This window comes from Microcebus murinus, chromosome 10 (assembly GCF_040939455.1).
Source record: "Microcebus murinus isolate Inina chromosome 10, M.murinus_Inina_mat1.0, whole genome shotgun sequence".
Classification (NCBI taxonomy): Eukaryota; Metazoa; Chordata; class Mammalia; order Primates; family Cheirogaleidae; genus Microcebus; species Microcebus murinus.
In genome coordinates this window covers 3,661,422-3,729,549 of record NC_134113.1, presented here as the reverse complement: position 1 = coordinate 3,729,549, position 68,128 = coordinate 3,661,422, and the positions used below count along the sequence as shown (strand labels likewise).

Here is a 68,128-nt window from a genome sequence, read left to right as displayed (position 1 = left end):
TAAACAAATTAAATAAGACCAAGCATATCTCTTTTCTTTTTTCTAGCTGTAGCAGGCTGGGGACACGGGGCTGGGCTCCGGGACAGGGTGGCGAGGACACCCCAGTTCCATGAAAGGGAAGCTCCTGGCAAGGTAGCAGCCGACTAAGAGGGTGTGGGGTGCTCCTGCCCCCGCGGCCCGGGCTGTGTGCGGGTTATTCTTGCGCCGCTGTGCACGGCTGGGCTGGGAGGAGCTCTGTCTCTGGGTCAGACCTTTCAGTTTGGAGTGCCTGGACCCCGGTGGCCCCGTGTGCCTTTCCCGAATGTGCCAGTCTCCCGTGCTGCCGTGGGCCGGGCGTGGGGGTGGGGTTGGGGTTGGGGTCAGTTCTCTCGGCCCCTGTGCCACTGACCCCACTTTCTCTCCTTGAGGAGAGATTCGGGCATGGGGGCAGGGGCGGGGGGTGGGAGGGGGGCAGACCCTGTGCCGGCGACTGAACACTGTAGTTCATCTCCAGCCTCCTGTGAGGTCGGGGTTACTGCTGACCACCATCCTCTCCAAATGTGGGGAAACTGAGGCTCAGAGGTGAGACGTAACTTGCCTGGAGTCACCTGGTCAGTAGCTGGTGGAGCTCAGGCGTGACCCCACAGCTGGATTCTTGCTGCCTCTAGTCCCTTCCCAGGGGCTTCTGGGCCCCAAATAGCTGATTAACATGTGCAGGTTTGGGGCGCAGGGGCTGTTTGTCCTGCGTCTGTCCCCCGTGCCGGGTTCCGGTGTGTTCAGTGGACGCATCAGCCTGGCTGGGCTTAGCGGTTAACTGCGAATGTCTCTGAGGACAGGGCTCTGCCTGCATTTGCTGGGACCTCTGTGTCATATCCCTCCACCCCCCTCGCCAGCTGGCCTCGCCAAGGTGACAAGGAGGAGGAGACCTGCTTGCTTTGGTTCCTTCCCCTCCCTGACTGAGCAGATTCTACAACAGCCTGTGATAGTTAAAATAAGAGCCTGAAGCTGTTACATTTTTTTTTTTTTAACCAAGTCACAAATGGGAAACCCGGGGCAGCAGGAGGTTAAGGACACGTTGTGGTGCAGGGTTTTTATCTCCCAGTGCTTTGGTGCTGTCCACGTCAGGGTTTTACCGTCCTTGTGAACAGGCGGCCCGAGCCCGTGGATTTGTACCTGCCCGTGCAGCATGCATTCGAAGTGTGGTCAGCTCGGAATCGCTGCACGGCGTGGGAGGTCATTAGTTCTGCTCAGATTCTTCTGGGAGGCCTCGCTAGGGTTTCCATTTAAAAATAAGTTGAGGTCAAAGAACAAGATGTTTTAAAAATGTAGTGTATTTCTGTATCTATTTCCATAGTTGTAAAGAAACACACTGGAATGTGACTGGCTAGAGGCTTTGGAGTAGAGGGCCTAGGAGGGATGGTTTTTCATTTTTTTTCTGTATTCTCCAACTTGGTATGCCACTGCATATTGCAATACTTTTGTAGTGAGAAGACGTAAAATACACTTACATTAAAAGTAATCAAACTGCACCTAAGCCTCCAGGCCAAGTGATAACCATGACAACTAAAGGCACTATGTAGTTATCGGATACCTGGTACGCATGGCAGGTCTTCTGCTAAACCCTCCCACCATGGTGGTTCATGAGAACCTTCTGCAGGTGGGGGCTGTCACCTTCTGTCCTCGGGGAACTAGGGATTCAGTGCCCATCAGGCAAGGTGAGGGGTTGAACAGGGCTGATTCAACTCTCAGGACTGTCCTGTTTCCATAATAACTTCCTACCTCTTAAAGTTGAACATTTTCCCTAAAAGTGATGATCTTTGATTAAAATATTTTTATCTTGTTCACATAGAATCTGCAATGATTTCTGTAAATAGAGTTTGGTAAAAGAAATATAAAAATTATTATTTGGCCAGGCGAGGTGGCTCATGCCTGTAATCCTAGCACTCTGGGAGGCTGAGGCGGGCGGATTGCTTGAGGTCAGGAGTTCAAAACTAGGCTGAGCAAGACCCCATCTCTACTAAAAATAGAAAGAAATTAATTGGCCAACTAATATATATAGAAAAAATTAGCCGGGCATGGTGACGCATGCCTGTAGTCCCAGCTACTTGGGAGGCTGAGGCAGGAGGATCGCTTGAGCCCAGGAGTTTGAGGTTGCTGACGCCACAGCACTCACTCTAGCCTGGGCAACAAAGTGAGACTCTGTCTCAAAAAAAAAAAAATCCTATCTGTTTACCTTTTTACCTTATGACACTTAGCCAACAGCCAACGTTAAGATCAGCTACATAATTTGCAAGGCCTCGGGGCAAAATGAACATGTGGGCCCCTCATTAAAAAAATGATTAAGAATTTTAAGGCCGGGGACAGCCAAGCATTGAACCTGGGGCCCTTCTGCCCACGGTGTCCCGTGGGACTGGGCAGGCCACACACTCACGAAGCCATCCTGGACAAGGTGCTGATGGTTTATGGTAGGGCGAGGGTGACATCCCCGTTTCGGGCTAACTGAGCACCAGTGATCATGAGTCAGAAAGCAGATGGGGTCAGGCTTCGAGAAGACGTGCAGTTTCCGATGTATCTTCCAGCCCTGAAAATACAAAGTGGTTGCAGCACGGGAACGGAGTCCCAGTGAGGACGCCACGGGAGAGAGCAGGCAGGCTCCCCTCCCCAGGAAAGGGCTGGGCCTGCACGAGAAGCGTTCCTTAAGAATGAGCAATGCTGCACGTGCTCTTGGAACATCAGCACTCTGGCTCTGTGCCTCGATGGGACTTCAGCCGCTTTGCCCTGGCGGGTGCAAGGCTTCCCATCTAGGTCTTGAGGAAAACAAGAAAAGCTGATGCCGGTGCTTGTTACTATGAAAACACAGTAAGAACTTTCATCCCACCACCTCTAGGGAAAGGATCTTGGGTTTCACTGGCAGGTACATCTTTCTCCCAGACGAAGCCCATGGCGGGCAGTGGGATGAACTCTCAGCCTACGTCTGCGAGCTCCTCAGTGTCTCCACACGCAGTCCCGGCCAGCACCTGACCCCACCGGCCCACCTCCACTGCCTTTGTGTCCTCAGCCCCAAGTCAAGTTCCAGATGTTTCCAGGTTGGTGGGTACACCATCGGGTACTCCTGGGGCTGAGGCCTCTTACAGGAACCAGGGGTGGAAGCCCAGGATGACTTCAGGAAGGATCACGTTTGAGGAGTCCTTTGAGGGGAAAATACCCACTTAAGAGAGAGGTTCTTGGCTAGGCATGGTGGCTCACGCCTATAGGCCTAGCACGTTAGGAGGCCGAGGTGGGAGGATCACTTGAGCTCTGGAGTTTAAGACCAACCTGAGCAAGAGGAAGACCCCATCTCTACCAAAAATAGAAAAATTAGCCGGGCATGGTGGTGCACTCCTGTGGTCCCAGCTACTTTGGAGGCTGAGGCAGGAGGATTGCTTGAGCCCAGGAGTTTGAGGTTGCTGTGAGCTATGATGATGCCACTGCACTCTAGCAGGGGCAACAGAGCAAGACCCTGTCTCAAAAAAAAGAAAAAGAAAAAAGAAAAAAAGAAAAACAAAAAGAGAGAAGTTCTCCAGCCCTTTGGGGCACCACCCACCTCAACCCCCACCCAGGCTTTCATAGCCCCTTGTTATTCATTTTTCTTTAAAAAATAAACCAAAGTCCCATTCTCCCCAGCCTGAAATAGTGCTCTGGAGTAGCAGGCCTGGCCCTGAGTGTTTTCTCCATAAACATGTTTTGTGGGGAGCGCTGGACAAAGAAATGGACGGGCAGGAGTGCCCCGAGGCCAGAGGGCAGCTGGCCGTTCTGTGTCCCTCAACGCCTGCCCCGGTGGGTGCCTGCAGGGCCCTCCGAGTCTCTAGGGATGTGGCTCTTCCACTTTTGCAGATTCTCAGCTGCCTCCCCAACCCGATGTGTCCCCAGGACCCCACCGGAAGCTGGCAGAGAAAATGGGGCAGAAAGTGGCGGCCCCTAGCCGGGGAGCTGAGCCTCAGATCTGAGCCAGGCTAGGAATCCTCCCTGAAGCTGGAGGACCGTGGGCTGGAAGCAGGGGGCCGGGACCTAGCAAGAAGCCCCTTCTCCATGGTCACTTGGGCCCCAACTGTCCCTGCACTCCGGGGATCACAGGCTGACCCAAGTCAGGGTGCGGCGGGACAAGACAAAGGGAGCTGGTGCTTCCAAGCCCCTGTCTGCTGCTGCTGCAGCATCGGAGACCTTTAAGGAAGCATCTCCAGCCACCCTCACCGCCCCCCACCAACAACTGCGCCCCAAACTCATCCAAGTGGGCGCCCCAGTGGCGGGACCAGAGCGCAGGGACAGGGCCGACCGGGCTAGGGTGTGGGACCTGCTTGTTCACCTCTTAAGCAAAAATAAACCCCAAACCGCTTCTGTTTTCTGAATTTCGAGTTCGGGAGACCCCTAAGGAGCCGGCCCCTCTCCGCGGCGCGTCCCTCCGTCCGCCCCTCTCCCTGGCCTGCTTTCCTCCTTCTGTCCCTCTTTGTTGCCAAGCTCAGACGTCGCCGCTGAAACCCAGCCCAGCCCGCAGCCCGGAAACTTCCAGCTCCGCGACTGTGCAGCAAGTTGGGTGGCAGAGGCCGGGGTGACAGGCGCGCCTCCGGGCCAGGCGCGGCGGCGACCCCGGCCGCGGCCTCTGCGGACGCAGGACTCACTCTGCCCGGCCGCGCCGGGACCGCGGACAGCCGGCGCCGGGGCGGACGTGAACTTGACCCCCGCGCCCGCGCGCCTGGACCGCCCGGCACTCCGGGACGACGCGGTAAGCCGCTGCCCCTCCCGCCCCGCGCCTGGGCGCCCGCCTGCAGGCCCGCAGGGCGGCGGGAGCGTGCGGTGGCAGCGCCCGGGCGCCGCGGGGCCGAGAGCGCACGGCCGCCCCCGCCCCGCCCCCACCGCCCCGCGAAACCAGCGTCCCGGCCGCCTCGCAAACAAAGACTCGGGAAGTTTGGAAGGGAATCTTCCCCGACATCTTCCCTCCCCTCGGGCGCTGGGCTGCCGCCATCAGGGCTCTTAAAGGGGCATAAGATCACTCGGGTGGCTTCTCGCGGCGTCTCTCGGGCACGTCGCCCTCCCGCCTTGGGCTGCAGGGAAGAGGGAGGGGGCGCCCGTGCCCCTCGGGCCCTCAGGTGTTAGCCCTGCAGGCCAGGTTGCCCAGGGGCAGCGCGGGAGGTGAGAGCCTGTGGGGTGGGGGTCCCCAACAGCACGGGGAGGCAGCCCTGTCTCCCTGCAACTGGAGGGGTCCCCAGGGCTCTGGTGGACGTCGATTCTGACCCGCCCGCCAACCTCTGTGGCTTTCCCTGCGGCCATCCTGGGTGACACCCCCCATCCTTTCTGCTGGGCGCAGCCACGGAGCTGAGCGGGCATGGCCGGTGCTGGGGACAGGAGGCAGCTGTGCTGGGGGCCTGGGGAGGAGGGAGCCTGGGCCCTGCAGGCTGGGCCCTGGGGGGCAGGTATGGGGACGCCACCCACAGCCCGGCCCGCCCCACGCTCCAGCCAGCTTCTCTGCACCCACCTCCCTCCCTTTGCCTGAGACAAGGCCTCTGTCCCTGTGCGTGGCCGGATTCCGGGAGGGCACTCCTGGGGTTGGAAACCACTCCACCCGTGAGCCGTGGCAAAGCCCAGAAAACTCCCGGAGCTCTGTCCTGCGCCTGGGGCTCCAGAAGCCTCTGACCAGGTGCCCCCAACCACAGCAGGGACCACCTGGCAGGCCTTGCTCCTGGCACTGGCCAGGTGCCCAGCCTTCCGGAGGCCACCGCTAACCTTCACCTCCATCCCCAGGGTACCCGGGACCCCGTAGTCTTCCTCAGTGAGAGGCCGCAGGGGCAGTGGGACAGCACCAAGCAAGAGTGGGGGGCCGGCTGGGGTCTGAGCCGGCTTGCCACCCTCTGCCTCTCCAGCACGGTTCCCAAACGGGCAGTCTGCGGGGTCAGGCGGGGCAGAGAGGGGAGTGGCAGGGGCAGTGGGAATGGAGTGGCCCGTCCGCTGCAGACAGTCGTCCCCGGCAGGGTTAAGGGCTAGGGCTGCCAGAGCTGCCCACTCCAGAAGGAAATCCACGTTGGCACACGCAGTGTCCCAAGTCTGAAAACGGGACAGAGGAAGCACATCCCTGGTGGGACCCGACCCTAAGTGTGCAGCCGCTGGGTGCACAAGGATGGGTTAGTGTTAAAAGGAAGGAAACTTTCTAGTGACCCTGGCCTCAGCCCAGGAATTGAGAAGGAAGCCCCCAAATCTGGGGAGCAGGGAGGGAGGAGAGTTCGCATCTCCTTACCCAGCACCACGGCATGGTGGCTGCCACAGACACAGTAGTCCAGGCAACGTGGCTCGCTTGCCTCTTTAAGACCAGATTTGCCTGTTTGAGCCCATTTGGAATTAAAAAAAAAAAAACTCTCTAAAAGGAGGCACCTGACCTGCCCCCGCCCCCAGACCCTCCAGGGGAGCTTCTGGGCCCACTCGGTCAGTGTGGAAAGGAGGGACAGACGCAGAACGTGAGCCTGAACTCGGACTTCCTTCTTCACCTTCCAGCCACAGCTGTCGAAAGCCCGAGGACAGGCCTGCCTCCGCATGCCAGCACCGCAGAGAGCTAGCTGGGTTAACTCGGCGCTCTGAGCCTCGGTTTCCTCACTCATAGAATGGGCTTCATAATAGCTCTGACTCGGTTGTGCTGCCAGGGAAACCATGCGATCCTGGGGACGCTCACACATGGTAGGCACTCGGCGAGCCGGGCGGCTGCTCCTCTCCTGAGGTCCGGTGGCCCCTGGCCGCCGGCTGCTGCCACACATCACCTGCTTCCGGGCAGCTTGGGAATTTCTCTCTTGCATCTCATGTCACCGCTCAGCTGCTTGCCTTCCCCGCCAAGCCCCTGCCCTGTGCCTGCAGCCCTGTGCTGAGCGTGGAGCGAATCTGACAAAGCCCTGCCCCGAGCAGCTGTCAGGTGCCCTTGTGTAGTCACCCCAGGATGAGGCTCTCCAGGCTAGTCCCAGAGAAGGTGTTTCCTGTGTGGTGTTCTTGCCAGTGGCCATGCAGTCTTTGTTGAATGCCTCTGGAGACGGGCAGCTCACTACCTAATGTGGCAGTGTTGCTGTGTGAGCTAGAAGTTGAAGCCTCCCAGACATCCTTGAGCCTTAACTGGTAGGACCAAGTGTGGGACAGGTCTGCAGGCAGTGGCTCTGAGTCTGAGGCTTCCGGTTTTACTGGAGAAAACACATACCCTGTTAGATGGTTCTAAAAACTTGGTGAGGTGCTGACTTCAGTCGCCCCAGAAAAGCACAGCAGGTGATGGATGTGTGATTTCACAAAGCGGAGCTCTGTTTCCCCTTTTCGCCCACAGCCCATTTAGCAATGCCAGGGCTGTGCTGGTGACCCCACCCACTTCCTAACAAGCAAGCTGCTGTCCCTAGAGACGACAGATACAGGCTTTGATTTTCTGGGGTTAGATTCCTTAGGTCCTTAATTTGGGGAAACCTGGACAAAATAAAAGAAAAGGAATCACTGGGTGGAAAATGAAACAAAGATGCTATAAAAAGCTGTTTGTTGCATGCAGGAAACTGTAAAGTTAGGTCAAGGTATCCAGAAGCCCAGAGCTCCTTGCCAGGACCAGGTACATAATTTTCGGGGCCCAGTGCAAGATGAAAATGTGGGGCTCTTGTTAAAAAATGACTAGGAATTTCAACAGGGTGACAACAGAGCGCTAAACCCAGCTTGGGGCCCTTGTGAGTGCAGGGCCTTCCTGAGCACAAAGTGCAACGTGGCAGCGTCATTCACACCCACAGAGCCAGCCTGGCCCCTTGCACGTGTCCGGGCCGTCTCCTGGGGTCTGGGGAAGGTCCCAAGGCAGCGTCATTGAAGGAGCACAGCTCCTCTTCTTTTGCACAGAGTTTTTATGTTTGGGGGGGGTCGCCCTCCTGCTGTTCTGTGCTAATTTTAGAATAGTCCAAGTCCTCACAAAAGAAGGAAAACATTTTGTAATCACCTATGAAACCACACTCACAGACAGCCATGGGGAACGCTTCCCCCAGCTTCGATGAAAACATATCATTTTAAACTCAGTTAACATCTGAGCACCTTATCAGTTTATCCGTTTATCTTCTGCCTGTTTCACCGTTTTATCCCAACTCTTTCCCTAAGTCAGAAGACACTTTTCTACAGATTGGTCTTGATGACGATTTAGTATTGCACTGGACGGATTTCCTAAACGAATCCCTAATTATCGGGACACTTAGGCTCCTCCCAGTTATTTGCAGTTTTCCCTGTTAATATAAACAACACGGCCAAGAACGTTTGCGTGCACATTTCTGATTATTTCCTGGGGGAGTGACACCATGCTTTAGTGGTGGGGACTCTAGTCAGGCTGTCAGGGGAAACCTTTTTGGCTCTAGAAGCTCTCGGGGCCGTCTCGGAAATGCCACCTTGCCCAAGCACCTCAGCCCCCAGCGCCTTGTGCAGTGACAGTCCAGTGCCACGGCCCTGGCATGGCACTTCCATGTTGAGAGAAAGGCCCAGCCTTCCCCACCGCTGCCCCGGTGCACAGCGCAGCCGAGACTTGAAGGTGTCCAGGAGAAACCGCGTGAGCCTGCCCGGCTGATGTGTCCACAGCCACCTGTGTGTGTCCCCTGTGCAGGCGAGGACCCTGACTCGGTGGCAGAGGTGCTGGCCCAGGGACCTCCCCGACGGCCACTGGAAGTTCTGCCACCCTTATCGTATGGACGGCACATCAGTGGTTTTGAAGCAGAAAATGGCCCTCATCCTCCCAAAGTACAGAAAGGATCTGGGGACCCATGGTGGCAACAGGCTGCCCACATTGCCATACCTGCCAGGCCGGGGTTGGCGTGAGAGGACGCCGAGCACAGTGCCCGCTCTCGGGAAGGGGAGAGGACAGAGAGGGGCAGCCAGGACGGGGGGCCGAGCCCGAAGGAGGAGAGGCTCTGCAGGGCGTCCGTCCACCTGGCGAAGGCTCCCGAGGGCAGGGACCAGGTCTGCCGTCCCTGCCAGCCCCCAGGCCAGCCTGGTGCGTAGAAGCAAGGCGTGTGGAGTGAACCTGCCAAGGGCCGTGTCCTGCATGGTCCTCTTTTCCTGCAGAGGCGTCATGCTGGGGAGAGGGAGGGCATGCGTCTATTAGTCTCCTGTGGCGTCGTAAGGACTTACTGCTCAGTTGGTGGCTTAAACCTGCAGTCCCCAACCCCGTACCGGTCCGTGGCCTGTTAGGACACATCCATGCATCACCGCCTGAGCTCTGTACCCCCAATGCACGCCCCAGTCTGTGGATAAATTGTTTCCCATGAAACTGGTCCCGGGTGCCAAACAGTTGGGGCCCGCTGGCTTAAACAGTGCAGATTTATGGTCTTGCAGTCGGGGAGGTGGGAGTCTGGTGAGGGTCTCCCGGGCTAACGTCGAGGTCTTGGCAAGGCTGGTTCCTTCGGGAAGCTCCGGGGAGAATCCTTTTCCTTGCCCTTCAGCCTCACAGCAGAGGCCGCCTGTGTCCCTTGGCCTGTGGCCCCTTCTTCCGTCCTCAAAGCCAGCGGCGCCGCCTCTCTCTTTCTCTGACCACGAGCGGGAAAGGGCCTCCTCTTTTAGGGGTTCACGTGGTTAGGTTGGGGCCACCTGGATAACCCAGGCTAACCCATTCCAGGTCTTTGACTGAGTACCACCTGCAAAGGGGTAGCACTGGGACATCTTGGGGCCATTATTCTGCTCAACAAAGGTGGTATCAGGGAATCTGAGGACCTGACCTTCCCCAGAGGACTGGAGAAATGGCATGTTTCCTCCTCCTCTTCCTCTTCCTCCTCCTCCTTCCCCCCACCCCCCCAGGGCTTTCAGTCTAGAATCGTGGACCTACACACGGTCGCACCTGGAAGGGTACAAGGACACTCAGGCCACAGACGCCTTGCCCAGGGTCCTCACGCACATGCCCCTTCCCCACTAGCCTGCGATGTGCCGCCCGTGGGGTGGAAGCCTCTTAGCCTGGAGGGAGGGACACCAGCTTGAGGGCGCCGGCCGCGCTGCGCGCCTAGGGCACGGGAGGGCGCATACATGTGTGGAGCAACTTCTGCGTGGCAGGTGCCGCTTTATACAGGTGCCCTTCTCATCCCCCCGAGCCCCACGGGATGTGCACGTCAGCTCCCCACCCTGCAGATGAGGAGGGAGGCAGGGGTTTGTCCACAAGAGACACAGAGTCTGCTGCTTCCTACTGAGAGCCAGTGGAGCTGCGTGGCTGGTGTGAATGGGACGCCACAGCAGGGCGGTGGGGGTGGCTGTGCTGAGATGTCGGCATGGTCCTGCAGAGCTCTGCCACAGGCCTGTGTGCTCATGGACAGGCGGCTGAGAAGCCCCTGCAATCACACCTCTGGTTGTAAAGCTGGGGAAATAGGCTCAGAGAGGTGTGTTGATTTTCCTAAAGACACACGGCAGCTTTTGCCCTGCTCCCTGGGCCCCTCCCCCGTGGGCATGGCTCCCGTGGCAGAGTTGCTGGGTGGTGGATCTGAAGGGTGGTCTGTAAGGGTATGGGGTCTCCATTGTGGGACACTTAGCTGCAGAACCTTTCTGCAATGTGAACTCGCACCCTGGACGGGGGCCGGCGCGGTGCACAGTAGGGGAGTTAAAAGCCCTGGATTTGGGCTGGGCATGGTGGCTCACACCTGTAATCCTAGCACTCTGGGAGGCCGAGGCGGGAGGATTGCTCAAAGGCAGGAGTTTGAAACCAGCCTGAGCAAGAGTGAGACCCCGTCTCTACTAAAAATAGAAAGAAATTAATTGGCCAACTAAAAATATATAGAAAAAATTAGCCGGGCATGGTGGCGCATGCCTGTAGTCCCAGCTACTTGGGAGGCTGAGGCAGGAGGATCGCTTGAGCCCAGGAGTTTGAGGTTGCTGTGAGCTAGGCTGACGCCACGGCACTCACTCTCGCCTGGGCAACAAAGCGAGACTCTGTCTCAAAAAATAAAAATTAAAAAAGAATAAAAAAATTTAAAAAGCCCTGGGTTTGGAGTGGAGCTGTTCTGGGTTCCAGTCCCAGTGTGACCACTTTGGTGTGACCTTGGGCGTGCTGCTGGCCTCTGAGTGCCGTGTCTGCCCATCTGGGAAGCGGATGAGTAGTGTTGCTGAGGCCCCAGAGGCACCCTGGGAGGCCCTTGCTGGGCAGCGGTCCTGCCCCAGAGCCCTCCCACCCACGAGCCCCTGCACACGCTCAAGGGCCGGTGGGCCCCTGGACGCTCCGGCCATGAGGATGAGGGTTATTTTCTCTCACGTGCAGGGTTGGATCGTCCTGGATCTGTCTGGACTTGTTGTGGCTCCAACCTTTGCCCGGCACAAGGACAGAGGATTTGGCAACTCAGGCAGGTTCTCTGTCAACCGGGAGCTGCTCTTGGTCACCTCGACCCCGTGGGGCAGGATGATGGGCACTAGTATCATTCCCATTTCACAGGTGGGCAGACCGGGGCCCAGGGAGGCCAGTTCACTCGCCTAAGGCCATGCAGCTGGCGAGGGGCATGGCTGAGCCTGGCAATGGCTGGACCCTAAATCCAGGGCTCCATGGGGCCACCTCTTGCCTCCAGGAATGTCGTCTTCCCTGGCACTCGCTTAGCCGATAGCCCTTGACTCTTTCCAGAAGGATGGCAGGCCCTCCTGCCCCATTCCGGGAACAGGCAGGCAGGCTGTTCTTGGGGACAGAAGAGCCGTGGGACAGCCCTTTGGAGGAGGGGGCTTGTGAGGGTGTAGGGGGATCTCAGAGTCTGCCCCAGGGCGGGGCAGCATGGCAGCATGGCAGCTTGCATGTGGGGGTAGGGGGGGTAGGTGTGTGTTGCAAAAGAGGAGTCTGTCCCGGCTAGCAACGTCCCACCAGGGGCTTTTGGGATGTACGTCCCCTTCTCCCCAGCACGGCACGTGTTTTGACCTGTGCAATGGTGACCTGCTCTGAATGCAAAAACAAGGCAGAGAACCCTCCTGGGGCAGCGCCTGAAGCCGGGGTGGCCCTAGGTACAGGGCGGTGGGCGAGGGCACGCAGCTCGAGGCGGAGACCCTGGGCCGGCGTTGCCTCCGAGCTGCCTGCTGCAGCCGCCAGCCCAGCCAGGCCTGGCATGGGAGGAGTTAAGCTGCAGCGGGCACCTTGGCACGTTGCACTGCCCAGAATGTCCGGCTCCCTGCCCCCACTGCTTTTCTTCCTTTTTGCCTTTTTCCTTCTTAATTAATCATACGCTGCTGCCCAATTTAAATATGGAAATGCCCGGGCCGAGGCGATGCAATTATTCCTGAGTGCCTGGCCGGCCGGCCGGGGCTCCCCGGCTGTGGGGAGCATGGTGGCGTCGCCTCCTTTCTGATGTGTGTGAAATTATGTGCACAAAAGGCGCCTCCTTATCTGGGTGTGTGAACTAAATAAATAAATAAGGGCTTTTGTTTGTTTGCCGGCTCCTGCACAGGACTGTTTTGACTAAACCGCGCGTGTTGTCTGCGGCTTTATGGGACTCGGGAGACGGGGGGCAGGGGGAGCCCCCGCAGGCTGGCCGGGGGCTGGGGGGCGGCTGCCGGGCACCTGGGGCCCTCTCCCTCCCCTGGCACCACCCTCACCCCCGCACCCTCCCCCTACACACCCTCGCCGGAAAGTTCGCCCTGCCCGGGCTGGGCTCCCAGGCAGCCTGGCACCGTGCCAGGCTCGCCGCCAAGCTCGGGCGGCAGGGTGGGGCGCGCAGAGCACGGAGGATGGGCCGGGCGCCCTGGGCACCAGCAGGACCCGAGGCCGGGGGCCAGGGGCCCAGAAGGTGAGGGTGCCCCGGGTGGGCGCAGGGTGGGTGCTCGGCGGGCAGCAGGTGGTGCGGCCAGGCCGGGGAGCGGGCCTCTCAGGGGCGGGAGGCCGGTGGAGGAGGCAGGCACAAAGGGGGCAGTGCCAGGCAGCCGTGCAGACGCAGGCATCGCTGCTGCCGGCCCTGCCGCCGCCTCCTGCCGCCCGGCCGGGCCTGGGCTCTGCGGGAGGACTCGGGTGCGTGGGGCCCCGGGCAGGAGCAGCGGACAGGGAGCTGCGGCCACAGGGCCAGCCGCAGCCCAGGAAGGGCCGGAGCAAGGCGGGGCCCAGGGCTGTCAAGGAGAAAAACATCCCAAGGCCTGCAAATTGCTGCTCTCAGCTTTTTCCCCCCTCCTCCTGCTTGGGGAGAAAAAAAAGCAGTGCTTCCTCTGGAGGCGGATGCAAAAGGGATGCAGAATTTTAACCATCTCCTGCACTGGCCGGTCCTTCCCCAGCAGGGTTGGGGCCCAGGCCTGGCATGAGGGCACGGCGGGAAGGGGACCGCCCAAAGCACCAGAAGCTTTTTCTGGGAGATCCGGGAAAACCCTGGCCTTGCTGGCACCCCCAGCAAGAAAGGGGGCCCCGTCCAGAAACGGGGCCCTGCAGCACCCGAGGCAGGGGCGTGGGGACTGCAGGTCAGGGGCGCCTGGTGCCCACGAGGGGCTGCACATCACGGTGCCAGGCGCTGCCCCGGCCCCACGCCTGCTTGCTGCCCCCCCCTTGGTGTTGAACGTGATGCTCAGGTCCCCGGTAGGGACTCCAGTGCTGTACTAGGAGGGTCCTGGTTCATGCTGACGTGGGCCTCAGCCACTCTGGGATCCTGGCCCTTTCTTGTGACCGCTGTTTGTGTCTTAAAAATAATGTGGAGTGTTTTCTGGCAGCTGGTGGGGGCTTCACACGCTGCACGTGCAAGGCAGGACCCCAGGAATGAATTCGAGGGTGAGCAAGGTGGTCTGGTCACTGCACGCACAGCGGGCAAGGCCCACGGGTGGAGGGGGAGGCTGTGCTCCCGGCCGGGGGAGATGCGGGGGCCCAGGCTCCCGTCGTGGGCGTGAGGGGGGGTCTGGGCCAACCGCCCGCAAGGCGCAGAGCCTAGTGCCTAGACAAAGTGTCTTCATTTTAATTTCTTTTAAAATCAGATGAAAAATGACTATAAAAATAATGAACATATAATAATGAATCCTGGTTACATTGGTCTTTAATCCAACGCAGTTGTAAAATCTAATTTTCAATACTTACGGAGGAAGGGGCCCAGGCAAAGTGCTCCGGCCCCTGACAGGCAGGCGGATCTGGCCTGGGCTGGTGCCGTCTGTCCCAGGACAGAGGGTCGGAGTCAGGCTCTGCAGGGCATGTGAGTACCCTGAGAATCTGGCCTTTGCGCAGAGCGGTTGGGATAGGCTGGCCCACCTGCGGTAGAGGGGAGCCAGGGGTCTGTGTGTGTGTGTGCGTGTGCACACGTGTGCACATATATGCCCACACGAGCAGGCATGCTTGTGCACACACGTGTGTTTCACAAAGGGTTCCCTGACACCCGAGTGCATAAATCCCAATTCTTGAAGTAGTTGGGTGCAAGGCTAGGGCAGGGTGTCAGGGTGACTGCTGGGGCCTGGCATTCCTGGCAATGGACGGGGAGCCACCGTGTCCCTAAGAGAACGCAGAAGGGCTTCGAGGTCCACCCATGCCACCCGCCCCCAGACCCCAGCTCTGGCGCAGTGCTGTCTAGAGGAGCCAGGTGAGCCCCAGACACAAGCCACATCTGTAATTTCACATGCTCTGGTAGCCACATTTTTGGAAAGTAAAAAAAAAAAAACAGGTGAGATTCAGTTTCATCCTAAAATGCATGGTAATCCAATATAAATACCTAAAATGGTATCATTTTAAGGTGCAGTTTATATGAAATTATTAATGACATATTTTACATTTTTTTCACACTAAGTCTTCAAAATCCCAAGCATATTTTACACACTCAGCTCTCAGTCTGGACTCTCCACATTTCCAGGGTTCAATGGCCACAGGTGACAAGAGGTCATTGGGCAGTGCAGGTGTAGCGGGTCTCTGTGCCCCACCCCCCCGGCCCCGCCCAGAATTGGAGAGACCGGTTTGCTGCTGCTTTTTCGCTGGTGGCCCTTCTTGGCCAGGGAGCAGGAGCTTCCACGGGTGGGTCGGGCCCCTCGCTGCTCTGAGAGCTGGAAGAATGGATGTTGGGGCTGCAGGTCCCAGAACGAGGGGGCTGCTGGAAAGGGCTCTTCGGCTGCGCTCCCAGACGCCAGGGGACGACACAAAGGCCTGACTTCAGGCTCACAATAGTGGGGCGGTTAGTCACAGTGCCAGGGCAGCGGGCAGGCAGACAGAGCCCCCTGTGTCTGCGCCCGACCGGGCCAGGCCCTGCCGCCCCCGTCTCCCCGGCCTGCTTCCCACCCCACCCTGCCTGTGCGCTTTTGTGTACACCCCTGCCCGCTCCCCGAATTAACCCCCTGCAGCCTGCTGCCTACCTGGCAGCCTGGCGGGGGCTTCCTTGCCAGGCTCTGGTTTCCATCGGCCACCCTGGCCAGAAGCACGCTCCTGCCTTCTAGAAGCCAGACTCGGGCCCGCGTGATTTCATTGGCCTTTCTCGGGGAAACGGGTGTCCGAACAAGCCCGTGCTGGGCAGCGTTTGTGCAGCCCGAGGAGGGACTGTCATGTGCGTTAGGGGACCCAGTGTTCTGAGCTCCCCACCCGACTTAAAGATCTCTCCAGCAGTTGAAAATATTCACCGCTCAAGGACTGTGCGTTTCGGGGAAACAATGAGAAGCCAAAACTGCGAAAAATTAAGGAGTGGCCCTGAAGCTGGTGTCTGTAACTGCAGTTTTAAAGTGAACAGACTGATATAAATATTTTAATCCTGTGCGTAGATAGATGGATAAGATAAAATAAATGAGTCATATTCTGGCCCAGTCTGGAGACTCTCTGAAAACAGGACTGATGTTAGCATTTGCCATTTAGGAGTGACAATTAAAATCTCTCCTTCCAGGTTGTGATTCTAGAGCCTCAGAGATAGAGTGAGCTGTTCTTGTGGTGACGTGACGGTTAAATTATTGACACCTGGAGAAGGTGACGTCCCCGGAAACGGCATAGAATGCGGTTCACGGCCTCTCTTTTTAATTTTGAAAATAATCTCTGCAAAGATTCTGCATTTTGGCTTTTCTTCGCTAGATTGAAGTGGCGTGTGTTTTTACTTTAGAAGGCAGGGAGGTTTGGCTGTGCCCGATGTGAGCAGGGAGACGAAATGAGGGTCTTTGGAACAGGCGGGGGTCCACTCACAGCTTGAAAATCCCAACGCGGGACATTTTGCTTGGAGGAAATAAATGTCTGCAGTTTATTCATCTTACCTGTTGATTACATTTTGTAGTTATTTGTTTTATACCGTGATCCTTGTCTACGGCCGAGGCTGTCTTTGGACTGTAGAAGGCCTTGCTCGGTCTGGTCCCGGAGATGTCGTTCCACTGTTAGAATGGCTGGCCGCCGGGATCGGGCGCCGTGGGCTCCCGGGCCGGAACCGTCTGCGTGCCTGCATCGGCTCGGCCCACTCGGCCTTCAGAAAACAAGTAATGGAAGACATGTGCTCAGCTCACATCATTTTGTTCTGATTTATTTTAAACCACTTAAGATGATTTTAGCACAAAGGGTGCTGTATCTTACGTGCATTCTGAGAGCCATTGGATGTTCAAGCTAGAGCACATTTTTTATTTTTTTAAATCCAGATTTAGAAATTGCCTTTCAGAGTAGACAACAGCATGCTAGTTTTCCTTTTAACTCACTTTTTAAGAAGGATACTTAAGATCAAATGCATTGGATTTGGAGACGGCCCATCTCAGCCGTTGTCAAGGGACTGGAGAGGGCCACTTCTCAGGAGTTCCTCTCTGGTGGGCTCGTGCCCCGGAGGTGCTTTCCAGACGTGTGCTGAGTCCTCGTCCTGGGCACATTGTTTTCCTTCCAAGGAGGAGCGTGGCGTGCAGTTCTAATGTCATCGTGTGGAAAAGAGTCCCTGCCTGGCTGAGACAGTAGCACGCTCACCCGGGCCACTTCCCAGCGCGACTCCCAAACTGGACCATGCCCCTAAAGTGATCAGGGGGCCTGTGCAAATACCAGTATTTTAAGGCACACCCAACACAATTTTTGCTAATTGCAGTTCTCTCTGGCTGCAGGTACTATCTCTAGTAATGGGAAAATAAAAGTAAAAAAGACTAAGGACAACAGGAAGCACATCAGAGCCCCAGGGAAAATGGCCCGGAAGCTTCTGTAGGGACGGAGGAGACCCGATCAAGTCCTGGGGCTCTTCATGCCCCCAACGCCCCCCGCAAGCCTCAGCGCCCCAGATTTAAAACGAGAAGGTGCCCAGCCCAGCCCCCAGTCAGGGTGGTTGCAGGAATATGACAACAGCAGCCAATATTTGCATAGCAAAGCCACCCAGTTTCATTTTCTGTTTGAAAGTTTCTCTAAAGGGCCGAGTGCTATAGACGTGCAAATCACTGCTATGGTCCTAATAACTGTCCTGGCAATACATGATATGATGATTACTGTTTATGTTAAATTTGTAAATATTAATGATTCTTTTGATTCTTAAGCGAATTCTATCTATTTGACTTAAAACAAATGTAATCATATCCGTCATATAGTGCTTTTCTGATCATGAAAGCAACGTATGCTCGCTGTAGAAAATTTGGAAAATACAGAAAAATGCACATAAGGGAAAAATTGTTCATCATTCCTCCCACACAGAGACAGCTCTGGTCACATTTCCCTGTGTTTCCTTCCAGGCTCTTGTCAATTCCTGCAGCATCTTTTTCCAGATGACTCCGGGGGCTTTTCTGCTCTGCCCTCCCTGTCTCCTTCACCCTCCTGTTCCCCGGTGGCAGGTCCCTCTTCTCCTTCAGGGGGGCGGGCACAGGCCCTGGGTGTTCAGGGAGCAGACCTCGGGCCCCGCAGCACCTGGCCTTCTTGCTCGGCTCTCCGGGACGGGCAGGCCAGGCTGCTCGCAGCGCCCCATGGCAAAGCCAGGCCTCGGGCAGGCTCAGGTTGTGGGGAAGCCAGGTATAAAACCCAAGCCCTGGGGGTGAATGCGCTAGGCCTTCCCCGGGCAGGAGAGGGCCGGGAGGTGGGAGGACATGGGCAGAAAACACCAGAACTCTGCAGCGTGAAGGGGAGTGAAAAGCACCCCTGATGCTGGAATTCTCGGCAAAGACAGACACTTGGGCCAAATTAAACAAACCACTTCTTAGACGTGCAAAGTTTCCTCTGAACTGTCGACATAACGTTTCCAAGGTGTTGGGCTTTATGGCTCTGACTTGCACCCGCCGAGCGGTTGGGGTTTAGTGCCAAGGGGGCTTGGTAGGCAGAATCCACCAGAACTTCGGTGCAAGGACACAATTCCCAAATCCCCTGTCACAGTCGGGCGTGTGCCTCAGCTGGTCCTGCAAATCTGTCAGGTGAAGGTTCCAAAGAACCAGGCCTCTGGAGGGAAATAAACCGATTTCCATATTGCTCTCTAGAGTAGCTGTGATCCGAAAGGAATTCTAGAATTGCCAAGTTCATTTCTGATAGGACAAATGGAGTCTATGGGGTCTGCCTTAACCCCGTTGGAAGAATGCAGTGGCCTCAACGTCTCAACAACAGATCATTAGAGATTTATTAATAACCTCAGTTGCAGACAAACTTCACAGGCAAGATAATAGGTTGCAGTGTGAGTTACAATAGAGAAATACTAGCAGGAAATGAAATACGGAATGCTAGGGGCCACAGCAGTAAATTCTCGTGTAACAAAATAACGGAATATTGTGTTACCTTTAAAATGGTGTTGACAAAGAGTTTGTGATGGCATGAAGGGGTATGGGATACAACATTTTCCTAATAGTAAACAAGTATGTCACTGTATCCTTATGTTCACTGAACAATAGTCTAGAAGGCAATATCATAGAATATTATTTCTGGACAATGGCATATAGGTAAATTTTCCCTTTTCCTTGTATTTTAGACTTAACCCATATTTTTTACTTATTACTTAAATTTATCTACATCCTAAATATATTTCTTTATATGTATTTTTTCATTTATCACCAGCCTCAAGGCAATCTTTCTTTATATTTTATTCTTAAATTGCTTATACTTTAGACTCTTCTGTGTCTTCCTTAAACATATGGTATTTTTATAGTCAGAGAAGAATCATTTTTAAAGACTTGTGAATAGAAATATAGACAAATGGCATATTTTCCTTCAGTCATTGGATAGTTGGCATGTAGCAGAAGTATTCGTTAGGCCAACAAATATGTATAGTGAGTAAATATTATTCATTCTTTTATGAAAGATTTATATATTGATAGCTTATTAATCAAAAACTGCATGTGTTCCTCCACCAAACATATATGCTTGTACACGATAGCATAAAAATCTCAATTTTAGATTTTATGTGGACTTGAGAAGTGTTTTTGTGCCTTAACAATAGGATCAAGACAGAAAAAAAGACGGGTTTTCTTGGGTTCTTAGTTGGATGGCAACCCTGTCGTGGTTAGATGCCTGATTTTGAGTTTGTGCTTTCTGCTTCTCCTGCTTGGTTTTTCAGGGCCATTTAAAAGATTCTGCAAGTTCATTACTGGAGAAGTGTATATTACTAGATCCTGGATTCGTAATGTCAGATAAAACTGTGGTCTCTGAGCGGAGATCTTAGTGGTTTATTTATACTCATCCGTTGGCTTCTTTAACAAAAAAGGAAAGAAAACAATTATTTCCTCCGGCTCGTGCTTCCCTCCGAATACTCCTCTGCACCCTCCATCACTTGTGGTAAGGCAAGAGGCTGGGGTTTTCTTTTTTTAACCCTAATGCTGCAGGATTTTGTGATATGGGGGGAAAAAATCTGTCCATATTTCCAGTTAAAATGTCTTAGCTTTCAGGCAGGAGCGACTGGCTTCCCTGTAAAACGAAATCCCAGGACCTGCCGCCCTGGGAAGGGGCCGGGGAGAGAACACGACGTCCTGTCGGCTTGAGAGAGACCCCAGCTCGGGCAGCCCGCCGGGACGGGACGGGACCAGACGGGACGCGTGGGGACTCCCCAGCGGCGCGCAGAGCCCCCTCTCCGGCCGGAGCCGCCGCCGCCTGAGGCTGAGGCCTGAGCCCTCAGTTTCCCCAACAGAGCGGGGAGGTGGGTGCTGCCTTTCGCGCGGGGCAGAGGCGAGGCCGGGGCGCCCGGGCAGCGGGATCCCGGCGGGAGGGGACCCCGGCACAAAGGGGACCCCGGCACGAGGGGCCCGGCGGGCAGGCGGGGTCTGCAGGGCCTGGACCGCCGAGGCCAGGCGCGCCCGGCCGGGAGGTCCCGCCGCCCCAGCCGCCGCCGCCCGCCCGGGGCCTCCGGGGCGCGACCCTCTAATCCGCTTTAGTCAATATACTGTGAGCTTTGCTCGCGCTAAGTAAACAGGGCGGCGAACAAAGCGGCGGCCGCCGGCCCGCGACTCCTGACCCTGGGGTCGCGCCCTTTGTTCGCCCTCCGCGGGGCAGCCCCGCCGCCCGCCGCGGCTAATTGGGGCGCGTGCCGGGGCTCGACCTCCGACCTCGCACCCGGACGGCGGGAGCGCTAAGCCCTGCGCGGGGACGCAGCCCGCCCCGGCCCGGCCCGGCCCGGCCCCGCGCACGGTTCGCATCCTGGACCCTCGACACGCGCCGCAGACCCGACTTCCCGCCGCGCGCGGACCCGCGGACCCCACCCTGGGCCGGCCCGTGCGGGCCTGTGCCGGGAGCCCCGCTCCGGCTCCGTCCGGCCGTCGGGAGCTGGCTGGAGAGACTAGCCCGGCCTCCCGCCCCAGGGGCCTGGTGCTCCCAGGCCCAGGGTCCCCAAGCAGCCCCTGCGGCCACGTGCGTGCCTGTCACCTGGGGCGCCCGCAGCCCAAGGCGACAGGGATTCTGCTCCTGGAGTCGCGGGTGGGGAGCGGCCTCTGCGGGGCCTGTAAGGACCTCAGACGGCGTGATGCGGTGAGGTGGAGACGGTGACTGTCCCTTGCTCTTCTTTTTCTGCTGTTTATTCCTGCTTGGAAGCCTGTGGGATGGGAAAGAAAAGATGCCCCACGAGTGCAAAATTCAGACTCGCCTAGAGAGGGAAAGGGGAGCCCTTCAGGCCCTCCACACGGGCTCCCTCTGCTCCACGGGCCTTTTCTCCCCCAGACCCCAACCTCTCTCACACCTGGGGCAGGTCCCGCCGAGACCAGGTGCTGAGGTCAGGCATGGATGCGGTGGACGCTAGATTCAGGCCTTGGCCACTCCGTGTCTTCCCGTGGTCTTTGTTTCTCCCTCAAACGTCGGCCAAGGCTGTAATTTCTATCCCAAGAAGCTTCTGAGACTTAAGCTCCTTGTAATTTTTAAAAAGGTTTTCGTCTGTTTTTTAAAAGGTACTTTTTCTTGTAATTAGGTGCAAAAAGGAAGCAAGAGAACGGAGTCCGGGAAGGCTCTGCCTTTGAAGACGGGCTGAGCGGCTTCTGGTCCTCGGCCCGTGGGCAAGGCCCCCGGCCCAGCGCTCAGTTAGTTCGTAGTTTTGTTCACCAGCTGTGAATATTTTTAGGCTTTGCCAAGACGCCTTTTTAAAATGCCGAGTTTGTTTCTGAGCTTGCCGTCTGTGGGGTGGGCCGTTCTAACGTGGAACCCGGCCTTGGGGAGCCTCGGTGCCCTGGGGTGGCCGGGTGGTGAGGGCGGGAGGTGGGCGGGGGTCCTGCGGGTGCCGTGGCAGGTGCGTCGGCAACTTCCTGGGTGTGCAGTGCAGGTCTCTGCCTGGATGCGCAGACGTGCCCAGCCACGTAACCCGGTTCCCCACTTTCCCTGACCCTTCCTCATTTCTGTCCCTCTCACCGCCGCAGCGTCTCCCTAGCCTGTCTCCTTTCTGAGGAGCAATACTTTGATCCGATCCGCATACATTGGCCTCTTGGAATGCTGATTCCAATGTGGCCTGGGGGCCCGGCCACACCGCCCGGAGAGACCTGCCACAGGGAGCAGGTCATGAGCGGTGCTTGCTGGAGGGAGGCCTTGGGGTTCTCCCAGGCTCCTCATCACCTGCTCGAAACATCACCGTGGGCGTCGAGAGACCATGGGCAGCTGCCTGCCAGGTTCGCAGGGGCCCTAAGCAGGGGCGAGGTGCACGGGGGCCTTGGCACCCCCTGGCTGCCAGGGAAGCTCTGGTTGCAGGGTGCTGGCAGCCCTGCAGACAAGGGCAGTGGGCAGAGCGGATTGTGACCCTCCAGCTCAGGCAGAGCGGCTTCGTTTCCGGGACTCTGGCAGGCCCAGCCGGTCACTTGTGCCTGTGACTTTACGCCCAAGGTCTATCCGTCCCAGTCCAGTTTTGAGGGGGTGGTCAGCATGCACCCAGCAGCAAAGAGTGGGGAGGGCTCAGAGGACTGAAACAGGCCGTGGGGCACAGGGCGGGGGCGGGTGCCAAAGCTGGACCGGTTCAGGGCAGTTCCGGGACCCAGATTTCGATGGGGCTCTGTTTTTCCTGGAAGCTGTTCTTACCTATAAAATAAGCCTGTGTGTGTATGAGTGTGACGAGGTGGACGGTGATGTTTTCCTTAAAAAAAAAAAAATCAAAAATAACAAAGTGCATGCCTGTACATCATGGTGGGGTCCCAAGTCTGTGCAGAATCAGGCCGTTTCACTACTCTACCCACCCAGGCCTCAGTTTCCCCAGTCTTTAAAGGGGCATGACAGTTCTTGTTCTGTCTGCCGCACGGGCTGTGAGGAGCGTGTGCGTCGAGGCGAGACCACGAGGTGTAAATTAGGAGGTGCTCGCTCTACACTTGAGAGGTGCTACCCTCATCACCCAGGGAAAGCCCCCTAGGACGAGGCCATTGCTTTATGACTAAAATGGTTAGCAACTGACATGGCACTTGCTAAGTGACGGGATGTCTTTGTGCACCTGAACTGTCTGGAAGCCCTCTCCGTCGGCTGTCCCGAGTGTGGGCTGAGCACATGAGAAATGAGGTCAGGATAGAGAGCATCCTGTTCCCTTGCAGCCTTTGGACATGACGAGGGGCCCCAATTTAGGGGATTGGAGCCAGTGGCTTGGAGACGGTCCCGGGGCACACACCCGAGAGCCCTCAGTGTTGGTCCCAGGGTCCGAGCCTTCACTGCCCTGCCTGCCCTGCATTGGGTAAACTTCTGCAGGGCCCAAACCCCAGCCCCGTCTGCGTGCTCCTGGGCAGAGAGCACCCCCGGCTCAGCTCCCTGGCCCCTTGCCTGTCTCCCCAGGACTGCCTTTGCTGCGTTTGTCCCGATGACGATGAGTGAGGCCAGCCGGGCTTGCCGCTCGCTCACAAAACCATTTTCTACTGCAGGGAGAAGAGCTGTTCCCCACGTGAGACCTGTCCGTGTTCTCCACGGCAGGTTGTGTTCTCGCTGGCTTCGAGTGTTTGCATGCATGTCTGAGAAAGGGGGTAACCCAAGGAGGCTGCACGGGGGCCTGCCCCTGCCCCTGGGCAGGACTTTCCACCGGGACCCCAAGTTGGCCCCCAGGCCCAAGAGCAACACAACTTTTACTGCCACACACACATACGTGTCCGCGCACATGTACGCTCACATACATAGGCACACACCCACACACATCCCAGGATATTATCCTGGTGGAGCTAACATTTAATGTTCTAAGTATTAAAGTTGGAGGCACCAACAGGCTGTCTTAAAAGGCTCATTCAGCCCGTCTGCCTTGGAGCTATTTTATTTATAATTCTTCTTGTCACGTCAAAGAACTCTGTGTTTCTTGCAGACTGTGTTTGGGTGGTTGAGTGTTTGGTTTTTGGCTACAGCCAGTTAATTTTTCCGAATCTGTAAGTCCAGGTGTGTGTTGACAAGTATTTTCCCAGCTCAAGAACTTTCCCAGTGAGGCTTGGAGTCCTCCTATAAATTTCCAGCGTTCCACGGGGGACAGACTTCCAATTCCGGAGGGGTCAAGAGAGAGAGGGAAGGCGTGGGCAGTGCCTGCGTCCGCTGCCTCCTCTCAGATGGACTCAACCGGGCAAGGCGCACTTGGGAAGCAGAATATTGCAGCATATTTAGAATATAGGGTTGAAAAATTAGTTGATGGATAAGGTATTAGCAAAGGCACAAACCGCTGATGATAATTAAAAATCCCTGTTCCTCGGCATCCTTGAAAACCAGGCACGGGAGCCAAAATACCTGTCCACATCTCTAGTCGTTTTCAAATACCTCTTAAAAATATACATTCATCATGTAAAAATGACATAGATTTTGATTTCCAGGTTAGTGGCTCTCCTTGTCTGATGGCTTACATTACCACTTTGTGTGTGTGTGTGTGGTTAAAATAAATGAACTTCATGTTCTTTTAAAATTAGGAATCACACCAAAATTTGCTCCAGAAAATAGCAAAAGCATAGGTTTTCTTCTTTAGTATTTTTCTTTTGCAGCAATTAAATAGTGTCTTGCAGTGATACATTTAGTTCAAACATTTCTCCACTTTTTGTAGAAAGGGCATAGATGAAAAATCTGACCTTAACCTTGAAGTTAATCAGATCTAAAAACTAGGATACTTAGACATAGTCAGGAAAATGAAACTATCTTTATATGTAAAGTAAATTACTCACCTATGTTGTGTGAGATCATATTTGATTTAAAAACATAAATAAAATGGAAGTATTTCAATAAATAAGACCAGTGTGGTCAAATTTCAAACCACTTGTAACTGACAACAACCCCCCCCCCCAGTCCCACATTCAACATGAATTCTTTGTGCTGGCAGCTTCATTTTGTTGCAATCACTTTAAAGGAGTAATCTGTGAAGTCTTCATTTTAATAAAAAGTTACTGCAGTCTCTTGGCAATTTAGCAATGAACAGTTTGAGGTCCAAATCAGTTTTTTTCTCCTCTCTTGTTTTTTCTTTATTCTAAAGGGCTTACAATTTACCCCATCTACTGAAGACCTGTACAATAAAATGCTATGAAAAAGGGACAGTACAGGCTAAATTAAAAACAAAAATTACCTTTCATAAGATTTCATCTTAGAAATTATAGAATTGAGTGACTAAAATCAATTCAGTGCCCACTTATCTTTGAAAGGTAATTTTTATTTTTCAAAAATTTAGTTTGTACTGTGCCTTTTTTATGCCTCATTTAAAGCCAAGAATCTAGCTTTGGCATTTGATACGTGCATATATAATCTGAGATATTGGCCTATCATCCTTAATTCATATTTTTCTGATTTGTTTTATTACTATTTTGAATTAGAAAATATTAATTATAATTCCTCACCTATAAGGGCACATTTTTTCATACCAATATGTATATATTATATACCATATATTCATGTTCATATATTAATATTATTGAGCATACATTTATCATAGACTTCTAGCTGTTTTATGCTCCCCTTTTAATTGAAAAATAATAACCCTTTAAAAATGCTTTTAGAGTTTGTTAGAATTCTTTGGAGATACATACGCAGGTAACAAAGACATCCTGAAAAGTGAATGTGTGGACTTCCAAAGTGCGTAGGAGATGATGACAGATGCTCACGGAAGGTTTCCACGCAGACCCCAGGCGTGACCGCATGGATATACAGCTAGCACCAGCAGCCACAGAGAGCACGGGGCATGCTGTTCATCACCATCAGCTGCAAGCACACTTTCAAATTTTTTCTGCTTTTTGAAAAAAAAAAAAAAGAAAGATATAAAAATGGTATCTGCGTGCTGGGTTTTTGTTTTAGTTTTTGTTTGGGGACAGTGCACTAGTGCAATGTCCAGTGTTTACTTCCATCCTCAAACGTGCGTGTCCCACAGCCAGAGTTTCGTTTTTGTTGCTAGCAAACCAAGGCTAAGTTCGACATAAAACCCAGTGAAAGAAAGCAACAGATTTTAGCTTCATTGTATCTGGAAGGAAAGAACCCTCTCTGTGGCTGCTTGCTCACATTTGCTCACCCAGCCCAACACCCTGTGGACTCTGAATTATCTTTTGTTGTTTTATTTTTATGAAAAGTATAAAGATATATATATATATATATACATGTTTACCCAAGGTAACATATATAGATAATATACACGGTAACAGATAAAAGCTAATAGGCTTTGTGCATAAATAATTGGGAGTGGCAATGAACCCACCATAAAGTGGTACAAGTTATTACAAAATAGGCGTATCAAAATGGAGTCTCAAACTTGCAAACCACTTTGAGACAAAGGCAAAAGAAAAAAAAAAAATCATAAGCCTGGTTTGCCTTTATACAGAGTCCCCAAAGCTGCTAAGCAGCTCCTCAAAAGGCACATTGTCTGGGACGATCGAAGTGGCATTTTAACCGGGAGCCACCGCAAACTTGCAATCTCAAGTTCATGGGTCTGCTGAAAAACATCATTATTCTTGGATGTGCAAGTTGAATGTTCAACACCCAAGTGAAAAATGTACTTTTTCACTCACATCTGTCCTACTTGCTTTAATTACATTAAATGCATCTGCTTACGAAGTCCTTGTAAGGCTTTGGATATTGAAAATTTTAAACTATCGAAGGTTGATATGTGGAGAAAAGGGAAACTAAACTGAAGCTCCCACACAGCCCTCCGAGACTGGACCGTGGGCCAGAGGCTGGCGGAGAAAGCAATGCAACAGGAAGTTGCCGGCTGCATTTCCATTAGGCAGATCTGGGGAGAAATCAGGAGAAAATCGCTGTATAAGGCTGACACTGTAAACATCCCAGCACACCAACAGCCTTACTAGGATTTATTTTCGAACATCTGACCTCAGGCATGGTTGTGGCCCACAGGCAAAAAGCAAGTTTTTCTTCCAGGGAACTTGTTCATGGCAGTGCTCATCAACAATGTAAATTTTCTAGGTATCCTTGTTGATAATTTGAACTCACTTTTTAAAAAAATATCATTTACTTTGTATAACATAAAATGATAGCAAATAGGCAAAAACAAAAAAATCCAACCTGAATGATACCCCATGGAATTATCTGAGAGCTATTATTTTCCCTGAAAAAAAAGCAGAATTTGATTTATGAATTTACAACCAAACTGTATGTCAATCCTTGCCAAGTACAGAGGGAATTTTTTAAAAAGAGTATGTGTTCTTGAACATTGTTCTGACTTACCCAGTTTCTTCTCTTACCAAATAAAAGTTGGAAGCGGGGAGGGAAAGCATTAAATTAACTTACGACGGTGTGAGAGCAAGAAAAAAAATCAGCTAATAAAAAGAAGGTTATGGTATGATTATACAATGCAAGCTGGTATGATTATACAATGACTTCAGGTGAAAATTACAAAGCTAATATCCTGGCATTTAGTCACTGCGTTTAGTAATGATACAGTTGTCAAATTTGTATTTGTGCCAATGGAACAAAAGTTGTAATGGCATAATAGAAGATAATCTCTTTTTCTTTGTGGCTTTTTAAATTCAGTGTTCTAATCCACCCATTTAATCACAAAACATATATCAAATTAGTTATAATATTTATAGTGTTTAGGAAAGTGATTATAAATAGATTATAGTGTGGTTGTTGGATGCGGTCTTTTTTTTTTTTTCTTTTTCTTTTTTTTTTCTTGAATGTATCTTAAAGGTATGCAGCATTTCTAGAGTTTGCGCTTGAGAACGGTTTTATGTGAGGACAGCAACCACATATTTATGTTCGGGATCTCCATTTGGTTGTTACCGAGCTAGCTCATGATTTTAGAAAAACAAAATTCGGCATTAAAAGGGCCTGGTGCTTAGGATGCTTAAATCTCTACACTCAGCCCAGTCTCTAAAGCAGTTTTGTTCTTCTGGAGCCGCTAAACCACAAAATATCTTTAATATGTTTTTTAAAGTAATTGAACCATACAGTCAAGATGGGGTAGAAGGGGGCTTTAGAACGGCAGTTAGTGGCTGAGTTCTTCCTTGCTGTGGCCAGGGTGGGGCGGGTTGATGGACGGATCTGTGGGACTTTTGGGGACTGCCCGGCACATACTCATCTTGTGGGAATGTGTTCTCTTTACCCCAAACTTCCTAGTCTGGGTTGCAAATTTTAATAGTGGAGAGAATTATAAAGGACCGTGCTAGACAAGATTGTTTTCCCAGCCATATTGCTAGGAAGTGGGCACGGCATTCCTGAGGCCCGGGATGCCGAGAAAGCAGCCATGCCCATGCCAGAGGGAGAACAGAGTTCCTGGGCTTCCAGCTTTGCACCCACGTAGGGCCCTTGAGGCTGGGGGGGCCCCGGGGGACAGTGGCCACACTCAGGAAAAGAATGAAACCCACCTAACTGCAATGTCACTGTGAGTTGCAGGCAGCTGTGGAAAGTGAAAGTTGGTCAGGATTCCAATAAAGAGATTAGCTGGAAAACATTTTTCTACTCCATTTTCTAAAACTGAGTTTTCTAATAGGAAGAAAAAAAAAAAAGCCATTGCTAGAAAGAAGAGGCTATAGTAAGATTCCAATACCCCCTCACCCCCAAATTTGGGAAGGTTTTCATAACATATCCTGGGTTTTTCCCTCCCTTCCCCCAAATTGCGTATGTCATGGGTCTCGGCAGTGATGTGTGCAGGGGTGTCCAGCACAATTCAGAGTGGGGTCTAGGGAGCCTTGGCGGGTTGGTCAGTGGGCAGCCCAGGCCCTGGCAGAGCTGCCCTGGCCCAGCCTTGCCCAGGGCGGCCAGTTCCCCCTCCCTGGGCAGCCCAATCCAGTGCGAAATGGAGTTTCCTGGAAGCAGGGCGCACGAGGAACTTTTGAATTTACCAATGGCATAAAAAGTATATATATTTTTATGCCAACGGGCAAGTTTCAATTGGTTGGCAGAAATGGCGAGATGTGACGTCAAGGGACACTGGTTAGAATGCCAAGGCCGGCAGCAGGGGTGGGGGGGTGGAGAGAGACAGGCACCGAGAGACATTGGGATGGGACCCAGGAGGCCTTGTTTTCTCTCCGGCCCTGGCCGTCCACGGGCTGTCGCAGGGTTCTGGGGACAGTCGGGTCCATGTGGCTTTCGGCCAGGGCACGCTCGGGCAGGGGGAAGGGGTCTGAGAATAGTGCCCCTGTGCCCGCGTGCGTCCCTGGGAGCTGGAGGCCCAGGCTGGCCCCTCTGCGGTTTGGAAACCACTCAGGCGCCCCTGCGGAGCCGGCGGGAAAAGGCGCTGCGGCCTCCTTGGCATTCTAACCGATGTCCGGACCCGGAGCCCAGCCGGTCCCGACCGGCGGGAGAGGCCCGGGAAGGAGCCGTGTGGCCCAGGGCCAGCAGCGTCGCCATCGGCTCCGAGGGAGCAAAGCTGCGGCCTTGAACTTCTCCCCGCAGCTCCCGCGCCCTGAGTCGGGGAAGCAGGAAGTTGTTTCCACGGGGAAGGAAGAGAGCGAGCTCAGCTCGGAGCTGGGCAGCGGCTCCGGGCACCGTGCCCCAGCCCATCCCACGCCTCCGCGGGCACCGTGAGCGCCCCCCTACTCCGTCAGACACTTGCGCGCCCCCCTTCCATCTCCCCGCACTGTGCGCTACCCCCACGCGACTCGACAGACCCCGCGTGCCGGGCCCTGCCCCCCACCCCACTGGGCGTCGCGCCCCTAGCTCCGCCGGCCGCCGGTGTCCAGGGAGCCCCGCGGGGTCGCCCTTGCTCAGCCCCGAGAGAAGCCCGCTGCCACCGTCGGCCCGAGCGCTGTCCCGGGGCCGCGTCTAGAGCTCCGCGGCGCACACTGGCACCCGCGGGACCGAGCCCGGCGACCCTGGCCGCTGTCTGTGGCGCGCCCGGGCTGCAGGCGAGAGGCTGCGGGCAGGCCAGGGACCGTCGGTCTGGCTGGGGTCCCCGAGCCGGGCCCGGGCGTGCGCGCGCCCCGCTGCCCGCAATCATGGCAGCCGGAGCCTAGGAGCGCAGTCGCCGAGCGCGCTCCAGCAGCTGCCTCGGTGCCAAGGCGGCGGGAACGGGCCGGGGGCTCGCGCCCGGCAGCTTCCCACAGTCGCTTGGCCCCGAGGCGCGAAGCGGAGGGCCGATGGCTCCTCGCGGCGCGGTGCCCCTGCCCGGTGAGGGCGGGCGGGCGGGGCCGCGGGGCGGGGGCGCGCTGGTGGGGAGCGCCCGGGGCGGCGTGCCCGCGGGGACGCGCACGCGGGGCTGCGGGGCGAGGCGCGGGGCCTGGGCGGCGAATCCGCTGCTCGCGCCGCCTGCCCCGCCCGCGCGCGCCGTCCCGGGTGGGGGGTGCCCAGGAGGGGCGGCGCCCGGTCCTCACCCGCAGCGGGCACGGCGGGGGCCGTGGGCGGCCTCCTTGGTATTCCGGGCGCGGCCGCAGCCCTGACCTCCCCGCGGAACAGGGGTGCCCGGGCGTGCGGGCACAGCCGCCACCCTCGGGCGGTCTCTCCGGGCTGCGGGGCCCGCGGGCTCCTCGCTTCTCCCGTCCCCTCCTCCCTGGGTCCCCCGTACCCCCTCCCCCGCTCCGATCCGGCGGCGAAGGGGTGGGCAGGGAAACGCGCTCTCTGGGACAGGTGCCAACTCCGAGACAAAAGACATAAAATAGGCGGCAACGGGGGAAGCGCGGCCGGCGCGCTCGGGCGGGGACGGCGGCGCCGCGGGGGCCGCATCCTCGGTGCCGACCCGGGAAAGTTTGGGAAGTCGCCGCGGCGGCTTCGCAGTGGCGGGGGACGCGCGGCCCGGGTCGCCCTCCGCGCCGTGCTCGCCCTCTGCGCCGCTGCTGAATAATTCATGGCGCGGCCGCCGGCCATTAGCATGCACCGGGCGCGCGGCGCGTCTGTGCCAAGCCGCCGCCGCATTCGGCGCCCGGGCAGCGCCAGACGAGCGGCGGCCGGGCTCACGCTGTCCCCGCGCCTGCCCGCCCGGCGGCGCCCATTGTGCTCCGGGCCCGCGCCGCCGGGCTGTCCCCAAGCCCGCCGCCCGCCCGACGGCCGGGCTCTGCAAGTTCGGGCCCGCGTCGCCCGCCCGCCCGGCGGCCCCGGAATGCAAGTGAACTTGGAGAAAGTCGCGGGGCGCGCCGGCCGGCCCTCCGCTGCAGGGCGTAGGCGCCCCGGGCCAGCGCGCTTTCGTTTTCGTCTGGGACAAAGGTCCCTCACCGCTCTGGTCGCGGACGCAGTGACCGGGTCCCGCGGGCCACTCTTCACCGCAGGCCGGCGGTCAAACACAGCGAAGCCGGAGCCCGAAGGAGAGCCGCAGCGCGCCTCGGGGCCGAGGAAGTGGGCCCTGGGCCGTGCGCTTCGCCGGTGTCCGCCCGGAGCCGTCCCACCTCGCCAAGAGTTGCGGGAGCCGGTACCGCTCTGCTCTCCGCCGCTTCGACGCGGGAAGCAGGGAAGCGTTTGGAACCCAGGACTCAGAGCCGCGGCCGCGGGCCTGTGCAGCGCGGCCGCGTTAGCGCAGCGCCGGCCGCGGTCAGGCGCGGTCCCCGGGAGGGCAAGGCTGTTGACCTGTGCGCCCCAGGTCAGGATCGAGTTCAAGGCGACTCCTGAGGACGGTGAGTGCATTTCTCACTTTCACTACTTAGTATTTAAATATTAACGGAGGGGCGTCCAAGAGGGGCTCACCGTTAGGGCAGGCCTTCCGCAGACTGGGGGAACCCACGTTGCTTTTGAACCCGAAAGCCTCACCAGCTTGCAAGAACTCCGCGGTCTTCACTCATCTGCATCTTGGAATTTGTGAAATGCAGCCCCCACTCTCAGGTGTGCAGGTTATTTGCCAGGGAGGATTTTGTTGAACACATAAGTGTTAAACACAATGGAAAGAGAAAACATCTGTTTTTCGGTGAGATCTGTTCGGGAAGGTTATCTGGAAACTGCAACAGTTTCTTGGAAAATTGAATATTTTCATTTACTTCCTAAACCCACACTACTTCTTAGTGTTTTTTGTTTTTTTTTTTCTGCTGGTCAGACACTTGGGGAGAGCTGATTTAGTCCTGGGGGGACCTTGGCCCAGCGTTGGTGGCATTTGGACCAGTTGAGTGAAAGGCCCTTGTGTGGAAGCTGCTGTTTATAGTGGCATAAAATGAAAAACAACTCATAACTTTTCATAATAAATGCCTCTTTATAGGTGGCTCACACACAGGCTCGGCCATGGCCCTGGGGAGTTTGCGGGGAGCGAGAAGGGGATGAAGGAATGCCTGTTGGCCGTAATTACAAGGTTTTAATGTAACACTGAAATTAATTTCTCCAAAGTTGGATTTCTAAAGCCAAGGCAGGCTAGCAGTAGCTTCACTTTATTTTAGTTTTTGATTCTAGCTATTTGGGATTTTTTTTTTTTTATGTGTGTTGTACGTACGTGTCCCTTTCCTGGGTTAAAATGAAACCCGTAGTTGCAGGGGACTCAGCCTGCTTTTTAATTGTGCTACAGGTGTGATTTCCCCTCTGCTCTTCCCCCCCCCCCCCCCCCCCGCTTGCTGATGTGGTTTGGATAACCTTGCTGGGTGCTTTTGCCACAAAATAATGGGGCGAAGGGGCTGGTTTCTGTAACACCCCAGAGTCGTGAGCTGGCACTGGGAGGCTGTGTTTCCGGGAACGCGGACTGAGGCCTGAGTAGTCCAGGCTTGCCTCATGCCTCCTCCTCCTCCTCCCCGGCTTGCTGGTTCCCCCTCTGGGGAGAGAACCTCAAGGAATGGGGAGATCGTCTCCGTAGGGTCTGGCCAGCCGTGGTCAGAGGCTGAAAGTTTGCCTCCATGCTCGGAGAACTAACCCCGGCCACCTTTTTGCTGGCCGGCTTTCCCCTGTTCTCCCCCGGCCCTGATGTGAGTTTTCATTGACGACATTGTCAGAGGCAGTTAGTGGACAGGAAACCTGGGGTGGGACGTTGGGGGCACTCTCAGAATCGGGGGCGCAGCTGCGGAAGGCAAGCTGCTGCAGCCGGGAGCTGCTGCTTGGCGTGGCGTGGGCGGCGAGGAGAGTAGTGAAGCTCGGGTTCTGCCGGGGCCTCGGCTGCAAAATGCAGGGGACGGTCCCCCTAGTCCCCAGAACGCTGGCAGCATGGCGCTCGCTGGGCAGGAGCCGTGCGGTGTTCTGCCGAGGCCCTCGCCCATGCCCCAGGATTAAAACAGACCCCGTGTCCCCTTCCCGACAGGCCGACAGGCCGGATCCCGCCGGCAGAGGAAGGCCTGGCGCCGGAGGTGGCGGTCCTCAGGGCCGGTTAGCGAGGGGTGCTATTCGCCAAGCTCCAGGGTCCCATCTCCTGCCACGGACTGTGCCTCTGGTCCGTGAAATGGGACGGGGTCGAGACTGTGCAGCGAACAGTGGAGCCCCGAGGACGGGGGCCCTGCCCGGCCCCGGCTAGGCCCTGGCCTGCCTTTGTCCACGTTCCGTAGAGCCAGCTCGGTTCAGACGCAAACTCAGGCTCCCGCAGGGGGCTGCTTGCCGTGTCGGAATAGCCCGTCCCGGCAACATTTATTTTTGAGGGCACACACACAAAAGAAGAGGCTTTGAAAATGAAACTGGCACTTGCCAGTTTCTTCCCACTTCTGGATTTAATGTAAAGAATGTGGTAAGCAGGGCGGGGGTGGGGGGCGGGGTCACATGGACGGTGGTGTGGGCTGGTGGGAGGACGGGCTCTGGTGTTTCTGTTTTTGTTGTAGACCAGGGTCAACCTCAGGATGGCCCTCGGCTTGTGCCAGGGCCTCGCCATGGCCCAGCCCCTCCTGGGTAAAGGGTCTCCAGGTGCCGGTGGGGGCTGGCTGGGCTCAGTTTGGGGCAGCATGTGGCAGTAGGACGGGCCCCTCCCCTGTGGCCAGGTCTTGTGGGTGCCGCTTGAACAGGTGCAGGCCAGCGGTGTGCTTCGCTCAGCAGGAACAGCCTGGTGCTTTGCAGCAGGGTTACTTTTCGTGTGTGGTTTGCACCTGGCCGGAGCAGACTCCGTGTAATAAACCTGTCTCACTCGCTCCCATCCCCTGAAGGGCTCCGGGGCCTGTCCCACCCCGGTGTGGATGAGGCCTGACGGGAAGGCAGGTTTTGTGGCCCAGGGAAGGGCGGGAAGGGTTTGCCCACCCAGATGGGCACCCTGCCAGGGCGGGTGCTCTCCAGTGTCCGGGCAAACCTCCTGCAAGGCAGATACACGCCTCTACTGAGGGACAACAGTTTAGCAAGGGAGGGGGCCCTTCCAGGCCAGGCAAGAAGCATCTTAAAACCACCATGCTTCATTTGTGTGTTGTCGCTGGGTTTTGAGGGTTATTTGCATATTTGGGAAGAAAGGGAAAATACTTCTGCAGAGATCTCAGTAAGCTAGAACGTCCTAGCTTATGTCAGGGCTTCAGTCTTTCCCTGCCCCGGCTCACTTTGCGACCCTGGGCAAGGCACATCACCTCTCTGAGCCTGTACCCAGAGCTCTAAGGCTGGAAGCATAATACCCAGCTCAGGGCATTCAGACGACATTATTTCCACGAAGCACAGTGCCTTGCACGTGGTCACTGGGAGGCCAAAAATGGCTACATCATTGTTGTTATAAATGACAATTGCTATTTTTGTTGCGAATTATTATTGTTACTTATTATTACAATTATATACAATTATTATTGTATTACTTATCGTTTTATATATTATGTTGTATTCTAAGAAACAGAGAATCCAGTTTTGGTTTCACCAGAAAAAGGCACCAAGAAGTTTACTTTTCCTGCCCCACAGGTGGTAGCAAAAGTGGGCCCTGACGGTATTGACAAGGTAGACTGGCAGGGCTCTGCAAAGCCAGTGCTTTCCTTGTCACAGGGGCTCGGTGTGAACGTGACCGCCCAGAGGGTCTTGCACTTCACGTTGCACGAGATGGGTGCATGAGATGAGACCAGGGTCCCCTTGGGGATGTGGGAAGTGCTGATGGAGAAGGTGCCCCTTCCCCAGGGGCAGGATGGGGAGCACACCTGGGCGCTGGCCCCATGGTCTCGCCTTTGCTCCCCCTCTACAGGGGTGGGGAAAGACAAGGGCAGGAATCCTGAGGCTTCTCCTGAATGGCCACACCAGCCGCCAGCGTCCCTGCTGGACATGCAGGTAGAGATTTGGCAGGAAGGTTTTGCCTCTCTGACCAGCCGATTGTTCTTTGGCCTGGCACAGAAGTACATTTACCAAAACGCTCACCGCGGAGAACTGTATCTCCTAGGCGCTCGTTCAGGATGACCCAACAAGAGTGCCCTCTCTCAAAACATCTTTTCGGAACAAGAACGGACCCTAAATGGCATGAGTTGTGTCTCTGGTGTTATAGAGCCAAGGAGGGAGAAAAAGCAACAATTGTCTCCAAGCAGAGACAATGGATCTTTTATATGAAATATTTATTTTCAGGGCTGGCCAGCGTCGCGCTGGCTGGGACCGTCCGTGGAGCTTGGACCGTCCGGGTATGGCAGGCCCGACGAACGTGCAGTCGGGCACAGAGATTTTTAGAAGAAGAAAAAGTCTCCTGACCCATGATGGTTCTTTGGACATTTCAGTGGCCCTGTCTGGCTTTCTTTGTTGAGTGGAGTTTAAACTTTCACAAGTTTATTTATTTTTTCCCCCCTTCTGTGATTTCTTTTTAAAGGCTGCCGGTGCCCGTTTGCGAGTGCTGGACAGGCAGCCAGGTTTCGGGTGGTGGGCAGGGTGGGGCCTCCCTTGGGCCGGGCCTGGTCGGCCTTTGTTATCCAGGTCACGAAATGGAAATGAGAGAAATAGGGACTGGGAGAGGACGGGTCCGTGCCCGGAGGGTTGCGGGGAGGCCGCCGAGAGGGCGATTTTGGCCAGATTTGTGGTTTTCCAGAGCGGCTCACTCTTCCCTAAATCCCCCGTCTCATGTGAACTTGGGAGTAGCCAGCAGGTTGCGGGTGAGACTGGCCCGACTGGGGACAAGCCACACACCAGCCTTCCAGCACCCTTCCCGGCCAGAGAGGATTTTTTTTTTTTTTTAACTCTTGACGAACACGGCCCAGAGTTAAGGCTCGATGAGTATTTTCCGAATTAATAGAATGAACAGAATTTCACCCTGAGGCCGGCACACGCGCCCTCCTGCCGGCCCCTTCCCTGGTGTGCTGACAGCGCGGGGCTGCCCGCCTCGGTCCCCTCGGAGGGACCCGTTCCCGGAACCGAGGCTGGAGCCCGGCACGCGGAGACTCTGGGCGCTGGTCATGCTGGGCTTGTGCCGAGAGCACTGGGGGCGCCAGGGGACACCGGCGAGCTCCGGGGCTCAGTCCGGACGCCCCTCGAGACCCTGGAGGAGGGGGGATGAGGGTGCCTGCCTGTCACCATTCCCTGCCGTCACCCGAAAGACTTTGTTGGTGCATGATAATCTTTGGCTTCAGAAATGAGGTTTCATTTTTTTATACACTGCTGTCACGTCTTTTATTCTTTTAAATGCTGCAACCTCTGAGCCTGGCTCGCCGGTCCTTTTCCAGCAACCGGGCCGAAGAACCGTGATGGGAAGGGGCTGTCTTTTGGGGGTGTCCAAGTCAGCCTCTGAGACCCTGGGTAGAATGGGTGAAATGAAAATCACAGAAAATAACGAAGTATCGTGACATGGGGCAGAAAAACCCTAAAACCAGCAGGTTTCTATTCACTTGTGTGTGTGTGTGTGTTTGGGGGTTGGGTTGACACGGACACGCAGCACGGCCTCAGCGTCCCGTTCTGGGCGGGAAGGGGTCTCTCCTCCCGCGTGGGCGGCTGCGCAGAGCCGGCGGTGACTGCCATTCCCGCTCAGCCCGGGGGGTTCGGAGCCGGCAGTTTGTGTCATAAGACGGGCCTGGGGCCGGTAGCTTTGGCTGTTGGCTGTGCACCTGGCACGCATAAAGTAAAAAGGCCAAACAATTTTTTTTTTTTTAAGAAGTGATAGAATTTTCTCTCGCTATTAAAAAAAGAACGTCGTGCCCGGTGCCTTTGGCATTCTAATGCCGGGCTGGGTTTTCCACGACGTGCCCTTCCTGACTCTGGGATTTCAGATGGCGGGAGAGCATTTAGCCGAAATGTTTACCTGCTGATTTGGGCTCTTAAATTTAGAATCCCCTTTCATGTATTTCAGAGAGATATTTACATTCAAATTAGCCTTTTATAATTACATTTTAAATTATAATAAAATGGTGGTGCCAGGGCTCCAGTTTTCTGTATATTTTAAGGGTGAGAGAAGCTGCCTCTGAACCAAGTGGAGGTTGCACATCACCCAGACCATGCCCCCTGGGGGTTGTGACCCGGAGGGACACACAGGTGTCCCAGCGTGTCGGGTTGGGTGGGTGTCACCTCTGGAGCACTCTCGTTGGCCGGGAGCCTGGCCCCGGTGCGGTGCGGAGGATTGCCAAACCTCACCGCATGCAGTTCCTTCCGAGAAGGGCCTGATTTGGGCCGACACGCTCGTGCCCCGAGCCCCGCGGTGACCCGCAGGCCTGCCCGGCTGCCGTGGGGTGGAGGCCATCATCTCCCAGGCAGCAGCCGGCTGGGCGCAGCGGTGGCTGCTTCTGGTTGTGGCGATCCTGTGGCGGGGGGGGGAGGACCTCGTCCCGAGGCCGGAACCCAGGCTCTGCCCCCTCTGCCGTGGCAGGGCAGGCCCCAGAATGGCCACCTGGACCTCAGTGGCTTCCCCCACGCCGCCGGCTGGCAGGGAGGGCCCCGTGCCGCGGAGCGTGGGGGGGACCGTCTCCTCCCTGGGCCGAGCTCTTGGCAGCCACGCCAAGCCGTTGCTGGAATGGAATTCCCGGCGTTCCTGGTCGGGCGCATGGCATCGGAATCCTACCTGCTTTGTCTCTGGCATCAGCTGGCGAGCCGGTCACGTGGGCGCGTGCATGAGACCAGAGCCCAGGACCAGAGGGCTCCTCCTGGGCGGCTCCTGCTCGCTCGCTGGCTCTGCCTCCCCTGCCTGCTTTTGGCTTTCGGCGTGATGGTCTCTGAGCAGGCGTGAAGCAGTATTAAAATAAAACACAATCCAGGCAGCCGAGGGAGCTCCCGTCCCAAGAGGCTGAGGCGGCTTGTCTCGGTCCACCCAGACTGCAATGCACCTCCAGCCGTGTGCACAGAAAGGCCCCACACGTCCCCTCCGCCGAGGAGCCAGAGCCAGAGCCAAGGCAGCAAGCTCCCCGGGCAGCGGCCCACGCGGTGGGCACCCCACACCGTCCCCTCCAGCACAGGGCCGGCCCTGCCTGCCCCCCAGACCTCTGGGGGGGGGCGGCACGGCTTCCTGGGGACCCTCCCCACACTTCCAGCCTTGGCGCTCACCCTCACGAGCACACCCCAGTGGTCATCTGCTGCAGCTCCTGGCCACAGGAAGGGTGGGAGGGGGACTTGGGTGCACAGCGGGGCCTGGCAGCCCCAGCCTGGCTGCCTGCAGGTGGGCAGTGGAGCCTGGTACGTCTCCAGGTGGGCGTGTCCTCCTGGAAACCCCAAGCCCACTTCTCAGGGTCAGAGGGTGCTCCAGGACGTTTCCCTGCGGCGGTGGCGAGGACTGGCCTGGGTGAAACAGACGGTTCTGTGAGGGTCTGGCAGGGAGGGTGATGTGTCTGGACTCTGCCCTTGGCGCCCTCTCCTCCTCGTCCACCACGGCTGCCCGGCACCCTTGGCTTCTCTCAGCATCGAGCGCCCACCGGGTGCTCGCCGCGCCGTGTGTATTTTCCGTTCTCTCGTCCCAGCAGGCCTGAGTGGTAGGAACCACTATCCCGGTTCTTTACACGGATGGGGAAACTGAGGCTGGGAGAGGTCTTGTGGCTTGCCCAACAGGGAGGTGGCCGGTCAGACCACAAGGGCAGCTTGAACCCTGCGGCCTAGACTCCGGGCCGAGACGGCGCCAGCCCCAACAGGCTTAGCATGGGGCGTGCTCCAAGGGCCCGGGGCCCAGGCAGCTGCTGGGGTGGGGGTGCCGGCCTCACCCTGGGAGAAGCCGCCGGCGTCCTGGCCGCAGCCTGCTCCTCTGCAGATCCAGCCTGGAACAATGCGGCCTCTATCCCAGGAGCGAGCCAGGCCGCCTGGACTCCAGGCCCGTCTGAGCGGCCCGGCCAGGCAGGCACCCGCAACATGGCGGCCTGGGCCTCGCCGCCCGTCCACGGGGCCTGCTGGCGCCTTGGCCAGGCCCGGGCCGCCCGCTCCCAGCGTCCTTCCCGCTGGCCGCTGAGTGGCCAGACGCTGGGCTTCCTCCTCCCCCTCCCGCTCGGCCAGCCCCCTCCTTTTTCGGTGGTGGGTTTGGGGGCCCGGCCCGCCCGCCTCTGCCACGTCTGCCAGCCTCCCGGCACCCATGAGCATCTTTCAAAAATTCCCGGTGGGCGGGGCCGAGCCGCAGCGGCCGCCTCTGGCCCCCCCTCCCCGGGCAGCCAGTGCCAGATGAGAGCAGGAGACAAAAGTAGCATTTTCTTCGTCCTCCTGGGCTGGCAGCGGGGCCTCCCCCCAGCGCCACTTGGCTCCTGGCAGCCCTGCCCCCTGGTGCCGGGGTGGCCGAGGCCCAGCCAGGATGGAGGGACCAATGGACGGGCGGCCGGAGACCAGGGGCCCGAGGGCACCGTCGGATGGGGACTGGCACCGGGGCAGCCTGCCGGCCGGCAGGACCTGCCTTCCTCCCCATGCCCGTGTGGCCGGCCGGGCCGGGAACGTCATTTTCACTTCCTGGCTCTTGAGAAACCGCCTCCGTCCTCTGGCGGCGCCCGGGTAAGTCACCTTCTTTGCTTCTCTGCCGAGCACGAGCGGGCTGCTGCCATCTTGTGCCCCACGCCTGTTTCGCCGCCTCCCTCTAATTGGTTATCCAAACTCGAAATTCTATTTCAGACACCCGCCTCCCCCCCCCCCCAGTCCTCAGTGAAATAAGCCCTGCCAAAAACTGCAGGGAAATGCAAAAGCCAAGCCCATTTACTTTTAGGATCCGGAGCTACAGGCTTTAGAAATCACAATCAAAATGAATGTTTGTTATTGCACAGTAGCTGTGTGTTCAATTATAATTTGAACAAATGTTTCGGGAGGTATTAATAGCCGTGGCCTACTCTTTCTTGCCTAGTTATGTCAGTTTGTTGTGGTGGGGGGGATCTCATTATTATTATTATCATTAATTTTAATTGTCAGCGGCACCAGGAGAGGCAAAGGGAAAACCACCAGGACCGTCCCCGGCTCCTCCCAGCAAACTCATCGGCAGGCAGGGCCAGGCCGGCACGGGGAGGGAGAACGGATCCTGCGTCTGGAAACAGACGCCCTTTTATGTTGTCCGGCATCTTTAACGCTGCCACTTCCACAGTTTGGGGACCTAGTTCTTTCTCCCTTTCGTTTTATTTTATTTTGGGTGGAGGAGGGGGGGAGGAAAGGAAGAGAGCAAGCTCTTTTTGGCTCTCGGCTCAGCGAGGGGGAAAATGTTTAAGGTTGTTTTGAGCTTTGTTTTCGGAGCCCTTATTGAAGCTTGGGGCTTCCACGAAACAGCGCCGTGCATGCCTGCCTTGTCACCGCTCTGCCGGCCGCGGGCATGCGGGGTGCACGTGGGCCGCGTCCACGGGACAGACCTGCGGGGAGGACGGCGTGGTCCCGGGGCCTGCCTGCCTCCTGCGCCCCGATCTCGTGCTGGTTTCCCGCCTGCAGAGCTGCTGGCTGACAGGCCGGGCCGTCCTGGGCCTGAAACGTGGCCCTCGGGGCTGGGAGTCCCTCGAGCACCTCTGTGTCCCCCACAACGCCACCGCTGTCCGTGAGTGGGGTTCGGTGGCCGCCTGAGTTTCCGCGTTGGTCCCTGGCCCTTCGGAATTGCCGGACCTCTTTATTCTGGGGCGGGGGCGCTTTCTTAGCATGCCGCTCCCTGCCCGCCTGCACGCCCTGGCAGGCCACAGAGGCGTCCTCAGGTGAGGCCTGGCTCCAGCTCCCCGCGTTTGAGGGTGGCCAGGGTCTTGATGTATGGGAAATGGAAAACAGGACCCCGAAAGTTCTCCATTGCCCTGAGAGGAAGGTTCCCGTGTGAATTCATCTTCAATTCCCTAGTTGAGAGGCCTGCAGGCCCTGGGTGTGTGCGGGCCTCGGCGCGAGCAGCCGGCCAGAGCAGACACCACCAAATAGGAAGACGGCGGAGCTCAGCTCACACGAGGACTATCAGCGGCTGCTTTTGTTCTTAGACGAGCCAGCAGTCGATACTGGAGGACTTGGGGCTGCAGAAACAGGCACATACAGCAGAGATAATTAAAACATTTTCATGATTCTGACAGCCACATTCTGCTGCTGCAAGCTGGAGGATTCATTCCACCCAAATATTTAGCAAGCATCAAATAAAACACTGGTGGCAAAATAACAGTAATAGGGGGAAAAAAAAAAAAAAAAACCCAGAGTGTAATACGTTTCAAAGGCAAAAGAGTTAAGAGGATAGAGAGATACTCGGGAGGAAAGCGGGGGGAGGGGGGGGTTAAGCATTTTTAAAGAATTTATACTTTTAATAGCTACCCACTAATCTTTTTTACTTTTTTCAGTATAATTAATGTAGGTGAATAGACCGTTAATCCTAAATCCTGGAATGATAGATGGTACAATTTCCTTATCATTAATTCGTCACCTTTTTGGACAGAGTAGGGGCAAGTAGCAGAAAAATCAGTTAATTTACATAAATGAGCATTTTCATTCTAAATTAGTATGTCCGCTGCAATTAAATTTGTCTGATGTTTTTAATGTATTTGGTTAACACATTCTCCTGTGTACACCTTAGATACCTGGGACAGTTATATTCGACCAGCTCTCATCTTAGTGTTTTAATGTGGGTAACACTTAACTCCCTCAAAATTGGTAAAATGCCATAGATTCTGTTTTTTTTAAAAAAAAAAATCAGCCAAAATCTTGGCATTCTCCATAGCACCCAGTGCTTCTCGGCAGTATTTTTCTTTCCTTCTTCTCTTCTCTTCTCTTCTCTTCTCTTCTCTTCTCTTCTCTTCTCTTCTCTTCTCTTCTCTTCTCTTCTCTTCTCTTCTCTTCTCTTTCTTTTCTTTCTTTTTTTTTTTTCTTTGAAGAAAGTACCACGCAAAGCACTTTTCACATCATCGTTTCTATATAAATTCCACTATAGACTGAAATTATACATTCTCGCAGCACAGATGGGCTGGTCTGTCATTACGGCTGCTGGGTACTTGTTGGAACACACAGCATATTTCAATTGTGGAGTCGACAATTTCGAAGAACTGAGGTCAAAATAAACAAGTTGAATTTGTGCATAGAAACAGACTATTCAGTGATCTTCTAATCCCCTGGAAAATTCCGTAGAGGAACAAGCACCACCTTCCTTAAACTTTAATTCAATTTTTGGTTTTCCTGTTTTAAGATCCCAAGTGCCCTATGTCAAAGGATCCTAAATGTTTTAATTAATTACTGATTTTTATCTTGTTTTGCAGCATAAACAATGTAACACTAGACTTAAATTCAAATTTGTGAGGTGTGGGATATTTGATTTCAACAACTTAATCTCTGTAGAAAAGATGTTAAAGGTCTAGTTGTTCTGTGTTACTCAGATATGATTTATTTTGAGACCTTTACAAAAAGTCAGATGATAAATATTTAGGGTGGTCTAAAGGTACATTTAAATCCAAACTAAAAAAGAAAAAGAAAATTTAGCAGGTAAACTACGTAGAGCAGCAGCTATAAACTTAAAAAAAATTATCTCACCAAGATAACAAAGTGCAGCTTATTGGTCCCTATCAACATACTTGAGGGTAGAGCAGCAGTTTTTACAGCCACAATAATTTGCAAATGATGATAACTGTTTATTTTGCAAATTTGCTCATATTATGATGCAATCAGTTGAGGCTTCTTTCTGCCCCCTTGTGCGCGTTTGCCTCTCTGGTTCTGAATTCCAGATTCAGGCTCTGTAGTTCCCGCCTGGCCTCCTGGCCTCTGTGGCTGGTGGGAGGAAGAGGAGGAGGAGGAGGGCGCTTCCCTGTGTTACACCCTGCAAACTCCATTTGTTAGTGGCAGTGCTTGGTTGTGGCTTGTTTATTTTAAGGAGTGTACCTGTTGGGGGAGATGTCAGTGAATGATAGGAAAAGTGAAAAGTTGAGGGAATTTGCCGAAGCCAGCTGGGAGCCACCTCCGCCGTCTGATCTTTTAACCGCTCCGTCCTTTCCAGCTGGTCTTTTAGCCTCTTGGCTCCTGCCTCGGTACAGGGGGGGAGGGGTATATGGTGCTGCAAGGGGGGGCCCTAAAAGAGGAAACAAAGTGACCCGGCCCCAGCCATTATGCCTCAGAGTCTCCGAGCAGTGGTGGGTGTGTGACGATGGTGATGGTGACAGTGACGGTACTAGCAGTCCTCCCCTGTCCCTCAGGTGCCCGCTGCGAGCAGTGCCACCTTCCACATTGGGAAGAGCAGGAGCTCCGGAACCTGAGGCCTGGGTTCACACTGAGTCCTCTTTGTTTCCTGGCTGTGTTGTTCAAGGGCAAGCCGTTTCAGCTCTCTGGGCCTCAGTTTCCCCATCTGTAAAATGGGGACAATGTGTGTAGACTGACTTAGCACGTGGAAAGCGTGGTTCGCAGAGAGCATCCCACAGGTGCTGTGACTTCCTTGCTTCATCCCTGAGTCCCAGAACCTGCCTGCAAGGGGCTTCATCATCACCTGCAGGCCTCAGAAAGGCCGAGTGGGCTCTCTGAGGTTCAGCCAGCCGACAAGGGTCAGGTTGGATTCGAACCCAGCCCTGCCTTCCTCCAGAGCCCATGTTCCACTGTAGCATTAACCGACCGCGTTGCCACATGTGTACGCGTGGCAGCGTGGATGTGGGTGGCTTGCCTTTGCCCGGTACTTGTGCACAGAGCTGGGAGCGTGCAGCGTGCACACCTGCTCAGGTGTGCGTGTTTCCTCACCGGCCGACGCCTCTGGCCGGTCAGTGGTTTCCCCAGATGGCCCCCCTCGGGCCACCCCTGGGGATGACGGGGCCAGAGGGTCTCCGCCGCCCCAAGGCCGTCCCCGACAGGCGGTTCTCCCGGCCCAGGCCATGCAGGTATGGGGCTCCCTGCGCCAGAGGAGGGCCCTGGCCGGCAGGCCTGCTCGCTGGGCCCTGGCCGGGCACAGCGCCGGCTCCTTGTGGGGACACGCAGTCCTGGGCGCCGGCCATTTGCAGACCGGGCGGAGTGGAAGTGAGCCTGCGGGCCCAGGAGAGGAAATGGCGGCGGGCAGGCCCAGAACAGGATCTGGAAGGCGGCTGAGGGAGGGAGCCGGCCAGCCTGCGGCGGCCCTGCTGCGAGAAGCAGCCCGCAGGGCCGGGCCTCCCTGGGCAGGTCTGTGTCCGCCCTCGGGCACACGAGGCACCGGGCTCGAGGAGGTTCAGCAGGCCCCGCTACCTGCTGGGACCGTGGCGGGCACTGGGGCGTCGGGTGGGTGGTGTGGACGCCTGGCACGCCTGCCAACCAAAAGGACCGCTAAAAACGGTTCCTACAGCAAGGCCTCAGTTCTCTGTCTTTAAAGTAGGGGTCTCGGCTTCGGCCTCAGGAAACGGCTGGAAGCATCAGATGAGATCCTTGCCTGGGACAGGCGGGAAGCCCTGGTGGCCTGGCGGGAAGAGGCAGGTGGCCCTGGGGGCTCAGGTGAGCTGCTGCCCATCCCAGCCTCAGTTCCCTGCCCGGGTTTCTGGGGCATTTAACATGACCATGTCACCCAGCATTCTGCAGGATGCCTGGGGCGGTGCCAGGGTGGGTGGCAGCTGGGGGTGGGCCCTGGAAAAGGGTCCCAGCGTCGGGCCGTGTGACCCTCTGGGCCTCTGAGCGTGGAGGCAGGCTGTTGCGGCTGCAGGCCGGACCCGCTATCCACAGCAGAGCCTCGGAAGAGACCAGCGGTGGCAGGCCGGGTGTCTGGGAGGCAGCTGGGCTGCTGTGGTGTTTCGAGAGAACCTCTGGCCCGATTTCCTGGGAGCCCGGCCTGCCTCGGGATGCCTGGAGCGGGTGTGCCCGCGCTTCCAGCCCAGCAGTGGGTGGAGGCATTTTGGGATCCCGCCTTCCCACCCTGCCAGAGCCTCCTGGTCGTGGGCTTCCATTGGCTCAGTGGGACGAGGAGTCCCCCAGGGCCTGGTGCTCGAGGTCCAGAGAGCGGCTTCGACCCCACCCGTCGGAGCCAGGGCCCTGGCCGGCGGGCGGGATGGCCTCACCCAGAGGTGGGCTGAAGTCCTCGGCAGACGTGGGCACCCTCGAGGCTGGCACCAGGAAGACTGGAAGTCAGCGTGGAGCATCCCTAGAAGCTGCCCGGAGGAGGCGGCCCTTCCAAGCCTGCCGTGGCCGTGCCGGAGGTCTCAGCGGCGTGGAGACAGTGCCCTCGGCTCCGGCCATTGTTCTTGTGGATACACGAACAGCGAGTTCCCCATGCCTGCAGCTGTGGGGACTCTCAGCACCTGGTGGTGCTGTTACCCCAGCCCCGGTGATCTCTGGCCTCAACCCTGGGCCCTCCTGCACCAGGGCTAAGCTGGCCTTGAAGATGCAGCCACGCCGGGTTCGCCCCGGGGCACCAACGCTGTGGCCGGCTGGAGGGAGCAGCCTGCAGGTGGGCACTCCTGGGGCCAAGCAGTGTGGCAGGCCCCACGGCGGCCGCAGCCTCAGCGGGTGGCATGGAGGGAAAGGTGGCGGCTGCAATCCATGTCCACCTGCCTGGGTGAGGGAGGCCAGCAGGGCAGGACCAGCGGGGAGCCCAGGGTGGTGGAAATCTCCTCGCTTGGCCCCCTGGAGAGTTGGGGCCACAGTCTGCTCCCCCAGGGGAGTGCCAGCCAGCGTCGGTTGTTGGACTCGGCTCCTCGGGGCTGGGGGCGCTGACCTTTGTTGAGCCAGGCACGGTACATCCATCTTTCCATTTAATCTGCGCAGTTCGACTTCATCTCAGCGCCCTGCCAGGGCCAGGGCCAGCGTGTGCAAGGCTGTTCCAGTGCTGGCGTGCAGAGTCGGCAGGGCAGACCTGGGCCCTGCCCGGTGGACGTGCCAGTCCAGTGGCGTGTGGGTGTCAGCAGTTCTCTGTGTGACAGCCAGGGCTCAGAGAGGCTGGGGAACTTGCCCAGAGTCACACAGCTGTCGGGTAATGGAGCTGCAGCCTCACCCGGCTCTCCTACGGCTGTGCCCGGACAGCCCCGCGCAGGGTCCGCGTTTATTTCCTGCCTCTCTGGGATGCTGACCTTGGCCGGTTCTCGCAGGCACCCAGTTCTAGGCAAGTCCTTTCCTTTGCCCTGGAGTTCTTCTGCCGCAAGGGAACGCCAGGCATTGCCCTGGGCGCCCTGTGCCCCTCTGGTTCTGGGGCCCGAGGGCCTCTCTCTGGCTGGGTTGCCGTTACCCGGCACCCAGGCCTGCTGGTTTGGGCCGTACCAGGCTGCAGAGCACCTTGCCGGCTCTCGGGCCCCGCCACGGCGTGGTGGGCGTGGGCCGTGCGCGGCGTGGCGCAGGCGGTGGGCAAGGAGGGAGCCGTGGGGTTGTCCTTGTGCTTGGGTTCCTGAGGCCCAGAGGTCGGGGGGCTGTATGAGCTCACACGTGTAGCCGGTTCTGTGTGGGCTTACGGGGACCCTGTCAGGGCAGGGGCAAGAGGGCCTTGGGCGAGGCCCGTCCCTCCGTCTGCGTGGCCCTCGGGCGGCACTGTGCCCTGTGCCCAGGGGTCCCCTTGTGTTTCAGAGCAGCTCCGAGCCTGCTTCCCTCTGCAGGGCGCCGGCTCTCAGGGAGGCTGTGGAGCTTGCTACACCCCAGGCCTGGCATGGGCCATGGGGAGAGGCCAGTCACGCCCGCCCGTGACTGGACCGAGCAGACCTTGTGGAGCACCCGGTCCCCGGCAGAGGGGCTAAGCCGTTACCACACTCTCTGCCCTGGCTCCTCAGGGCCCTGGCCAGCAGGCGGGACGGCCTCACCGAGAGGCGGGCTGAGGTCCTCGGCAGACCTGGGCACCCTGGAGGCTGGCACCAGGAAGACTGGAAGTCAGCGCGGAGCATCCCTGGAAGCTGCCCGGAGGAGGTGGACGCGAAGCCCCAGGCTCTTCCCGCTGCTGACCACCGGGGCTGTGGCTGCGGGGCCCCCATGTCCAGCCCCCGGGCCTGCCACGTCCCTGGGCCCCGCTGCCAGGCACCGCCCCACGCTGGCCTGTGCAGGCCACATCTGCTGCGGCAGCCACGCCAGAGCTCCACCTCCTCGGCTCTGTCCCCATGGAAACCACCATGGGGGGGGTTCCTGCTGCATTTGGCCCGCAGACTGGTTTCCATTAGAGCCGCCTGCTTTCCTTGCCTTGCTCCTCAGGTTCAAGGCTTCCCCAGGGTTTTTTCCCCCAAATTTGCTGAGCACCAGCCCTCGGCCTTCACCAGGGAGCCCAGCAGTCCCGGCCCGTCTGCCCCGCCCAACACCCACCAGCTGAGTGACGGGCTGTCTCCTGCCCTGGTCCTGCCTGGCTCTGTGGCTGCTCCCCGGCCCCATTCACAGGAGGCCGACAGCTGCTGGGGTCCTGGCATCCAGGGCTCCCATCCAGGCTGCACTGTGGAATTACCGGGGGGCCTCGAATAAGCCCCTTCCTCTCTCTGGGCCTCAGTTTACCCATCTGTAAAATGAGAGAGTTGAAGCGTTTCTTGAGTTCCCCGCAATGCCAAAAAGGAAAGAGAAATGAAGCCACAGTGACGCCGGCTCTTCTGGATTCTCCCGACTAGGATTTTTGTTTGTTCTCAAAGAGGGTTTTTTTTTTTGTAAGCGAAGGAGTCATGGAATTTGACCGGAGAGAGACGTTTGAGGGGCCAGGAGCCAGCCAGAGCCTGCGGACACAGGGCGAGGCAGGTGTGGCAGAGGCCTGCGTGGGCATCTGCCTGGCGCCCGGTGCCCTGGCTGTGAGCGCCGTGAGGGGAGGCAGGGAGGGTGCCCGGGACGGAATCCAGAGGGCTCTGGAAAACTACCTGAGAGGTTTCCGGGAGGTCAGAAACGTGGGCAGAAAATGAGATCCAGCTTTTAGAAAATCCCGGCCGGCTCATGCCTGGGGAGGCCGGAAGGCCTGGGGACTCGGCACCGCCAGCCGGAGAAGCCTGCGGGGCCGGGCCGTGACGGTGGGGTCGTTGCTGCCAGCGACAGGGTGCCCCAGCCCAGACAGCTTCCCGGTGGCACGCCACCTCCCCCTCCACTCTGGGGAGTCGGGCGGCTCCACGGGCGGAGGTGGCGACGGCGCTGGCCTGGGACCTCTTGCCTGGCCTGCTGTGTGGCCAGCGCGGCTCCTCCCAGGGACCCCAGCTCCTCCTGCCTGCGGGGGACGGTCACAGAGACGGCCTCTGCTGAGCCCTGGGGACACTTGCTAGCTTACCGGCGAGGAGCAGGAATCGGGGTGGCGGGGGGAGACTTGACCGGGGGTCTGGGCGGGTTGCTCGGCCTCCCTGGCCACAGTACCCTCGTCCGTGAGACGGGGAGTGACCCCGACCCGGCCATCGGTCAGCGTGAGAGCGAGATGACAGGAGGCATCGGGCTGGAGAAACGGCGGGAGGCGGCGTCGGAACCTCGCCTACCCTGACATCCTCGGCACGCGTGTAGCCGGCTGCATATCCCAGAGGGCCACGGGAGGTGGGGACAGGCTGACCTTTGTCAGAACCCCCTGGGATCACCGCCTGACCCCGAGGGACCAAGTCCGTCCCCCACCCAGCTGCCACCCGCCTCCCACCTGGGAGGTGCCGAGGGCCCCGGAGACATTGCCACTGCAGCTCGGAGGACGGGCATGGTGACATTTTCAGTTTCCCGTCCTGGGCAGGAATGAGACTGCGATTTGAATGGCCACATGCCGCCGACAACCGGCTCCGGGCCTCCCGATGAAAGAGGGTAGCGGGGCGAGCGCAGGCAGCCGGCCGCAGCCCTGGCCGAGGCTCAATTCAGATGTACGGGGAGCCGGGGATGATGCCGGAGATGAAGGACATTCCCCCAGGGAGAGAGGGAAGAGGAGATAGAAGAGCTTAAGTGCCCACGTAATTACGAAGCGTGGCGCGGTGATTTACAGCCGCTGGGGAGGCCGGGCGGCCGGCGGGCACTGCCTGGCTCCCGAGCTCCACGCTGTCTCTTGGGTCCAGGCCCAGGGTGGGGGGACAAAGCTCCTCTGGGTGCCAGGCGCTGACATCTGTTGTCTGGGGCGACCTCACAGGGCCGATGGGTCACCAGCCCCACCTTAAAGACAGGGAACCGGGGCCGGAGGTTAAGATCCCTGGGGGCCTCTCAGTGGCAGAGCCAGTGCCAGACGGGCCACCACCCTCAGCCCAGGCCTTTTCTGCCCACAGCTACCAGCCCCGTCCCCCTCCACAGCTCCATCGTCTACCTCTCCAGACTTCGGCTAGCATCACCTCCTCCTGGAAGCCCCTGTGCTCTCCACCTGCCCACTGCCCTGCAGGCTTGCCGCTCTAAGCGGGGTGGGTCGGTTCCGCATGGGTCCTGGGAGACTGAGTGCCTTGGGCAGGATGTGCCACAGTCGCCCCTGGGCCCCGGGGCCCGGCACCAGCCCGGTGTCCAGTCTCTGGGGGAACGTTTCCCGAGTGAGTGAACCCGAAGAAGAGAAACCGTGGCCTGCCGCCGTGTGCTCAGTGCCACCACGCAAGCCACCAAGCTGGTGGCATCGCCCCGGGGAGTTCCCTCCTGCTCCTCCGCCATATAAGCTCCCCTTTCGGTCCGATCCGGGGGGCTTGTGAAACCACACCCCATCCCGAATGGCCCCACGGTGCCCGGCGGACAGGCCGGCGCGTCCCCCAGAGGGAGGTGCACCTGCAGGTGTGGGGCAGTGACAGCTGTGTGTGTCGGGCTGCGGGGACCCAGGCTACTTCCCTGGCAGGGGAGGGTCACTCGGGAATATAAGCTATCGGGGGCGGCCCAGGCAGGTCAGGAGCCTTTTCTTCTCAGATCACTGGGTGTGAAGAGTGGGGACCCGTCGGCCCATCGGGTGTCGTTGGCGGGCAGTGGCCCAACGTGTCCAGTCTACAAATCTCCTGCACATTGCAGCTCATGAGGTCCTCCTCCTCCAGGAAGCCCTCACAGACTGCCAGCCCCCCTCGCCTGCCCTCCCTTGGCGGTGGCTGGTTCCTGCCAGCTCGGTCCTTGGCCCACCAGGCCCCTCCCAAGTGACCCATCACAGACACCTTGACTCTTGTCTTTCCGTGGTTCGCCTTTTTAGGTCTGTGATGAACAAGGGCATTGGTGCGGGCGCACCCTTCCGGGGGCCCGGCAGCTTTGTCCAGTGGGTCAGAGGCAGCTGAGTGAAGGCCTTGAAAAAGATGCGCCTTGCGGGACGGGGTCCCCCGCTCGGCTGTGTGAACTTGGGCCAGCCCCTCCCCCGCCCCGAGCTTCCCCATCCGTCCCACGATTCTCTTTGCCTTTAGGTGGGTCTCTAGAAGGTTCCGAGGGACCAGGTGTGGAGTGGCTGCCTCAGGCATGAAAATGAGAAGCAACCGGCCACTGTTGCAGGGTCGGATGTCGGGGCTGAGCAGCTGTGACAGCGTGACCTGATGGACTGTCACGGGCTGTTCTCTTGCGACCCAGGACTGGTCACGCGTGGAAGGGCAGCGCGGGGAGGTGGGGGCAGCTCGGGTCAGCGTGCACGTGAGCCCCGGCGTCAGGCGCTGTGTGCTGGGCGTGGTGGAGGATCGAAAACTTCTGCTTCTGCTTTTCTCTGTCACTCAATTTTGCAAAAATCTCGTTCACGGAGCGCCGCTCCTTTTGCAATGGAGGGAAAAAATGTTTCGGTTGCAAAATGAATCCTCTGCCCGGAGTGGCACTGACCTGCCCGGAAGATCAGGACAAGTTCTCCCCCAGAAGAGAGACGTTTGCAAATGCACAGGAGGCCGTGGGGGGGTGCGCCCCGTCTGTCAGGACGTACTTGGGCCACGCAAAAGGAGCCGAGCCAGTCTGGGGGCGGGCGGGGGGCGCACAGGGGCTTTCGAGGCCAGCCCCCCCCCCACGTCCGGCGCTGCTGCTTTAGGGCAGAGTCCATCCTCGTGTCTCGGATGCACGGTTAGAATGTTCCACGTCTGACGTCTGGGGATGTCGTCAGTACGGAAAGCCGGACTTGGGGTCTTCTCCTGCTACAACCAGCGGCCATCGTCTTGCCGTTACAGATGCTGACGGCGTCCGGGACAGACCCTCGCCTAGCAGTTTCCAGGTGGGAGTTTGCACGGCCACGTGCCCGGCGTGGCTTGCTTTTCCAGAACCGGTTTGGCGGTTGGTGGAATCTGGGTGGCTGCCTTGTGAGAGGACCTACTGCGCGTGCCGGGCCGGGAATCTCGCGTTTGTTCGTTTTGTCTCCTGCCTCTGACGGAGGCATCATAGAGGAGGGGTAAATGACCCCCTTTAAGATACGAAACTGGGGCACAGAGAGGGCGGCTTCTGGAAGGCAGCACAGCCTGGGAGCTTCCTGGCAGCCTGAGTTGGGCTCTAGGGCCTGTGCATGTCCAGGGCATGACGGCGCTGCCACCAGGTGCTGTGTCCTTGGGAATTTGAGCTCCCCTTGCACCCTGACCACGCCAGCCACCACGGTAGCTGTCAGCACCCCCAAGGTCCCTCCTGGGGCCATTTGGCCCCAAGTGAAGTGGCCGAGCTGGGGCTGCAGCCTGGGTCGTGCATCTCTGACCTCTCCCGACCAGTGTGGGGTCCTGGGGGGCCGTGGGCATGGGACACCATCACCCAGGGCCAGGCGTCGGTCCCATCCGTGGCGTTTCATGCATGGTGCTCTGTGCAGCTCACCCACGCAGCGAAGTCATTTCTCCTGCACGACACCCCTGAGTGGGACCAGGTTTGATGCTGAGGACCAGTGTGGATAAGACCAAGTCCTCGGGGAGCCCGTGCCCCTTTGACCTCGACCCTGCAGCTTGGCTGGCGTCAGAGTTCTTGCTGGGTGCTCAGAGCCACCTGGCCCTGTGGCCAGCCCTCAGCAGTGTGTGCTCAGGGCCTGCTGGCCACCCAGCCACTGTGTCCCCAGCAGGCCCCTTGCAGCCCCCCCGCCCCCCGCCCAGTCTCTCCTGCCACAGGCCCAGGCTAGAGCTGGCCTGTTGTACGAAGAGGCCAGGAGGGAATTTCTCAGGCCTGGAGCCTGGAGTGACTTATCCCATGTGCTGGAAGCACCCACGGGTGGGGGGTGGGTGCTGCCATCCACTGAGCCCTCTGCCAGGGAGCAGAGTCTCTCTGGTTCTGTGTGTAAATCCAAGGAGGTGGCATCAGTGTGCCCATCTTACAGACGAAGAGACTGAGGCCCAGAGAGGTGAAGGAAGCTGGTCCAGGGACACTGGGGCAGAGCTGACACGGAAACCCAAGGGTGCTTGCGGGCAGGGCGAGCAGGGGCCAGGTGTGGCTGGGATCCGTCTCCAGGGCACTTAGCCCAGGCCAGTGCTGGGTCCGACGGGCCGAGAACCATGCCGACACCGAGGCCGGCCCAGTGGCGCAGGGGGGCCCTGCGGGGCCCGGCTCTGCACGGGAGCGGCTCTGGCAGTGTCCGGCGGCCCCGAGAGGGAGTGGTGGTCTTTCTAAGATCTTTGAAAGCTCTGAGGGCAGGTGACGTGACGTTCGTCCAACTCGGGAGCCCAGAGACTGAAAACAGCATAGGAGAGGGGAGGCCGCTGGACGAGGGGTGGCCGTCGGGCGGGAGCAGGCGCTGCCCAGACACCGGCGGGGGCCTCCCTGCATGGGGCACTGGTGGTCCCTCGGCCTCGACGCTCCATTGCCGGTAGGGGACGAGAGGCTCTGGGCGCAGCCTGTCACGGCGCTCTGCCGCTGAGTCCCGCCCCAGAACGGCCCCCGGGACGGCTGTGCTGAAGTTTCACGGGTGGGGTCAGGTGTGGCTCCCGTGTCTGTAAGGGACAGAGCCAGGGCCCCCGGGGCCACACCTGCCCTGCAGCTGGAGCTCCACCCACCTGTCAGATGGGAATCCTGCACCCCTGTGTGTCCAGTGCAGACTGGGCCCTCATCGGCTGTCCTGGTCCTGGTGGGGGGAGCCCACCCAGGGCCGCTCAGTGTCCCCCGCGTTTGTCCCTGCTGGAACATGCCTGTCCCATTGCACCTCCCCCACTCCTGCACCGTGGAGGTGGGGTTTCAGTTAGGGATATGTCACACTGGGCCGTTTGCAGAAAAGAGGCACCGCGGGTGCTGGCCGGCGGGTGCCAGGTGTGCCGCCCAGGGCAGCGCCCTCGCGAGTCTGAGCAGGTGCGAGCCGCGTCGGCCGTGCGCTGTTGGGGTGCCCGTCTGCGGTCTTTCTCCCGGGCAGGCCCCGGAGCTGCGGTCCCATCAGCTATGGTGAGGGCGTTGGAGGTGGTCCCAGCCCAGGCAGCAGGTGGGTGGGGGCGCAGGTGGGATTCTCTGATCTTTATGGGCGCAGGCAGGTGGGCCCAGGGTTAGTAATTTGGGCAGCAGGGTTGCCCCTCAGCAGCCCCGCTGGACCTTTGGCAGGGTTCCCATTTGGCCATGTCTCTGGTAGGAGAGGTGGGAAAGGGGTTCCAGGCACCCAGGTAGGAGAGGTGGGAAAGGGGTCCCAGGCACCCAGGTAGGAGAGGTGGGAAAGGGGTCCCAGGCACCCAGGTAGGAGAGGTGGGAAAGGGGTCCCAGGCACCCAGGTAGGAGAGGTGGGAAAGGGGTTCCAGGCACCCAGGTAGGAGAGGTGGGAAAGGGGTCCCAGGCACCCAGGTAGGAGAGGTGGGAAAGGGGTCCCAGGCACCCAGGTAGGAGAAGTGGGAAAGGGGTCCCAGGCACCCAGGTAGGAGAGGTGGGAAAGGGGTCTCAGGCACCCAGGTAGGAGAGGTGGGAAAGGGGTCCCAGGCACCCAGGTAGGAGAGGTGGGAAAGGGGTCCCAGGCACCCAGGTAGGAGAGGTGGGAAAGGGGTCCCAGGCCCCCAGGCGAGGGCTGTGTGGCTTCAGGGCAGTCCCTTTGGGGGCCGCTCCCTGTCCACGATCAGGACAGTGATGGGCTTCAGGACAGAGGGCCCCACAGGCTTATTTGAGACGTGGCGGCAGCCAGGCCTGGGCTGACCCTGCCGCTCCATCACCTGCAGCTTCTGTGGGACCCCTCACAGCCTCTGTGGGAGCAGACGTTGCCACTATATAAAATCCGCGTGTGCCAGGCTCTCAGGGCTCCCCTCCCTGTTCAGAGCTGGGGTGACAGCCAAGCACAGCCACGGGCAGCGGCCAGCGGGCCCCCCCCCCCAGGCTGGGAGGTCTTAGGAAACTGACACAAGGAGGCTGAGATGTTGCCGAGAGCTAATTGGCATCACCCACTCCCTGCCCCAGCACCCCCGACAGCTCTAGGCCCGTCTGGAGGGAGAGTGGCTCCCGGTCCTCTAAGTGACAGGGTTTGGGGAAGGCCACACGGGCCACCTGGCCTGCTGAGTGTTCTCGCAGCCAGGCTCCGTGGAAGCCAGGACACCTGGGCCTCAGGTGAGCTCCTGCCGGTGTGGGGGAGAAATGGCAGGCTCTGGAGGCCTCGGTCCCAGTATTGGGCATTGTCTGAGGAGTGAGGCGGGTGAGTGGGGCACTTCCCGTCGTCGTCCTGGGTGGCCCTGAGTGCCCAAGGACACTCGGCCACATGAAGACAGTCCTGCCCCGGAGTTCCTTGGCCTCGGGGGAGACGTGCAGGGCAAGCGTCTGTGAGCTGACTTCCAGGGACTCCCCAGTCTACTGCTAGCGCTAGGGAGATCCTCAACCCAGGAGGGCTCCCTGCAGGAGGTGACCTAAAGGATGGGGAGGATTTAGGTCTTTGAAGACAGGAGAACATTCCGGGCCCCGTGAACAGTGGGCTCCAAGGCAGGGCTGGAGGGAGGGGGATGGGGGCTTCCCTGAGCACCAAGACGGGGCGACATGCTCTGTCGGGAGCAGGCACCTGAGCCCTGCCGGCCCTTCCTCCCCAGGCGCCGAGGGTGTCCAGGCCCCGGTTGGGCTACCACGGGAGCCAGCGGTTGGGGTTTGCTTCTGAGCATGTGAGTCGGCAGGAACCGAGGCGAAGTCTCTAACGGTCCTTTGCCACCGAGTAAAGTTCTTGTGGGCTCTCCCGCACGTTGGCTACAGAGCTGGGCGGGCAGGTGGTCTGCAGGTGGCTGTGAGGGGTCATGCAGAGGGAGGGGCCGCACTGACCCTCCCCCGTCTCAGGGTCCTGAGCCGCCAGACCTGCCGCGCTGACTCCTTGGTCTCCCTGTGTCTTGCAGAACATGCCGCGTCTGTCCCCGAGCGCCGCCCGGAAAGCAGAGCCCATCGTGGGCTTTGGAGAACCCTCCAGGACTTCGAGGCCCAGGGAGCCGGGCAGGGAGGTGCTCACTCCGGTCAGCAGCAGCCCAGGAGGTGGGTGGCCAGGCAGGGGCTGTAGACCGGCCTTTCGGGGACCCCCAGCACCAGCCCCACTTTTGCTGGTTCCACTTGCAGCCAGGCCCCGCCTGCCCAGAGTCCCCGGGTTGGGGGGCACTCAACCTGGCCCCCAACAGGTGGGAGGGACCCCTCCCCAGGCCCAGGATCCAGGAGTCAAGCAGAGGATCCCCAGGGCCCGGTGACCAGCACCCAGAGCCATGCCAAGGGATGGGCACACCTGGCCCCTGCCCGCCGCCTCCTCCTTGCCATCTGACGGGCCGGGGAGATGTCCTGCGTCCGAGGTCTTGAGTGAGGTGCCTGCTGTCACCTAGGTCTTAGGACAGGGCGGACCGGAGCCAGCAGGGTACAAATGAGGGGCGTGCACACCCCACACGCACCCAGGGCCTCCACCCCAGGGCTTCACTGCCATCTCTCTCTCCTTCCAGGTCTCCTCCCCTCTTCTTGGATGCTTCCCCAGTTGAGACCGGAAGCCTCGGTGACTGTGCCTGCCCTCAGGTCAGTGCAGTGGTTCGAACGTTGGTGGAAATTGGGGCTACTGGGTCCCCTCCCTCCTGGCAACCGCCCTCTGCTGGGCATGCCTGCAACTGGACACGCGTGTGCATAGCATGCACGCGCGCACATAGGCGTCTGGAGGGCCCCAGAGCCAGGCAGGTGTCGCTCGCACACTCACAGAGGCCCGGCTGGGTCTGCTCCCAGCCCCTTCTCCCCGCACGGCGGCCGCCTGCTGCAGCCACAGGATCCGGGTCTGAGCAGCCGGGGGCCTGCCCAGGTTTCACCCCGGGAAGTTCGACGGGAACCATCTTTTGAGCTCCCTCCTGCACACAAATTGAGTGAAGTTCCTGTTTGCAAGGAGCCACCCGCCTTGAGGGGTCTGAGACGGGAGGGCAAGGGCAGCCTGGGGGACTGGGGAACTTGGAGGCCACCTAGGGCCAGCTGCTAATGCCCCTTCACCCTCAGGTGAAAAGGTAAGATCCATTCTGCCACCTGCACAGCCCGGGGTGCATCTCGGTACGGCCAGGGTCCCTCCTCTGGAGGGCTTTTCCCCAGAGGGCCTTTCCCCGGCCCTCACTGGACTGGTGACCGCAGGGCCATCTGCAGCAGCTTTGAGGACACCCAGGGGCTCAGCAGGTGAGACGGTCCCTGCTCACGCCCTGCGCCTCCCGGCTCATCTGCGCACAGGTGCGGATTGTGGCCGCTTGGAATGTTCTAGCCTCCTGGGAATCAGCGTGGCATGGGGTTGGGGCAGGCCTGGCTGTCCCCCGTCCTCACTGCTGCCAGGGCCAGGGCCAGGGCCAGACCCAGCTCCCAGGGCTGTGTGGAGGGGACCCAGGATGTGCGGGTGTAGGCAGGAGCAGCCGGCGCCTGGGCCCGGACCCCTCTGCCATCTGGGGCTCGGCCTTGCCCGCCAGGTGCTGCAGACGCTGCCCCGGGCGGCCTTTGTGTCCGCACGCAGGCCAGGCCACCAGGGTGGGCCAGGAGAGGGGAGGAAAGAGACCCCAGGGGACCCAGGAAGGGTGGGACAGGATGGGGGGGTGGCACGTAACAGGGAAGGAGAAGGACAGAGCGTGGGGGCAGAGCAGGGCAGGGCGACCCTAGGAACTGTGGGGCTGTCACGGGAGACCAGCCTGAGGGTGCAGCTGGCCCCAGACGTCCGACAGGGGGGCCTGGAGGGTGTTGGCCAAGGTGACAGGTTCACAGAGCCAGTGCTTTCATGAGCACCCACCCTAAGTCAGGTCTGCCCATGGGCCCCCATCCCACCTGCACCCAGACCCCAGCGTCCCACGGGCAGCAGTGGCAGCCACCAGGGACCACCTGAAACCGAGACCCCATGGTTGTGTCCCTTACACAGGCTTGAGCGCAGAATGTGCCTCTGGGTCTCTGACCCTGAAGCCCTGACAGGTGTGCAGGAGGCCACGAGGGTGTGTCCTCAGGAGCATCCTGTGGGACCCCCAGGGGCTCCTGGGCCCAGTGGCGGGCGCCTTGTGCAGCGACCGAGGCTCAGGGGGTGCAGGAAACAGCCAGGATCAGGGGAGACAGGCCCGAGGGGGGAGTGGACAATCTCGGGGCTGAGACCCTGCACCCCATACTCATAATGGGTAGAAGAGAAGGCCAGGTGCACACAGTAGGTGCTTACTCAGTGCTCATCAAGTGCCTGAGTAATTGCTGTAGCGGCCACATACCCTTTGTTAGGACCACCCAAAGGCGGGCTCGCCACCCTGACCTGTTCTTGCAGAGGGGGGCCATGGTAGCCTAGCCACCCCCCATCCCTGTAGTCTCAGAACAGTGGAGGGCCTTGTGCCACCGGCTTGGACCGGGAGAGCCATTGAAGGTTTAGGGGGGACAGTGACTCGCTCAGCGGGACTTGTTTTTAGCTGACTCTTAAGTTGCTTTCCTGGAGGTCTGCCCAGACTTGGCCCAGGACGAGGAGGTCCTGGTGTGGCCGGCTCCCCTGGCCTTTCCCCGGCCCTCACCGGATGGTCAGTCCCTCATGAGGGGACAGCGTCCTTCTGGCCACGCCTGTGGCATGAGCCCGGGTGCCTCACCCTCCCTCAGTGGCAGACAGCAGAGCCACAGCCCCTACCAGCAGCACAGGGCCCTGCTCAACGCCCAGCGCTGGCTGGTTTCCGAAGGGACTTGTCTCTGCTCCCCGGGGTGGCGGCCCGGGCTCCTGCTCAGGGAGGCGGCCCTGCCCTTCAGGAGCTGCGGCAGGTGTGGGTGCCCAGGAACCGGGACACGGGGCGCAGGAACACCCACAGCAGAGCCACGTTGAGAAGCCACCCTGCCGGCTCCAAGACTGCCCGGCGTGTGGCACCACAGCCTAGAGGAGGGACCCTGGCGGTACCGAGATGCACCCCAGGCTGTGCAGGTGGCAGGGTGGACCTCACCTTTTCACTTGAGGGCAAAGGGGGTGTTAGCGGCCAGCCCTAGGTGTCCTCCAAGTTCAAGTCGAGGAGTGGCAGAGATTGGTTCTGATGCTGAGTACCCACATACCCTTTATTTACCCAGGGAGAAAACATTAAGGCCTCACCATGACCTTGCATCTGACCCTGCAGTCCCAGGGAAAGTACAGAAGCTCCATGACTTCTGACGGGGCTGCGTCCCCACGAACCTGCGGTCAGCTGAACACCGCATAGGCCGAGAAAATGCGTTCAGTGCACCTGGCCTGCCGAGCACCCCGGCTCAGCCTGTGAACGTCCCGGGAACATGGGCGCTGGCCCCAGGCTGGGCAGGAGCCCCTCGCACGGAGCCCGTTTTGTAAGACGTGTTGTGTGTCCCATGTCGTTGTCACTGCCGCGCTGAGTGCAGACAGTGTCTGCAACATTCCCCTCGCTCCGGCCCCGCAGTAAAGTCAGAAAAGCTTAACTGGAATTGGGCCCCGTGGTGGGAGGCCCGACCCCACCCCACTATTATACGGAAGTGACAGGGATGGGACGGGCGCGGTGGCTCACGCCTGTAATCCCAGCACTCTGGGAGGCCGAGGCGGGAGGATCGCTCAAGGTCAGGAGTTTGAGACCAGCCTGAGCAAGAGCGAGACCCCGTCTCTACTATAAATAGAAAGAAATTAATTGGCCAGCTAAAAATATATAGAAAAAATTAGCCAGACATGGTGGTGCACGCCTGTAGTCCCAGCTACTCGGGAGGCTGAGGCAGGAGGATCGCTTGAGCCCAGGAGTTTGAGGTTGCTGTGAGCTAGGCTGACGCCACGGCACTCTACCCCAGGCAACAGAGTGAGACTGTCTCAAAAAAAAAAAAAAAAAAAGCCGGGCGCGGTGGCTCACGCCTGTAATCCTAGCTCTCTGGGAGGCCGAGGCGGGCAGATTGCTTAAGGTCAGGAGTTCAAAACCAGCCTGAGCAAGAGCGAGACCCCGTCTCTACTATAAATAGAAAGAAATTAATTGGCCAACTGATATGTATATAAAAAATTAGCCGGGCATGGTGGCTCGTGCCTGTAGTCCCAGCTACTCGGGAGGCTGAGGCAGGAGGATTGCTTGAGCCCAGGAGTTTGAGGTTGCTGTGAGCTAGGCTGACGCCACGGCACTCACTCTAGCCTGGGCAACAAAGCGAGACTCTGTCTCAAAAAAAAAAAAAAAAAAAAAAAGAAGTGGCAGGGACGGTGGCACCTGCCCTTGATGCTGCCCCACGTCACAAAGCAGCCCCACCCTGGCTTCCCCCACTGCTCTCTGGGGTCTCCTGGGAATAGCTTCTCCCCCGACCCAGTGGCCCCGAGAGGGCCCCGCTGCGGCCACAGTCCCACCCCCGGGCCTCAGTACTCTTGTCCTCGACTCCCTCGACTGCAGGCTGGCTCTGCACGGGCCGGGCGGGTGGCCGTGTGGCTGGCCCCTTGGCCCTGGAGCAGCCCTGTCCGTCTCTGCCTTGCATGTGGGGCTCTAAACGGGGCTCGGTGAAGCCTCACGGAGACCGCGGGCGGGGAGGGCCAGCAGGAGTCCACGCGGCCCCGCTGGGATCGCTGGTCTGCCGGGCTCTGCTCTGGAGAGGCCTCGAGGCCGGCGGGGGTGGCGGGGGTGGCGGGGCCTGTGCCTCTTGCCCAGAGCGGCCAGAGAAGGGGACACAGCGTGGAGCAGGCGGCCACCGGGCAGCCGAGCAGGATGGGGCTCAGGCCTCAGGGCTGGTCTGGCAAGTGGCGGGTGCTGAGGGTGGCCGGGCGGGGCTCCGGGAGGGGTGGGGGGTGGGGGCAGGCCTGTGAGCAGGGCCGTGAGCGCCGGGCGGGGCGAGAGCCACAGGAGGTCCGAGTGGCCATGGCTGTGCGGCCCTGGAGTGAGCCTCCGAGCGTCTCCGTGCTGTTCGCCCGGCCCCTCGGCCGCCTGTCTGGACCGGGGCGAGCCAGGTCCAGACAGGTCCAGGTCCGGAGCCCCCCGGGGACCCGGGAGCCCAAGTGCCTCTGCAGGTTAGGGGCAGAGGAGGGTTTCTGGCCCAGAGGGAGCCCAGGCTCGGGGGCCGGCCGTCTACACCACCTCGGGCTGGGCTGTGAGGGGGAGAACGTGGTGCCCAGCAGGCACCCCCCCCAGGGCCACCCGGAGCCCCGTGGAGGGGTTGACAAGGCCTCTGCCAGCCCCGGAGAGCTGGGAGCTTGGGCAGGAGGAAGGTTCCAGAAAGGCCTGCCTGCCTCTCTCCGGGCCTCCACGCAGGCCAGGCGGCTGTGTTTCCAGAGCGGACATGCCTCCTCCTCCTGCTCCTCCCTGCCCTGCTGCCCGCAGTCCCCGCCTTCCCGCTTCCCACCGCCTTTGTCTCCGAGGGCTCCACAAAATGGCCGCCGCAGCCCTCCGCCATTTTGTAGCCCAAGCGGGCGCAGCCTGGCGGGCGCGGAGGGAGGGAGACCACTGCCCACCCGCCTGCCCTGGGCGGCCTGGACGGAGCCCAGCACCAGCCCCAGCGCCGGCCCCCGCCCCAGCCTTGGCCATGGCCGCCCCGGGCTTGGCAGCAGCAGGGCTTGGCAAGGCCGTCTGGGAGTCCCGGCCCCTCACCCGGCCCCGCCCGGCCCCCTCACCACCCCAAGTCTCCCCGCCAAGTGCACAGAGCTCCTGCGGGGGCACCAGAGCCCAGAGGAGCCGCAGTCAGAGCCATGCTCGTGGAGGGAGTCCTCGGCCATGGCCAGGGCCAGCGTGGACCATTCTAGAAATGGCGTTTGCCCAGGTGGAGCTGGGCTCCCCGGCGGTCAGCAGGGGCAGGGGTGTGCGGGGCCCACGGGGAGGGCAGTGGCACCCTGGCCTCCACTCACCCCTGTGCTCCTGGCCTGCCCAGGGACCTCAGGGCTCCCGTGTTGGGCACGCAGGTCTTGCCGTGGTCACTGGGGCTTCTGGTCTGGAGACGGGCGCTGCCCAGCCCCAGGGAGCGGGGCAGGGGCTTCCTGGGGGAGGCATCGCCAGGAGAGTGGGGCCGCTCTCCGGCCGAGCTTCCCCGGCCTGGGCCCGCCCAGGCTCCAGAAGACACAGAAGTGGGGCAGCTCTTCCCTCCAGCCACCCCCGACAGCCCCACTGTCCCTGCGGGACCCCGACCCCCAGCAGGAGCCCCTGCCGAGCCTCTGATCTTGTTCTGTGCCCACAGGGTCACTCATCTGTCCTCCTGGCACCAGCGGATCAGCAAAGGCATGTTCCAGAGGGCAGGGGCATGGCTGGACAGTTACCAGGACGTGCTCAGCAGCCGCAGGAGGGGACAGCAGCATCGGGGGACAGCCTGCCCTGCCGCCTGCCAGGCGCTGGCGCCTGGAGTCCCACGGCAGGTCCCTCTAAGGGCAGGGCACCTCCTGGAAGAAGATTTTCCATGTGAAGAAGCAGGCGGTGGCATCTGATGAAAGTATGTGCATTTTATGGAGGTCGATGCCAGTTCTCCGGCCAGCATGGGGTGGTGCCAGGTGGTCCCCACTTTGCCAGGTGTCCTCCGTGTGGCCATGGGCCGGTTCCCTGCTGGAGGGGACCATGGATAGACCGCAGGGCCCTTCTCCAAACACCCGTGGGCTCCCGGCAGAACCCTGCAGCCTGGGAAGGTTGCTGGACACGCCCTTCCCTTCTCCTTCCCTTGCGGTTCCTGGACGGAACATTCCGTCACCACAAAGTGAAGTTTGCACAGGCCCTGCCCTGTCTCTGGGGGAAACCCAGCCGAGGATGGGCTGGTGGAATGCCACCCGCCCGCCCAGACCCCAGGCCATCCCACGTGCCAGGCCCGGAGCCTCCCGGGGATGGGAGCCCAAGTGCCCAGGCAGGAAAAGCCCTGCCAGGCGGGGCTGCCGCAGGTCAGGGTGCTGGCTGGGCATTCTTGATGTGGTTGCATCCAGTCACCCCCCACCATCCGCTGTCCTTTCCTGCCCTCCCTGCCTGTGACCCAGACTGCGGATCGAATGGAGAATATTTTCCGATAAGTGCACACCTTTGAGGTTAAAACCGTTGCCTGTTGGTTGAACAGATGTGTTCGTGGGAGGAGAGGGGCGGTGCATCCTTGCCTTTCTGCTCTGGGCCCCGGGCGCGTGCGTTTGCTTAAGCGTGCAGCGGCAGAGAGCCGCTCCCCGGCTGGCACTGCCCACCTGGCCCGGCACAGCCCTGGGAGCCGCCTCTGTCCCGCCCCAGTGACGGAGGAGGCAGCCGAGGCCCGGAGGACTGACCTGACAAGGCCTGTTGCTGGTGGAACACAAAGTGGGGTCTGAGTCGAGGCCTGGTGGCCCCAGAACGCCCTGCTGTCCCCCAGCCCATGGCCCCCGTGGACGTAGGTGTGCCCGCCTTGCAGGGGCCATGTCCCACTGGCCGGGGCTGCTCCCCCGCCAGCTCCAGGCTGCCTGGCATCTCAGGTGGCCCTCCTCCCGTGGGCTTGCAGACCCCCGTCTGTGGGCTGCGGGACTCGGCACCTGCTGGGTATCTGGCCCTGCTTTAGGTGCGTGGCCTCAGCACGGCGGGCCCGGCCCCTCCCCCCTGCGAGCTTAGTGGCTGTGAGGGAACAGGGTGCAGGGCCCAGACGGGGTGCAGACTCCGCGTGGTGGAGACCCTGACCCCGAGCACACGGTGCCTGTCTCAGGGGCCAGAGAGGGGATTGGGGCCCCAGACTGGGCCTAAAAGGAAGGCAGGCTTGGGGTCTGGCCTGGGGGGCTCCATCCCGTAAGCGCCCCCCACACCCAGTTCTGGCTTTTCTGCCACATCCTGTGGCGTGCCGTGGTGTCCTAGTGGCTGGTCCTGCCCTGGGCCTGGGGGGCCCAGCTGGCCTGGGGGGGCCCAGCCTCAGTGCAGCCTGGGGCCTAGGAAAGGGCTGGAGCCCTGGGCCGGCCTGTCTCGACTTAAATTTGATATTGTTAGAGCACAGATGTTTTTGCATTCATTTTTGTCTTTCCGAACATCTCAGTGAGGTGTCACTTGGCTGACGACGGAGGCTTTGGTCCCTTGACGTGCCTCCCTCGCCCCTGCGCCAGTCTGGCCCCGCCCAGCGCCCCGTGGGTGCGGCCTCTCCCAGGTGCCCCGGCCTGCCCCACGGCGGCCGAGGACTGCTGCCCGCGCCCTCGTCAGCTCTGCGGCCGCGTCCGCAGGGGACCCGCCTCCGCCGGAGCCCCGGATGCCGCCCGTCCCGCGCCCCAGACTGCATTGTTGGCACGGCCTGCTGAGCAGAGACACTGGCTGCTTTATGGAGAGAAACCCAATCAGGGTGGCTGGGGGGGCCATCTGGGGGGGGGTGCGGCGCCCGGTGGCCCCGAGCCAAGCCCGAGGTGACTTCGGGGTGACACCGTCTGTCTGCCTCGCTTGCTCGCTCCAGACATCCGCCTGGCCCTGGAAGGGCCACCTGTCCACCACAGCCTCCCACACACCTGTCCCGGCCAGCCTGGCTCCTCCCCGCCGGGCCGCCCGGCACCCTGCCCACAGGCAGGCACGGCCGCCGGGCAGGCCTGGGAGGTGGCAGCTGGCAGATGGCAGGGCGTCTGCCGACTGCTCGCTCCCCGGCGACTCTGCTCACGCTGCGCCACCCGCCCGGCCACCCGGCCCTCATCCAGGCTGGCTGGGAAGGGTCCCTTGGTCGGTCTCAGGACGCACCCCCTGCTGTCCCTGAGGCCTGCGGACACCCCCAGGCTGTAGGGCAGGTGGCCCCGGCAGATCGCACCCCCTCAGTACCCTCCCCCCAACGCGCAGAATTAGCGCCTGGCCCTGCCCCTGCAGAAAAGGCTCCGTGAATGGACCACACACCCAGAAACGACCGTCTTGCTCCCCATCCTCCCACGCCTGCGGGAGTCCTCCCTGGGTGGGGTGGAGTCCGCTGGGGTCCCAGTGTCTGCTGTCTTGGTCACCAGAGCACAGCAGGGCTGGGGGGCGAGTGGCCTGTGTCCAGGCGCTGCCACGGCCAGCTTCCCCGCCCACCGAGTGTCTGGGCGGTCCAGATGGGAGTCCCAGAGCCGCAGGGGCAGACCCTGGGGTACACAGGGCCCTCTGGGGACAGGAGCAGTGAAGAGCGGGGCGGTGCTGCCGGGCAGACGGGCGGGGTGCGGAGGCCTGCCCGGGGCATTCTGCTGCTACGGGAGTCTGGAAGGGGGAGCTGGGGCGCCAGGCATGGCGGGAAGGAGCAGAGACCGTGGAGGGGGTTGGCACGGGTGATGGACGGCCCGGCCAGCTGGGCGCTCGGGGAGGGAGGGAGCCCCCTGCACAGCCTGGTGGGCTGTCTCGGGCCACACTGGTGGGTGGGGTGCTGGGGCTCCAGGTCGCACGGTGCAGGGAACCTGAGTGGCTCCGGCTCCTGCCCCTGCCTTGTGCTCCTCTCCCACAACTGCCCACGTCCCTGCCTGCCTGGGTTTGTCCCACCAGCCTTGCCACCGTCATGTGGATCCTGTGAGGGCACGTGGCCAGGAGAGGCCGGGGCGAGCAGAGCCTTGGATTTGCGCAGCAAGCCCTTGCTGGGGCTCCAGCCTCAAGCTGGGTCCTGGGAGCCCGTTCCCGGGGTTCCCGCTCCGGGGAGGGTCCCCAGCCTCCCTTGCCCTGGGTCCCGGGCAGCCGCGGCCTCTTGGGAGCCTCAGGTCCTCCTCTGTTTGGGAGGCCAGTCCCAGTCTGTGCCGTCCCCCACGTCTCCGCCCTCCTCGGCCCTGGCAGGGCACTGGCCACCCAGCCTGGGAACGCCGGCCGCCCCGACCAGCGGGGACAGAGCTTGGGGCTTGGCCATCGCTGACCTGGCATCGTCCAGCACAGGGCTGGCCGCAGAGGCTGTGCCGTCCAGGTCCTGCAAGGGGAGTGCCGCCAGGCGGGAGGCGCCGCGCTGGAGGGCGGGCGGGCGCAGAGGCTGGGTGGGCAGCGAGGCCGGGACGGGCCCAGAGGGTCAGGCTGGGCGAGGCTGCATCTCTTCCAAAGCTGACACTTGTCACTTTTGTTTCTAAAATCCAAACAGGCCAAGAAGTGATGCCGACGTGGGAGCCCCTGCCACCGGCCATCCTCACGTGAGCGGGGCCTCCCCGTGCTTGCTGGGAAGTCGGAGCTATGGGAGGCTTTATGGTGGGGGAGGGCCATGGTTGGAGCCGGGTCCCTCCTGGTCCTTTCCGGGCCCCATCTCCTTAGACGGGGGCTGGGGGTCCCACTGCCGAGGCTGTGCCCCAGCTGTGCCCTCCCCTGAGCCATGTCTCCTCTTCCCGCCCTCTTCCGGCAAGCTTCCCCATTGGCCCACCACGCCCTTGTGGCTTGGTGACCTTTGACCCTGGTGGTCTCCCCACTCAGACTGGACATGGCCCGAAGGAGCCGTGGTTCGTTGCAGGCCGCGTGGGAGGAAGAGGGGCACTCAGCCTTGTCCTCACCCTGTCGGGGTGTGCTGTCCCCAAGCTCCTGGTTGTGTGTACCTGCATGTCCCACTGGGATCACCGTGCCTCGAGGGCTCTCCGGGACAGGGGTGCCCCAGGTAGCCCCCTTCCCTCCCTCACTGTGGATCAGCCTGGGGTGCAGCCCTGATACACCCAGGCTCCCTGCCATTGTCACATAGGAGAGTCCCGCTTAGAGCAAGAAGAAAGGCCGGGTGCGGGAAACTGAGTCACATCTGCTTCTCCAGCCTGGGGTGAACAGACAGGGGGAGGGGGCTTGTGGTGAGGGCCAGGGTGGACCAGGACGTCTGCCTCCACCCCCCGGGCTGCCCTGCCCCACGCCACCCCCAGCCTGTGGGGCCGGGGGTCAGAACCAGCGTGGGGTGGAAGGGTCCCGGCCAGCCCAGCAGCCAGGCCAGCCTGAGGGCTCAAGGGTCTCGGGGCCCAAGGCCAGAGCTCGTGCTGGGGGCGCACCCCGGCCCACAGCCTCCCCTGGCTCTTCCAAGGGGTACAGTTGGGGGTGGATGCCGGGACCACGTGTCGTGCCCGGACATCCAGGCTGGAGCCCGGGCCTGGGAGCCAGCGTCCTCCCGGGGGATGGGGTGAATGACAGCTGTCACCCCACAGGGTGGCTTGGCAGTGCCAGGTCTCCCTTGGTCTTCCGCCTTGACCGCTCACCATGGCTGGGAGGGTAGCAGGAGACCCTTAGCCCTGCCCCGCCCTGACTGGCTCTGCCTCGACCACCCTTGGGGACACCTCGGCTCTGTCTGCCAGCCAAGGGGTCCAGAGTTGAGGCAGGGCAACGGGACGTGCAGATGTCCTTCTGGGGCTTTGCGGGAACATGGGGTGTCTGCGACCACCAGCCGGACAGCGTCTGGACAGGGGAGGACCAGGTTGCTGCACTTGTAGGCAACTCACCTCGTGTCCCAGCGCCCCGTGGACACAGCCCTTCCTCTGCGGAGTGGGCAAGGCCAAGCCCGGAAGAGCCCGAGAGAGCCAGCAGCACCCCCACCGTGCCCAGAGCAGACATCTGGGGCCAGAGACTCAGCCCCCCTGGGCCTCGGCGTCCTCCCATGAAATGGGATCAGCAGTCATGGCCTCACCAGGGTTGAATGGCACAGCCAGGCCTGGTGCCTGCCTGGAGGAGGCGGCACGTTCAGGGCTGTGGGAGGAGGTGGAGGGTAGACTTTCCCGGTCCACAGTGGGATTGGAGAGCTCGGAGCTAATGTGCCGTTTTTCGAGGTGGGAAACAGAGTGGTCTAACATTCGCTCTGCCGCCCGTCAGCTGGGTGACATCGAGAAGGCCATGTTACCTCTGTGGGCCTCAGGTCCTCAGGTCCCCCAGGAAGGTGGAGGCCAAGTCAGTGTGTGTCGGGGCTGCCCCTGCGGCAGGCCCTGGGCTCAGGAGGGCCCCGGGGCCCTGTCTCCTTGCAAGTCACCCCACAAGCAGGTGAGGCCCAAGGCCGTCTAAGTGCCGTCGTCCTGCCAGGCCCCCAGGCGCCGGAGGCCGCACAGGGACAGGCCCTGGGCCTGCGTGTCCCCCGAGGGTCTGCAGTCCCACCCCGGCCGTCCTTCCCGGGAGCCAGCTTCCCTCAAAGAAGGAGAGAGCCACATCCCTGGTCCCCTCCCGTGGCGTGGTGAGCTCGGGCCGGCCGCACAGCAGGGCAGGACGGTGCCCAGGGAGGCGTCCCCAGGCTGCTGCCTGGCCAGTCTCGGGGCCACGAGCCCTGCTCGTGGTGGCACTAAGGGGGCAGAGGCCCTAACCCTAACTGTCCAAGGGCAGGGTCGCGGCCAGGGGGACACTCACAGCACCACTGACACGTGCTGGCCTTCGACAGGTGACAGCTTCCCCCCAGCATCTGCAGTGCAGGAGTCCCTTGGGGACGTTTCAGCCACTCCTGTCTATATGGGAGTGAGCCAGCTGCTTGTGACAGTTTCCCAGAAGGCCACCCAGGGCTCCTCCCTCCTCTCTGTCTTCCTCTCGCCGTGTCTGGCTGGTGGCTCCCCGCCGCCCAGCCTGTGGGATCCCGGTGCCCTTGGGCACCCACTGGCCCAGCCGGGCGCCCAGCCCCTTCCCGAACTCAGCCCTCCTCCCTTCCCCTCCAGCAGGTGCCTCCGGGAGCTGCGGAGCCCCCGCTCGACGCCAAGACCGCGCCCTTTGGGGTGAGGTAGTAGGTTGTATAGTTTGGGGCTCTGCCCTGCTGTGGGATAACTATACAATCTACTGTCTTTCCTGAAGTGGCTGCACTATCTGCAGTGGACGCAACGTGGGACCCTGGCCCCAGGGGCGGTGGGGAGGGCGCGGCGCGCGGGCAGCTCTGGTGGGCGTGGGGGACAGCCGCTGCCGTGCAGGAAGCAGCTGACAGGCCAGGCTCCATGTGCAGTGGGACCTCGGCGGGCCTCACTTCCTCATCTGTGAAATGGGGGCAGGCGAGGGCCGAGGGAGTCGCCGCGTGAAGCGTGAAGCGGGGCGGAGCAGGGCATGGAGCCGGCCGTGTCTCCGCGCGGTGCCGAGAGCAGGTTGCCCAAGCGGCTGTTTGTGAAGCCCCGGCGTCAGGCCCGGCCGTGGGGAGCTCCGGGCAGGAGTCTGGGCTGCACCCTCAGCTGCACTCACACCGGGAAGGAGCGCGGGCCGGGGGTGGCCGAGACTTCCAGGGGTCGCGGGGCGGTGAGCGGCGGCACAGCCGGCCAGGGAAGGCGGGAGGCCGGAGCGCCGCCCCCATCTCCGGGCTCAGCCGGGAACGTCGGACACGGCCTGGAGGAGGTGGCGTGGGGACACCGGCCTAGGGCAGGGCTGCCCCTTCCCGCCGGGGCACCCTCTCTCCACTCCCCCTGCCCTGCGCCTGCCCAGCCCCGCGCCCGGTGGCGGAGGACGGCTGGGCGGGGGCGGGCGCCGGGCGGGGCGGGGCGGCGGCCCTCCCGCACCGCGAGGCCGGGCCCGGCGGGGTGAGGTAGTAGGTTGTGTGGTTTCAGGGCAGTGATGTTGCCCCTCAGAAGATAACTATACAACCTACTGCCTTCCCCGAGGCGCCCAGAGGCACGTCCCCAGG

The 68,128-nt window shown here is 59.6% G+C and overlaps 2 protein-coding genes and 1 long non-coding RNA gene across 5 annotated transcripts; all 3 read left to right on the top strand.

The window, feature by feature from the left end:
- Positions 1–12,634: 12,634 nt before the first annotated feature.
- Positions 12,635–25,422, top strand: LOC142873314 (uncharacterized). Of its 2 annotated transcripts, XR_012921355.1 has the most exons (3): positions 12,635–12,722; positions 19,338–19,555; positions 19,659–25,422. It is a non-coding gene; the product is annotated as an uncharacterized LOC142873314 (long non-coding RNA). The 2 variants fall into 2 exon arrangements; XR_012921354.1 differs by having other exon boundaries at positions 19,338–25,422.
- Positions 25,423–29,851: 4,429 nt separating this feature from the next.
- On the top strand, positions 29,852–59,433 carry LOC105867292 (uncharacterized). Of its 2 annotated transcripts, XM_076006917.1 has the most exons (4): positions 29,908–31,158; positions 54,664–54,796; positions 55,246–55,315; positions 57,827–59,433. In XM_076006917.1, exons 1-4 carry the CDS (start codon positions 30,399–30,401, stop codon positions 57,851–57,853), a joined length of 990 nt encoding a protein of 329 aa, XP_075863032.1. In that variant the 5' UTR covers positions 29,908–30,398; the 3' UTR covers positions 57,854–59,433. The 2 variants fall into 2 exon arrangements, with proteins under 2 accessions (XP_012612711.2, XP_075863032.1); XM_012757257.3 differs by lacking the exons at positions 54,664–54,796; positions 55,246–55,315; positions 57,827–59,433 and adding an exon at positions 34,946–35,143 and having other exon boundaries at positions 29,852–31,158.
- Positions 59,434–59,455: 22 nt separating this feature from the next.
- On the top strand, positions 59,456–66,757 carry LOC142873313 (uncharacterized). The gene is made up of 2 exons (XM_076006916.1): positions 59,456–61,132; positions 64,679–66,757. The coding sequence occupies exon 1, from the start codon at positions 59,578–59,580 to the stop codon at positions 60,862–60,864; it is 1,287 nt and encodes a 428-aa protein (XP_075863031.1). The 5' UTR covers positions 59,456–59,577; the 3' UTR covers positions 60,865–61,132; positions 64,679–66,757.
- Positions 66,758–68,128: the final 1,371 nt, after the last annotated feature.

Excerpts from the sequence above, each read along its gene's own strand:
- LOC105867292 (XM_076006917.1), top strand. The coding sequence starts at position 30,399 with ATGGCGCGGCCGCCGGCCATTAGCATGCACCGGGCGCGCGGCGCGTCT. Across the intron at positions 31,159-54,663 it reads CAAGGCGACTCCTGAGGACG|AACATGCCGCGTCTGTCCCC; the intron begins GTGAGTGCATTT and ends TGTGTCTTGCAG. Across the intron at positions 54,797-55,245 it reads GGTCAGCAGCAGCCCAGGAG|GTCTCCTCCCCTCTTCTTGG; the intron begins GTGGGTGGCCAG and ends CTCTCCTTCCAG.
- LOC142873313 (XM_076006916.1), top strand. The coding sequence starts at position 59,578 with ATGGCTGTGCGGCCCTGGAGTGAGCCTCCGAGCGTCTCCGTGCTGTTC.